At 33.2% G+C, this 72089-nt stretch overlaps 6 protein-coding genes and 2 long non-coding RNA genes across 9 annotated transcripts in view; 4 read left to right on the top strand and 4 right to left on the bottom strand.

Moving 5' to 3' along the window:
- Positions 1-553: 553 nt before the first annotated feature.
- Positions 554-4912, bottom strand: LOC131644374 (TNF receptor-associated factor homolog 1b-like). The gene is made up of 10 exons (XM_058914858.1): positions 4752-4912; positions 4287-4449; positions 4073-4184; positions 3803-3891; positions 3633-3701; positions 3408-3540; positions 3114-3272; positions 1911-2256; positions 1157-1269; positions 554-973 (listed from the first exon to the last, which is right to left on the bottom strand). The coding sequence occupies exons 2-10, from the start codon at positions 4444-4446 to the stop codon at positions 853-855; spliced, it is 1302 nt and encodes a 433-aa protein (XP_058770841.1). The 5' UTR covers positions 4447-4449; positions 4752-4912; the 3' UTR covers positions 554-852.
- A 347-nt stretch (positions 4913-5259) lies between these two features.
- On the top strand, positions 5260-7719 carry LOC131618654 (uncharacterized). Its single transcript, XM_058889835.1, has 2 exons — positions 5260-5371; positions 6350-7719. Exon 2 carries the CDS (start codon positions 6775-6777, stop codon positions 7366-7368), a length of 594 nt encoding a protein of 197 aa, XP_058745818.1. The 5' UTR covers positions 5260-5371; positions 6350-6774; the 3' UTR covers positions 7369-7719.
- A 3812-nt stretch (positions 7720-11531) lies between these two features.
- LOC131644372 (TNF receptor-associated factor homolog 1b-like) lies at positions 11532-15892 on the bottom strand. The gene is made up of 10 exons (XM_058914857.1): positions 15730-15892; positions 15265-15427; positions 15051-15162; positions 14781-14869; positions 14611-14679; positions 14386-14518; positions 14092-14250; positions 12889-13234; positions 12135-12247; positions 11532-11951 (listed from the first exon to the last, which is right to left on the bottom strand). The coding sequence occupies exons 2-10, from the start codon at positions 15422-15424 to the stop codon at positions 11831-11833; spliced, it is 1302 nt and encodes a 433-aa protein (XP_058770840.1). The 5' UTR covers positions 15425-15427; positions 15730-15892; the 3' UTR covers positions 11532-11830.
- Positions 15893-16237: 345 nt separating this feature from the next.
- On the top strand, positions 16238-18697 carry LOC131618646 (uncharacterized). Its single transcript, XM_058889826.1, has 2 exons — positions 16238-16349; positions 17328-18697. Exon 2 carries the CDS (start codon positions 17753-17755, stop codon positions 18344-18346), a length of 594 nt encoding a protein of 197 aa, XP_058745809.1. The 5' UTR covers positions 16238-16349; positions 17328-17752; the 3' UTR covers positions 18347-18697.
- A 7419-nt stretch (positions 18698-26116) lies between these two features.
- Positions 26117-27850, bottom strand: LOC131644371 (uncharacterized). Its single transcript, XR_009296440.1, has 3 exons — positions 27489-27850; positions 26440-26513; positions 26117-26353 (listed from the first exon to the last, which is right to left on the bottom strand). It is a non-coding gene; the product is annotated as an uncharacterized LOC131644371 (long non-coding RNA).
- Positions 27851-27928: 78 nt separating this feature from the next.
- Positions 27929-30136, top strand: LOC131644370 (transcription factor LRL2-like). Its single transcript, XM_058914856.1, has 7 exons — positions 27929-28609; positions 28707-28802; positions 28996-29160; positions 29269-29334; positions 29472-29543; positions 29622-29681; positions 29769-30136. Exons 1-7 carry the CDS (start codon positions 28268-28270, stop codon positions 29952-29954), a joined length of 987 nt encoding a protein of 328 aa, XP_058770839.1. The 5' UTR covers positions 27929-28267; the 3' UTR covers positions 29955-30136.
- A 3929-nt stretch (positions 30137-34065) lies between these two features.
- Positions 34066-36619, bottom strand: LOC131618642 (uncharacterized). The gene is made up of 3 exons (XR_009288909.1): positions 36330-36619; positions 35914-36060; positions 34066-35588 (listed from the first exon to the last, which is right to left on the bottom strand). It is a non-coding gene; the product is annotated as an uncharacterized LOC131618642 (long non-coding RNA).
- A 33652-nt stretch (positions 36620-70271) lies between these two features.
- The window catches only part of LOC131644369 (pentatricopeptide repeat-containing protein At3g04760, chloroplastic-like), a 2490-nt gene continuing 672 nt past the window's right edge, over positions 70272-72089 (top strand). For both annotated transcript variants that reach the window (XR_009296439.1, XM_058914855.1), the window contains exon 1: positions 70272-72089. This exon is cut by the window's right edge. Coding sequence is in view for 1 of the 2 variants with exons in the window: in XM_058914855.1 (XP_058770838.1) it covers positions 70346-72064 (1719 nt within the window). In the remaining variant the exon portion in view is untranslated.

Genomic DNA, 72089 nt, shown 5'->3' with positions numbered 1-72089 from the left:
TTAACGCCGCTATTAATGTCTGGTGTTAAGATACAACCAATTGTTGTGGATTCTATTTGGAGGCGGTTGATATTCAAGGTTGCTATGAAAGGAGTCACTAAAAACATGGCATGCTATCTCAATGACTTTCAGTTTGGGGTTGGGATATCGAGTGATGTTGAGGCCATTTTTCACAGTGTCAGCAATTTGTTAAGTGACACATAGATTGTTTTTTGCCTACGCTCAAGATAGATTTCTCGAATGCTTTCGACATGGTAAATCGACAGGACTTATTACGCGAGGTGAGAGTGAGATGTTCATCTATTTTTTTGTGGGTTGAATTTCTTTATGACCTAACAGTGAGGTTGTACTTTGGGGATATAATAAAGTTTATATTTTTTGTATAAACTTTATTATATTATCCATATAGAGGTGATTAAAATTTAAAATAGAAAAATTTGTCATACAACTATTCCTTAACTCCAGTCTTTATGTAGATTCGATACGTATTTATTAATAACAATAGAAATCATAATTATAATTATGGAATTGTAAAAAAAATTGAAACGAGAAATAATGAACAAATTCTACCAAATAATTAATCATAAACCAATAACTTTTAATGTTAAAAAGTTCAATAAATTGGATTCTAGTCATTTGCAAACCTCCTACTGGCGGATTTTGCAATGGACAAGTTAATTTATATGATGCTCCAGTAGAAATACAATAATTTATCTGATGTGTATGTGTCCTCGGTGTTACTTCCATAGTTCCATATTATTGAGGCAAATTTATCACTTATTACATCCGGAGCCTATATATCACTCACAATAATTCTTGAAATAAGAGGGGATGATGATAGCTTCTTGAAAATCACTTATTACCTTTTGTTTTCTGATCATTTTCAGCTTGCTTCGGTGCCTCTTCTTCAGGAATGAGTTCTTCTTGTCTCTTTAGAGCAACGTCTTCCTGATAAGCAACCTCAATTTTGTTGCTGTACACATGACATTAGGAATTAGGATTTCTAATTAATTGCATCCAAGATTACTTTGTAACAAGATTACTTCATATTCATGCATAACAGTACCCAACCCACTATAAAATTCGGTAGTGTATAAGCATGCCATTAAGTTGAGAAACAGAATGAAACTAATTACAAAAGTACTGTTTTAGTTACCTGAATATATGAGCAAGGACAAATATTTCCAAAGTCCTGCGCCCTATTTCTTTGAGACGCCTTTCATCATGCTTCATAGAATCTTTATTGTAATCCTCCCCAGAGTTTCCATCCTGTAAAAACACAGAAAACAGGTTCTTAAGCAAACAAAAGGATTCCATTCCAAATGTCTAATATACACCTCAACTATCAGTAGGTTAGATTTGTTTCTTTTTAAAAGTATATAGGTAAAAATGTATACTACCGTTAATTAACATCAGAATCAGAAATATAACATCCTCGAGATTTGGTTTTAAAAAAAGACAACAAAGCCTAAATTGAATTCATGTTGGAAAGGAAATAGTTCAGTTAGTGGTGATCAAACAGTTAAAAATACACTATCAAAGCTATCAAGCATATGCAATTTTAGAATAACTAACTAATCCATATTTGAACCCGTTATTAATTTTTAGGGATGAAAAATTAGATGGCCAGCTGATGAAGAAGAATTGAAAAACCTCAATCTAAACATACTCAATTCAGAATACAGATCCAAGTTTTCAGTAGAACTTTTTTACAGATTTCAACAAATTGGCATGACTTTGATCTACTCTTTTATTCAAAACTCAGTCCTCTGACAATCCCTTGCCAAAGTTCCATTAATATCATCACAAGTCATGCCAATCCATTAAGTTACCTGATCTATATCACCGTCTATTAGGTGTCAACATATAAATCCTTAGTTACTTTTAATAAATATTACTCTACATCTTACCTTTGTACGATTGTGAGGACCCTTTTCATCTTTTGGAGGGAACGGTTCTATAGCAGCCCTTTCAAGAAGCGGTAGAACATCATCCACCAGCACAAACATGTCTTTTTCAACATGGACAATAGGTGCTGTTATTTCTTCAGAATCCAACAATTTTACCAAATCTTTCTTGCTAGTCTGGCCCTCAAGAGTCTTCAATCCACTATACAAGGAATCCATTACCAAAGTAGAGGTGACTTCTTTCTCAATAAAAAAGTGTTCCGCTACAACTTTTAAAATTACATCTGTCTTCTCCCTAGACATCTGGTGCCTAGATGTTTGGTCAATGTCACTCCAGAAAGCAAAGAAACTGCATATTGAAAATTACTGTTTAACCAACTTATAAAATCAGACACCCACAACCAAGGTTGCCAAAATCAAGAGTTAAAGCAAACTTTTTTTTTTGGTTACAAAAGCAAACTTTTTTGTTTATGTGAAATCGAGTAATACAAGTTTAACTAATTAAAATAATATATATACATGATAGATATATTTATATTGTACAATAAATGCACAAGTTTAACTCATTAAAATAATATAATATATACATGACAGATATACTTATATCATACAATAAATAAATGCATAAATAATTCAAAACATCAACTCAGTTATAAAGTAAACACTGACATGAACAAAATTCAACTAACAAAAAAGAAAAGGAGCCAAATGTGAAGACTGAGATGAAGAAAAAGATTAAAAATAATTATTTGAACATTTTCTGTGATTTTACCTGAGTTCCCTACAAGTTTATCATCCCAATCCCAATAACTAGCCATTATTAAGTGTAGATATTAATGGCTTTATGTTACTCACGCTGTAATAGCATTAAATTGGTTTAAATATTTAAGTTGTATTAAGAGGTTCATTGGTACGTTGAATTTTCCAAATTCTTCGAGAATTTTCATTAACTGGTTCGCAAAAGTACCGCAAACCGGAATTCGTGTACCAATTCGCGGTTCTTTAGGGAGGCCAGAAGATTATGTAACTATGAGCATGACACATGTAGCAATGGATACTACTAACACATTCATTATTTAAACTGAGAAACAGTGTCATTGCAATAAATTTGATGTAAGATAACATTTACAGCATACATCATGTGATAAAAAAGATTAGGCATAGTATGTCAGAAGCAAAACAGTTTTAAAGGAGAGCACAAAGTACCTCGACCACCTAGCTTTATCCTCAATCAACTTCCCAAGCTTGCTCCGTCTTTCCTCCACAAAATGCTGACAAATTTGTTCTACATCTTTCAAATATACCCTAACAAGTTCCCTCCTATAAAGACAATCAAGGCAACGGAAAGGCCAGTCCGATTTCTCCCTGCATCAACAACCAATAAGAAACATAATGTCACCGCGTCAGAATTAAATGCTCCTAGTTAAAGTGCAAACAAGATTGGCATGTGAATGTCAATCTCTGGGGGTCTTAAATAACATGAACTTAAGAATGGAATACCTGATGACTTGAACTTGAGTTTTTATTATCAAACTGTCAGAAGTGTCAACAAATCCGTCAGACATCTTTGACAGATCCATAAACTTTTTCCATCCCCAGTCATGCTCCTCCTTCCAAAATCGGTGCAATGTATCTGAAAAACTCATGAACAAGAACAACAAATGAGTAATAATGATAGAAAAAATTGTCATCTCCATTAATGAAGCCAATTATTAGCAAACAAACCAGAATATTTTGATTTCTTTGGGTCTTTATTGACCACAGATATTGTAAATTGTGCAAAATGACTCCATCCTGTATCACCCCAATGAGAAAAGGGAAAACAAGTCAAATACGTAAAAGTTAACTAACAATAAATTATTAATGTAAACTGAGAAACAAATTATTGATTTTACCTGGAAGAAGTTTGTCATGATTAGCTACACACAGAAACAGCGAGAGATGATTGCGTTCATCACAACCTAGTGGATAAAGTAAAATATACCTGCCAATAACCAGAGAATGATTAGGTTGACAAATCAAAACATAATTTGGTCTGTGATGTTTTGATAGAATTAACGCTACAAGACCCCAAAACATTCATGCGTACAAATAGTTCTAAAAGAGTAAGACTGTCAATCAAAGTGAAGCAACACATTTCCATAAGTTTATCTAGACCCTCATACCATTTGTAGCCTCCAACCTCAAATGCATTACTGCGAAGTTCCGTTTTGGTAATCTGGGAAAACTTTTCTATCTTCCATGTATATTTCCCATATAACTCGGAAGGTTTTAGTCCTACAAAGAGAAGAAATAAGAATTTTAACCTTTTTATGGAAAAAAAAATTACAATCAACCATGGCCCATCAAGTAGAATTAAATAAAAGAAAATGAACTTACCACCATCATCTCCGTCGATGCCCCAATAAGGAGGAGAAGTAGATGTGATTCTATTCTCCACCTGCTCAGAAGATCCCCATCCCGCCAATGCTTCCTCGGCGCGCGAAATCCCCTCCACAGACTTATCCACTCCAGACTCCTTACTCAACACCCCAGCCATTCCCTGATCAAGAAAAATTGAAGAGAACAGAACAAAATCAAATAACAACTATTCTAAGTTATCCAAGTCATAAAATCAAAACCCTAAAAGTAGAAACGGATATTCAAATCAAAATAAATTGAAACAAAACCGAATTAGAAACTAGATAAACCAAAGCACAACGAGATTTCAGAACCAACTCAACGAAGCCAAATTACAAAAAAAGAAATAAACCTAAAATTCACAACAACAATAATAATAACAACAGAAATCAACGCCGGAAACAAGAAGATCCTTTGAAAGAATCAAAGAGAAGTGGATCGAACCTGGAATCAAAGAGTAACGGTTGTGAAAAGGGTAGAATCCAAGCCCTGAGATTTTAGAGAGACAAAGAGAAAGTGAGGGAGAGAAAGAGAGAAGGGTTGAGCAGCAACACACAGAGCAGAGGCATAACGGCGGCAGATTGACTGACTTTATTGCGGGAAAGCCACGGTAACTTTTCTACTTTTTGAACCATATATTTTAATATTTTTTAAAATTACATAATATATTCTGTTTTTAACTGTTACTATAATAATAAGCAATTATTACTATTACTATTTTGAAATACTCATGAATAGTATATATCTATTTTATACATAAAATTTCAAACTTTGTATCATTATATTCAATAATTAGTATTACTATTTTAAAATATTTATGAATAGTATATATCTACTTTATACATAAAATTTCAAACTTTGCATAATAGCATCTATCATTATATTCAATAGTAGTGAAATTTTAGCATTATAAATATCACTCCATGGTTTATGTAATGTCACACAAAAATCATCTTCAAAGATAAAATAAGATATTATCAGTCTCTTCTATCTCTCTGTATTCAGTTTTCTTAACACGTTATCAGCATGATCGTTTCTATCAGAAGAAGTTTCCAGTACACTAGGTATATATTATATACTTACCTCTTTAATCTTGTTATTATTTTTCATCTGCCCCGGTTATAGAAAATTGGCAATCAGTCAAGTAATTTATAACTAGAGTGGCTCTATATAGAAAATTGACAACTTGTCAAGTGCTCTATAATAAGTCTGACTATTTTCATTATAATTTTGTGTTGAGGTATAAAACCCCATATGCAATTACTAACATAAATTTATATTTATGATGTTACTAACTTTTATATTTAGTGGAAGTTTAAAAAGCACCATATGTTGTTACTAACTTTTATATTCAGTGGAGGTTTAAAAACCACCATATGTTGTTAGGAGTACTAACATTTATATTTTAGTGGAGGTTTATAGCCCCATTTGCAGTTACTAACTTTTATATTTAATGGAAGTCTGAGACTCCTAATACAAATATTCTTTTATATTCAGTGGAGGTCTAAAAACCTCATGCGCATATTCTAATTTTTTTTTCATATGTGTTCATTTACCTTATATATTATAGATTATAATTAACTCTAACACTTATAACTACTAGATGATATTTAATATAATTAAAATTTGGCTAAATATTTTTTTATCACACTTAACTTTTTCTTTTTCCTTTTTCCTTTTTCCTTTTCCCCAACGGTAATATAACGACCATTTTTTTCAAAATTACCTTTATAAATACTTCTACTTCTTTCATAACTTTCACACCATTCTCAAACTATCTTTCCATATTTTTCAAATGGCTAAATTTCTCATTTTGTTCATCTCTCTACTTGTAATTATGTTGTTTGCTGTCAGTATTATCAAGCGTGAAGAATTAGGTAATGATTTTTCGGCTTTAATCATAATTATCATCTTACCATTACTGATCTTAGCTTGGTTTGTTAATAGAGGTTTTTGAATAATATGTAGTCATGAATTTTGTAGCTGAATAAATTGATATTTCTTTTAGTTTTAAATATTGATTATGTTCATCTGAATTATAGATATAATCATGTCAAATCTTAAGCATCAATTCAAAATTCTAAGCATAACTGGGGACAACTTCATAACCTCCAACAACAATTTAATAGAGTACCTTACATGTGGGGGACTTAACAAAATCCTTGAAGGAGAGAATTCTGAAAAATCGACAGACGACCCAGATGAAATGGAAAAGAGAAAGTCAAAAGTAAACAGAATAATCAAGCATCATCTTGATGATGGATTGCAAACAGAATATTCAAATGCTAAAGATCCCAATATTTTATGGGACAAAATTAAAGCAAGATTTGGACATCAGAAGAAACTCATGTTACCCTCATTAATGGATCAATGGAACAAGTTAAGGTTCCAAGATTATAAAACTGTCATTGCATATAATTCTGATATGCACCAGATTATATCATAGCTAGAATTCTGATTGCATAAAATGAGGGAATACACTGAGTATTCTCATTTAGTTGCAGCCCTTCTAGTGGCAGAACAAAATGACGAGCTCCTTATAAAAAACCACCAGGCACGACCCACGGGAACAATGTCATATCCTGAAACTAATGCCATGATCTTTAATCGTAGGCGTGGTGGCTTTAATCATCTCAAGAGACGTGGTGGTCATGTTCATTTTGATGGTAATAATGGTTATGCTTGTTTTGATAGTCACAATCAAGGAGGATATCATGGTCGAAACCTTTTCCACGGTCGAAACCATTTTCATGGTAGAGAACGTGGAAGAGGTCATGTGAATAGTTATAGATCCCTCAGATATGACCAAAATAATTGGAATCGCAAAGAAAAGGGTAAGTATATCCAAGAAGGTCCCTCAAGGAATTATGAGGATATATGCTACAGATGCGGAAAGACAGGCCACTGGTCTAAGGTGTGTAGAACACTAGAACATTTGTGTAAAAGACAAATGGCATATGTTGAAGAAAAGGGAAAAGAAGTGAATTATAATGAGATTGAACCCATAAATGATAATACCTATTTTGAAACTGCTGATTTTGTTGGAGGTGAAACAGATTAAGTAACTATTTAAAATATGTATTTGAATAATGTTTGGTGTGCTTGTTTTTATATTTGAAATATGTATCTACTTAACAATTTGTATTTTGTTAAGGTGTATCTTAAGTTTGTATGAAATAATAATGTTAAATATGTTGTTAATTTACTGTATTTAATCTTATTTTTCTTTTCAAGAAGGCTAGACATGGAACATGTCAAAGACATTTGCATTCCGGACAGTGGAACTACACACACAATCCTCAAAAGTAAGAAATATTTTACTGAAATAAATCCCACTAAAGGTTTAATAAATACAATCTCAGGTCCTGCAGATTTAATTGAAGGAACGGGTAATGCTATGTTCGTATTACCAAATGGGACAAAATTTGTCATTAATAAAGCTTTATACTCTCCAAAGTCAAAGAGAAATTTGTTGAGTTTTAATGACATATATCGTCAAGGATATGATACTGAAACTGCAACTGAAGGTAATATGAAATACATCAATACTACTTCTAATGTTTTGGAAAAGAAGAAAATTTTAGAAAAACTACCAAAATTGCCTTCTGGATTACATTACACATATATACATGAAATTGAATGCAATTTAGTACTAAAAGAAGATCCCAAAATTGTGATTTTATGACATGACCATTTAGCTCACCCTGGTTCAACAATGATGCGTAAAATAGTTGAAAGTACACATGGTCATCCATTGAAAAGTTTAAATTTTACACAAGAAGATAAACCGTGTGAAGCTTGCTCTCTTGGCAAACTAATAACAAAGCATTCACCGGGCAAGATTCAGACAGAATCACCTGCATTTCTTGAAATAATTCAAGGAGACATATGTGGACCTATCCATCCACCGTTAGGACCATTTAGGTATTTTATGGTATTGATTGATGCATCTAGTAGATGGTCATATGTATGCTTACTATCAAGTCGTTATATGGCATTTACAAAATTTCTTGCACAAATAATTAAACTTAGAGCTCAATTTCCTAATTATACTATAAAGAAAATTAAACTTGACAATGCTGGTGAATATACATCTGAATCATTCAATAATTATTGCATGTCAATTGGTATTACTGTTGAACATCATGTTCCTCATGTACATACACAAAATGGTTTAGTTGAGTCATTAATTAAACGTCTTTAATATATTACTAGACCATTAATAATGAGAACTAAACTATCAGTTATTGTTTGGGGTCATGCAATTTTACATGCTGTAACACTTATCCGTCTAGGGCCAAGTGCTGATCATAAACATACCCCTTATCAACTTGCAATTGGTAGGGAACCAAATATTTCTCATTTAAAGATATTTGGATGTGCAGTATATGTCCCAATATCACCACCGCAAAGAACAAAGATGGGACCTCAAAGGAGGTTAGGTATATGTGTGGGGTATGAATCACCATCTATTATTAGATATCTTGAACCTTTAATAGGTGATGTTTTTTAGGCAAGATTTGTTGATTGTCATTTTTACGAAACAATATTTCCAACTCTAGGGGGAGAGGATAAAAAACTAGAAAATGACATAACATGGAATGTACCTCATTTACTACATTTGGATCCATATAATAGATTGTGGGAAGAAAATGTAAAGAAAATAGTCCACTTACGAGATTTAGCAAACCAATTGCCAGATTCATTTACTGATTTGAAAAGAGTAACAAAGTTACATGTACTAGCTATAAATGTCACAACTAGGATTGAGATTTCAAATCAAAATAATGTAGTTTCCGTTCCCAACAACCAAGAAATTGATAGCTTTAGCTAACATAGTAACATAAGATCGTACTATATTGATCCTCAGTCTCTATACAATTTCGTTAATAATATGCGAGGGATTGTGTGCTAACATATTTATCCCAAGATTGCAACTCTTAAGTTGAATTTTCAAGTACTGCACTATTATTATTATTATTATTTAATAATTAAAATAGAACATAACATTGTAACCCTTAAGTTGAATTCTCACACCCATTCATGAATGAGACACCGAATGTAGATTACAATTGTGGAGAATATGAAGTAAATGCTGTTATGTTTTGGTCATTAGTCAAAACCTTCTGATTATGGTTTTAAAATAAAAACAGTTAATAGTATCATGTGTAATAACCATACTAGGTTATGGTTTTTCTATGATATTATGGTGATAACTTGACAATCACCATACATTTTTCTTAACCGCACTATTTTTTTACTTCAGTTGAACCAAACCTGATGTTAACATCAAAAAATAAAAAACTTTCCTGTATCAGAGGGTATATTATATCAGCAGGACCATAAAAATGGTTTTTGTTCTCACACACAAACACTGAAAATGAAGGAAATGTATTACTCTCTCATGTAATCAAATGGTTTTATTATAATATATTGATTATGAGAATTGTTTTATAAAGAGAATTGTGTCTTGAATATGAAGTAGCTTTGTCTCTAGCTTGTATGTGATGCATGGAGCATGGGATTTTGAAGATGATGGAATGAATTGGTGCGTGAATTTGTTCGTCAAATTCAGGCAAAAAAGAAGGACAATGCTGGGTATTGGTGTTGAAAAATTATTGTTTTAAAGTTATTTAAAAGGGGTTTAAAACCCTCGCAATATGTCTTTTATTTTAGTTTTGACTTTACCTGACGTGGCGTCATACGTGGCGTGCCACGTAAGCCTCCGTTAGTGCAATCTAATGGGAGGAACCAAAAATCGCGACGGAAAATTTTGGGAGGACCAAAGTTCGACAAAAATTTTTTTAAGGACTAAAATTAAAGGGTGCCTTATTTATAGGGACTAAAAACTTATTTAACCCTAAATTTTTTATTTTTTTTACTTTTAGAATTGAATATAGTAAAATAGATTTCAAAAATTGTTTTAAATAAAATAGATTAACAAACAAGTTTTCTTATTTTCATTTTAAAAACAGTTTTATAAAATTAAATTACTAAACAATTTTTTTTTCTTATTCTCTTTTCAAAAACACTTTTTCAAAATAAATTTATAAAACAAATTTGGAAAACAAAAAACCAAAAGTAATCAAACAAGCCCTTAGAGTCTATTTTTTTAAAATTATTTTTATAATATTATATTTTATTGCTTAAAAAAATGACAGAATTTTTTAAAACTTTAACCAAAAAATAATTTAAATAATTATTATTTAAAATATTATTTTTAATATTTTACTATAATTTTTTTATATTAAAACTTTAAAAAAATCACTTAAATTTTAAATTATTTTAAATACTTTTATAAAAATATTTTTGAGATATATCTTTTTGGAATTTTGATTATGCTTTAATCTTTAATTATGTATATTTGTTACTGGATGTTAAAATTAGTCTTTTAATTTATAAAAACGAATATAATTTTTTTAATATTTTAGAAATAGTTTTTACAAAATTATTTTAAAAAAAAAACTATTTATGTTGTCTAGTCGATTTTTTTGTAATCAGTTGTATAAGAAGAAAATACTGTTTAAAATTAAAATTTCATATCCATGGTTTTAAAACAACGCCACATTTTGGAGTGTTTAACTACTTAGAGAGACGCAGTTGATCTTGCCAACGCCACATCAAGGAGGAAGCTGTTATGTGAGTTTGGCAGAGTTTGCTGCCTCTATACCCTTAACGCCGCTATTAATGTCTGGTGTTAAGATACAACCAATTGTTGTGGATTCTATTTGGAGGCGGTTGATATTCAAGGTTGCTATGAAAGGAGTCACTAAAAACATGGCATGCTATCTCAATGACTTTCAGTTTGGGGTTGGGATATCGAGTGATGTTGAGGCCATTTTTCACAGTGTCAGCAATTTGTTAAGTGACACATAGATTGTTTTTTGCCTACGCTCAAGATAGATTTCTCGAATGCTTTCGACATGGTAAATCGACAGGACTTATTACGCGAGGTGAGAGTGAGATGTTATCTATTTTTTTGTGGGTTGAATTTCTTTATGACCTAACAGTGAGGTTGTACTTTGGGGATATAATAAAGTTTATATTTTTTGTATAAACTTTATTATATTATCCATATAGAGGTGATTAAAATTTAAAATAGAAAAATTTGTCATACAACTATTCCTTAACTCCAGTCTTTATGTAGATTCGATACGTATTTATTAATAACAATAGAAATCATAATTATAATTATGGAATTGTAAAAAAAATTGAAACGAGAAATAATGAACAAATTCTACCAAATAATTAATCATAAACCAATAACTTTTAATGTTAAAAAGTTCAATAAATTGGATTCTAGTCATTTGCAAACCTCCTACTGGCGGATTTTGCAATGGACAAGTTAATTTATATGATGCTCCAGTAGAAATACAATAATTTATCTGATGTGTATGTGTCCTCGGTGTTACTTCCATAGTTCCATATTATTGAGGCAAATTTATCACTTATTACATCCGGAGCCTATATATCACTCACAATAATTCTTGAAATAAGAGGGGATGATGATAGCTTCTTGAAAATCACTTATTACCTTTTGTTTTCTGATCATTTTCAGCTTGCTTCGGTGCCTCTTCTTCAGGAATGAGTTCTTCTTGTCTCTTTAGAGCAACGTCTTCCTGATAAGCAACCTCAATTTTGTTGCTGTACACATGACATTAGGAATTAGGATTTCTAATTAATTGCATCCAAGATTACTTTGTAACAAGATTACTTCATATTCATGCATAACAGTACCCAACCCACTATAAAATTCGGTAGTGTATAAGCATGCCATTAAGTTGAGAAACAGAATGAAACTAATTACAAAAGTACTGTTTTAGTTACCTGAATATATGAGCAAGGACAAATATTTCCAAAGTCCTGCGCCCTATTTCTTTGAGACGCCTTTCATCATGCTTCATAGAATCTTTATTGTAATCCTCCCCAGAGTTTCCATCCTGTAAAAACACAGAAAACAGGTTCTTAAGCAAACAAAAGGATTCCATTCCAAATGTCTAATATACACCTCAACTATCAGTAGGTTAGATTTGTTTCTTTTTAAAAGTATATAGGTAAAAATGTATACTACCGTTAATTAACATCAGAATCAGAAATATAACATCCTCGAGATTTGGTTTTAAAAAAAGACAACAAAGCCTAAATTGAATTCATGTTGGAAAGGAAATAGTTCAGTTAGTGGTGATCAAACAGTTAAAAATACACTATCAAAGCTATCAAGCATATGCAATTTTAGAATAACTAACTAATCCATATTTGAACCCGTTATTAATTTTTAGGGATGAAAAATTAGATGGCCAGCTGATGAAGAAGAATTGAAAAACCTCAATCTAAACATACTCAATTCAGAATACAGATCCAAGTTTTCAGTAGAACTTTTTTACAGATTTCAACAAATTGGCATGACTTTGATCTACTCTTTTATTCAAAACTCAGTCCTCTGACAATCCCTTGCCAAAGTTCCATTAATATCATCACAAGTCATGCCAATCCATTAAGTTACCTGATCTATATCACCGTCTATTAGGTGTCAACATATAAATCCTTAGTTACTTTTAATAAATATTACTCTACATCTTACCTTTGTACGATTGTGAGGACCCTTTTCATCTTTTGGAGGGAACGGTTCTATAGCAGCCCTTTCAAGAAGCGGTAGAACATCATCCACCAGCACAAACATGTCTTTTTCAACATGGACAATAGGTGCTGTTATTTCTTCAGAATCCAACAATTTTACCAAATCTTTCTTGCTAGTCTGGCCCTCAAGAGTCTTCAATCCACTATACAAGGAATCCATTACCAAAGTAGAGGTGACTTCTTTCTCAATAAAAAAGTGTTCCGCTACAACTTTTAAAATTACATCTGTCTTCTCCCTAGACATCTGGTGCCTAGATGTTTGGTCAATGTCACTCCAGAAAGCAAAGAAACTGCATATTGAAAATTACTGTTTAACCAACTTATAAAATCAGACACCCACAACCAAGGTTGCCAAAATCAAGAGTTAAAGCAAACTTTTTTTTTTGGTTACAAAAGCAAACTTTTTTGTTTATGTGAAATCGAGTAATACAAGTTTAACTAATTAAAATAATATATATACATGATAGATATATTTATATTGTACAATAAATGCACAAGTTTAACTCATTAAAATAATATAATATATACATGACAGATATACTTATATCATACAATAAATAAATGCATAAATAATTCAAAACATCAACTCAGTTATAAAGTAAACACTGACATGAACAAAATTCAACTAACAAAAAAGAAAAGGAGCCAAATGTGAAGACTGAGATGAAGAAAAAGATTAAAAATAATTATTTGAACATTTTCTGTGATTTTACCTGAGTTCCCTACAAGTTTATCATCCCAATCCCAATAACTAGCCATTATTAAGTGTAGATATTAATGGCTTTATGTTACTCACGCTGTAATAGCATTAAATTGGTTTAAATATTTAAGTTGTATTAAGAGGTTCATTGGTACGTTGAATTTTCCAAATTCTTCGAGAATTTTCATTAACTGGTTCGCAAAAGTACCGCAAACCGGAATTCGTGTACCAATTCGCGGTTCTTTAGGGAGGCCAGAAGATTATGTAACTATGAGCATGACACATGTAGCAATGGATACTACTAACACATTCATTATTTAAACTGAGAAACAGTGTCATTGCAATAAATTTGATGTAAGATAACATTTACAGCATACATCATGTGATAAAAAAGATTAGGCATAGTATGTCAGAAGCAAAACAGTTTTAAAGGAGAGCACAAAGTACCTCGACCACCTAGCTTTATCCTCAATCAACTTCCCAAGCTTGCTCCGTCTTTCCTCCACAAAATGCTGACAAATTTGTTCTACATCTTTCAAATATACCCTAACAAGTTCCCTCCTATAAAGACAATCAAGGCAACGGAAAGGCCAGTCCGATTTCTCCCTGCATCAACAACCAATAAGAAATATAATGTCACCGCGTCAGAATTAAATGCTCCTAGTTAAAGTGCAAACAAGATTGGCATGTGAATGTCAATCTCTGGGGGTCTTAAATAACATGAACTTAAGAATGGAATACCTGATGACTTGAACTTGAGTTTTTATTATCAAACTGTCAGAAGTGTCAACAAATCCGTCAGACATCTTTGACAGATCCATAAACTTTTTCCATCCCCAGTCATGCTCCTCCTTCCAAAATCGGTGCAATGTATCTGAAAAACTCATGAACAAGAACAACAAATGAGTAATAATGATAGAAAAAATTGTCATCTCCATTAATGAAGCCAATTATTAGCAAACAAACCAGAATATTTTGATTTCTTTGGGTCTTTATTGACCACAGATATTGTAAATTGTGCAAAATGACTCCATCCTGTATCACCCCAATGAGAAAAGGGAAAACAAGTCAAATACGTAAAAGTTAACTAACAATAAATTATTAATGTAAACTGAGAAACAAATTATTGATTTTACCTGGAAGAAGTTTGTCATGATTAGCTACACACAGAAACAGCGAGAGATGATTGCGTTCATCACAACCTAGTGGATAAAGTAAAATATACCTGCCAATAACCAGAGAATGATTAGGTTGACAAATCAAAACATAATTTGGTCTGTGATGTTTTGATAGAATTAACGCTACAAGACCCCAAAACATTCATGCGTACAAATAGTTCTAAAAGAGTAAGACTGTCAATCAAAGTGAAGCAACACATTTCCATAAGTTTATCTAGACCCTCATACCATTTGTAGCCTCCAACCTCAAATGCATTACTGCGAAGTTCCGTTTTGGTAATCTGGGAAAACTTTTCTATCTTCCATGTATATTTCCCATATAACTCGGAAGGTTTTAGTCCTACAAAGAGAAGAAATAAGAATTTTAACCTTTTTATGGAAAAAAAAATTACAATCAACCATGGCCCATCAAGTAGAATTAAATAAAAGAAAATGAACTTACCACCATCATCTCCGTCGATGCCCCAATAAGGAGGAGAAGTAGATGTGATTCTATTCTCCACCTGCTCAGAAGATCCCCATCCCGCCAATGCTTCCTCGGCGCGCGAAATCCCCTCCACAGACTTATCCACTCCAGACTCCTTACTCAACACCCCAGCCATTCCCTGATCAAGAAAAATTGAAGAGAACAGAACAAAATCAAATAACAACTATTCTAAGTTATCCAAGTCATAAAATCAAAACCCTAAAAGTAGAAACGGATATTCAAATCAAAATAAATTGAAACAAAACCGAATTAGAAACTAGATAAACCAAAGCACAACGAGATTTCAGAACCAACTCAACGAAGCCAAATTACAAAAAAAGAAATAAACCTAAAATTCACAACAACAATAATAATAACAACAGAAATCAACGCCGGAAACAAGAAGATCCTTTGAAAGAATCAAAGAGAAGTGGATCGAACCTGGAATCAAAGAGTAACGGTTGTGAAAAGGGTAGAATCCAAGCCCTGAGATTTTAGAGAGACAAAGAGAAAGTGAGGGAGAGAAAGAGAGAAGGGTTGAGCAGCAACACACAGAGCAGAGGCATAACGGCGGCAGATTGACTGACTTTATTGCGGGAAAGCCACGGTAACTTTTCTACTTTTTGAACCATATATTTTAATATTTTTTAAAATTACATAATATATTCTGTTTTTAACTGTTACTATAATAATAAGCAATTATTACTATTACTATTTTGAAATACTCATGAATAGTATATATCTATTTTATACATAAAATTTCAAACTTTGTATCATTATATTCAATAATTAGTATTACTATTTTAAAATATTTATGAATAGTATATATCTACTTTATACATAAAATTTCAAACTTTGCATAATAGCATCTATCATTATATTCAATAGTAGTGAAATTTTAGCATTATAAATATCACTCCATGGTTTATGTAATGTCACACAAAAATCATCTTCAAAGATAAAATAAGATATTATCAGTCTCTTCTATCTCTCTGTATTCAGTTTTCTTAACACGTTATCAGCATGATCGTTTCTATCAGAAGAAGTTTCCAGTACACTAGGTATATATTATATACTTACCTCTTTAATCTTGTTATTATTTTTCATCTGCCCCGGTTATAGAAAATTGGCAATCAGTCAAGTAATTTATAACTAGAGTGGCTCTATATAGAAAATTGACAACTTGTCAAGTGCTCTATAATAAGTCTGACTATTTTCATTATAATTTTGTGTTGAGGTATAAAACCCCATATGCAATTACTAACATAAATTTATATTTATGATGTTACTAACTTTTATATTTAGTGGAAGTTTAAAAAGCACCATATGTTGTTACTAACTTTTATATTCAGTGGAGGTTTAAAAACCACCATATGTTGTTAGGAGTACTAACATTTATATTTTAGTGGAGGTTTATAGCCCCATTTGCAGTTACTAACTTTTATATTTAATGGAAGTCTGAGACTCCTAATACAAATATTCTTTTATATTCAGTGGAGGTCTAAAAACCTCATGCGCATATTCTAATTTTTTTTTCATATGTGTTCATTTACCTTATATATTATAGATTATAATTAACTCTAACACTTATAACTACTAGATGATATTTAATATAATTAAAATTTGGCTAAATATTTTTTTATCACACTTAACTTTTTCTTTTTCCTTTTTCCTTTTTCCTTTTCCCCAACGGTAATATAACGACCATTTTTTTCAAAATTACCTTTATAAATACTTCTACTTCTTTCATAACTTTCACACCATTCTCAAACTATCTTTCCATATTTTTCAAATGGCTAAATTTCTCATTTTGTTCATCTCTCTACTTGTAATTATGTTGTTTGCTGTCAGTATTATCAAGCGTGAAGAATTAGGTAATGATTTTTCGGCTTTAATCATAATTATCATCTTACCATTACTGATCTTAGCTTGGTTTGTTAATAGAGGTTTTTGAATAATATGTAGTCATGAATTTTGTAGCTGAATAAATTGATATTTCTTTTAGTTTTAAATATTGATTATGTTCATCTGAATTATAGATATAATCATGTCAAATCTTAAGCATCAATTCAAAATTCTAAGCATAACTGGGGACAACTTCATAACCTCCAACAACAATTTAATAGAGTACCTTACATGTGGGGGACTTAACAAAATCCTTGAAGGAGAGAATTCTGAAAAATCGACAGACGACCCAGATGAAATGGAAAAGAGAAAGTCAAAAGTAAACAGAATAATCAAGCATCATCTTGATGATGGATTGCAAACAGAATATTCAAATGCTAAAGATCCCAATATTTTATGGGACAAAATTAAAGCAAGATTTGGACATCAGAAGAAACTCATGTTACCCTCATTAATGGATCAATGGAACAAGTTAAGGTTCCAAGATTATAAAACTGTCATTGCATATAATTCTGATATGCACCAGATTATATCATAGCTAGAATTCTGATTGCATAAAATGAGGGAATACACTGAGTATTCTCATTTAGTTGCAGCCCTTCTAGTGGCAGAACAAAATGACGAGCTCCTTATAAAAAACCACCAGGCACGACCCACGGGAACAATGTCATATCCTGAAACTAATGCCATGATCTTTAATCGTAGGCGTGGTGGCTTTAATCATCTCAAGAGACGTGGTGGTCATGTTCATTTTGATGGTAATAATGGTTATGCTTGTTTTGATAGTCACAATCAAGGAGGATATCATGGTCGAAACCTTTTCCACGGTCGAAACCATTTTCATGGTAGAGAACGTGGAAGAGGTCATGTGAATAGTTATAGATCCCTCAGATATGACCAAAATAATTGGAATCGCAAAGAAAAGGGTAAGTATATCCAAGAAGGTCCCTCAAGGAATTATGAGGATATATGCTACAGATGCGGAAAGACAGGCCACTGGTCTAAGGTGTGTAGAACACTAGAACATTTGTGTAAAAGACAAATGGCATATGTTGAAGAAAAGGGAAAAGAAGTGAATTATAATGAGATTGAACCCATAAATGATAATACCTATTTTGAAACTGCTGATTTTGTTGGAGGTGAAACAGATTAAGTAACTATTTAAAATATGTATTTGAATAATGTTTGGTGTGCTTGTTTTTATATTTGAAATATGTATCTACTTAACAATTTGTATTTTGTTAAGGTGTATCTTAAGTTTGTATGAAATAATAATGTTAAATATGTTGTTAATTTACTGTATTTAATCTTATTTTTCTTTTCAAGAAGGCTAGACATGGAACATGTCAAAGACATTTGCATTCCGGACAGTGGAACTACACACACAATCCTCAAAAGTAAGAAATATTTTACTGAAATAAATCCCACTAAAGGTTTAATAAATACAATCTCAGGTCCTGCAGATTTAATTGAAGGAACGGGTAATGCTATGTTCGTATTACCAAATGGGACAAAATTTGTCATTAATAAAGCTTTATACTCTCCAAAGTCAAAGAGAAATTTGTTGAGTTTTAATGACATATATCGTCAAGGATATGATACTGAAACTGCAACTGAAGGTAATATGAAATACATCAATATTACTTCTAATGTTTTGGAAAAGAAGAAAATTTTAGAAAAACTACCAAAATTGCCTTCTGGATTACATTACACATATATACATGAAATTGAATGCAATTTAGTACTAAAAGAAGATCCCAAAATTGTGATTTTATGACATGACCATTTAGCTCACCCTGGTTCAACAATGATGCGTAAAATAGTTGAAAGTACACATGGTCATCCATTGAAAAGTTTAAATTTTACACAAGAAGATAAACCGTGTGAAGCTTGCTCTCTTGGCAAACTAATAACAAAGCATTCACCGGGCAAGATTCAGACAGAATCACCTGCATTTCTTGAAATAATTCAAGGAGACATATGTGGACCTATCCATCCACCGTTAGGACCATTTAGGTATTTTATGGTATTGATTGATGCATCTAGTAGATGGTCATATGTATGCTTACTATCAAGTCGTTATATGGCATTTACAAAATTTCTTGCACAAATAATTAAACTTAGAGCTCAATTTCCTAATTATACTATAAAGAAAATTAAACTTGACAATGCTGGTGAATATACATCTGAATCATTCAATAATTATTGCATGTCAATTGGTATTACTGTTGAACATCATGTTCCTCATGTACATACACAAAATGGTTTAGTTGAGTCATTAATTAAACGTCTTTAATATATTACTAGACCATTAATAATGAGAACTAAACTATCAGTTATTGTTTGGGGTCATGCAATTTTACATGCTGTAACACTTATCCGTCTAGGGCCAAGTGCTGATCATAAACATACCCCTTATCAACTTGCAATTGGTAGGGAACCAAATATTTCTCATTTAAAGATATTTGGATGTGCAGTATATGTCCCAATATCACCACCGCAAAGAACAAAGATGGGACCTCAAAGGAGGTTAGGTATATGTGTGGGGTATGAATCACCATCTATTATTAGATATCTTGAACCTTTAATAGGTGATGTTTTTTAGGCAAGATTTGTTGATTGTCATTTTTACGAAACAATATTTCCAACTCTAGGGGGAGAGGATAAAAAACTAGAAAATGACATAACATGGAATGTACCTCATTTACTACATTTGGATCCATATAATAGATTGTGGGAAGAAAATGTAAAGAAAATAGTCCACTTACGAGATTTAGCAAACCAATTGCCAGATTCATTTACTGATTTGAAAAGAGTAACAAAGTTACATGTACTAGCTATAAATGTCACAACTAGGATTGAGATTTCAAATCAAAATAATGTAGTTTCCGTTCCCAACAACCAAGAAATTGATAGCTTTAGCTAACATAGTAACATAAGATCGTACTATATTGATCCTCAGTCTCTATGGGTTCGATATCTTTTAAAACTAAAACGACTAGACTGTATACTTGCAGTTAGTATCCCGATAGACTTATAAAGTCCCGATCAACAAGTGGTTCTATAAATAGAACCCCTGTGCAGAAGCACTCAGTCTTGATGAAAATCTGGTTTGTAAAACCTAGGCATCTTTTTATTTCTCTCTTACTCAAAACCTTCATTCGTATCAGTTAGCACTGAGACTAAAGATATTTGTTCGTGTGGATTGAGTAGAGGCGTTATTCTTCATCAACGCTCGTGATCACTCCTTCGACTCTGCATCAAAGGTTTTAATATCCACAAGAGGTAACCGTTTCTAGCACTGATCATGCCAATTCGTAGGGTTCATTAAAGAAAAATTTGTGTTTTCTATTGCGCATTGTATCACAATTTTCCTTCAAAGTTAGTTCATTTTGGTTCAAAATGCATCTTTTAAAGAGGTTATCTTTTGAAGCAATTTTGTTTTGTGGTACTTTCCATAATAGCACTCAACCGTTTGTTAGAATCTCTTTATGCCAGACCATTGCGAGACTTGAATTATAGTTGATTGTATTGTCAAACATGAGTACCTTATATGCATATTTTATTGAATATTGTCGATCATTTCCATCCTCCCAAATCCAACGGTCTTCCTCTATGTCATTCATATCCACCTCTTCCAATACGTTCAACAAATCTTTCAAGTATTTGCACTCATTATGATTTAGACCCCTAATTCAGTTAATTATCCACCTTCTCTATTCACCCTCCCCCGTGGCACAATCAACAACTTTCATGTTTTTATCCCTAACTAGTGCAAATAGATTGTTAAATACTTTTTTTAAAGGCCCTCTGTTGCACCACCAATCACTCCAAAATATGGTTTTGTTTCCCTTACCAATAACTTTTCTTAATCTTGTAGTTAGCCAATCACCCTGGAACTCCCACACTCCAGACTCAATTTGATTTATATTTTTCCACCATGTAGATATTGGGCAAGAAGTTGTGCTTACATTCTCGTTTCCCGACCTGTATTTACTTCGAATTATTCTCTACCACAACCCGCCTGGGTCAGTTTTTAATATGGATTTTATTGAATCTACCACTGACTTCCACATCTCTTTTCTTCTCAGATTTGTGCCAATAGAAAGCCCAAGATACTTAAATGGGGTAACACCTATATCAAACTTCTAAGAGCATCTTTAGCGCAGGATGCTTTAAGATAAAATTCTTTATAGTTCACGTTAATCATAAGGAACCTGCAATGCATTAAGTATGACATGGCATTAAATGAACTAAAATTTAGTTTCCACCATCTATTGAAGCAACGTGAGCTATTCAATTTTAAACATAAAATATTATTATTTTTATCATTAAATGTATTGATAACAAAACCCAACGACATTAAACCAACGGCTATATAGTTTTTGAAACTTTAACGGCTATATTAACATGATTTTACCTCTCTATAAATATTAGGCTTAATTACTCTTTTAGTCCCGTAGCTTAATTTATTGTTTCAGTTTAGTCCCACAAATTTAAAACGTTTCATTAGCCTCCTTCAAACAGTCTCCGTTAGTCAGTTAAATCCATTATGTCAACAAACGTTAAAAAAAGATTATGTGGCATTTAGTAATATGATGTGTCAATTATGCATATACTGATGTGTCACAAATAGTAACCTCATTTCCTCAAGCTTTTCGTTTCCAGAACGTCATTTTCTCATTCTCCTCATTTCCATAGTTTGTCTCAGAAACCCTAGCAGATGCAAAGAAACCCTCTGGCTGAAGACGAAGATTGTTTCCAGTAACTCATTTGCAGGCTAAGGTACGTGGATATCCCTCTTCATTTCGTTTTCATAGTTGTCGTTATTAGCTTGTTGTCTTCTATGTAGTCTCACATATTCCTTATTCGTTGTGATTAGGTCATGAGTGATCGGTTTGAGTGTGTCGTACATCATGGGGGTGTGTTTACTGAGTTTAATAGGTTAGGTTATGATGTGTTAGAGGAGATTTGGGGGGTTGACCCGGATTATTGGAGTTATTTCGAGGTTATGGATAGTTTAAAAGAACTAGGGTACCCAAAAGTAGATAGTTTGTGGTATTACGATGCAATGGATGACAATGAGTTAGTGATGTTGAAAGACGACACAGGAACAACTAGAATGAAAGTTATTGCATTGATTAATGGGAATGTGCATCTATATGTCATGCATCCAGTTGAAGCAGAAGCTGAACTAATTAATGAGGATGTGGATGAATTGAATAATGCGGCTATAGTGTTAGGTATTCTGATTGTGTATTTATTCTGATTGTCTTATTATTCAGGCTAGTTGATAAACATATTTGTGTTAGGTAAACATTAATTCTGGCTAGTTGATAAACATATTTGTGCATTTATTCTGATTGTCTTATTATTCAGGCTAGTTGATAAACATATTTGTGTTAGGTAAACACTAATTCTGGCTAGTTGATAAACATATTTGTGCATTTATTCTGATTGTCTTATTATTCAGGCTAGTTGATAAACATATTTGTGTTAGGTAAACACTAATTCTGGCTAGTTGATAAACATATTTGTGCATTTATTCTGATTGTCTTATTATTCAGGCTAGTTGATAAACATATTTGTGTTAGGTAAACACTAATTCTGGCTAGTTGTTAAACATATTTGTGCATTTATTCTGATTGTCTTATTATTCAGGCTAGTTGATAAACATATTTGTGTTAGGTAAACATTTATTCTGATTGGTTGTTATTCTGATTAGGTAGTTATTCTGATTGTGTAGTTATTCTGATTGTGTACAAATATATTTGGTTGAGTAGGCACTTATATAGCAATTTCAAGAAGAAGTTTCCTGGTGTCAAATTAAAGGAGTTGATGTGGAAGGCTGCCTATGCAAGTCATCCAAATGCTTGGGAGAAAATTATGAGACAGATTAAAGATGAGAATCCAAATGCCTTTAAACACATTTGGAAGATCCCACCTAGGTTCTGGAGTAAATCAATGTTTAAAAGTGGTCCAAAATGTGACACTTTGGTGAATAATATGTCTGAAGCATTTAACTTTGTCTTTGTAACTGCAAGAGCCAAGCCCATTGTGACTATGCTTGAAGAGATTAGGGTGTATCTGATGATGAGATGGGAGTCTAACAGGAAAAGGATTGCAAAATATAATGATACTATTCTGCAAAATATAATAATATAATCATACTCTTATGTATTGTATTCCTTTATTTGTAACAGGCGTGCAGGTGAGGTAGAATATGAGGTTAGGCACATAACAATCATAGAAGAAAAGTATTCTGTGAATCTGTCAAAGCATGAATGTTCATGTAGAATATGGATGCTGACTGGGCTACCATGATGCCATGCATATGCATGTTTGAAGGATCAACGATTAGAAGTAGATGATTTTATTCCTGATTATTACAAAAAGGAGTGCTATGAAGCATGCTATACTCCTGTGATATATCCGGCCAATGGAGCTACTCTTTGGACCAAGACAGATGCTGTTGACCTACAACCACCTCCTATAAAAAGACAACCTGGTAGACCCAAAAAGAAAAGGAACAAAGAGGTTGGGGAACAAGTAAGAAGTGCAACACAGCTTAAAAGGGCAAAGTTTGGTATCAAGTGTAGTAGGTGCAATAAGGATGGCCACAACAAGGCCACTTGCAAGTTGCCACCAACTGTGACTACTACTACTGCTCCATCAAGCCAACAAAATGAGACCACTGCTCCATCAAGCCAACAACCAACAACAGATGTTTCTTCTGCTGCACCAACAACAACTGTTTATTCTGCTGCACCAACAACAACAACTGTTTCTTCTGCTACACCAACTGCAAGCTCATCTCAACAACCACCCAAAAAGAAAGAGAGACTTCAAAAGGGTCCCAAAAAGCAAGTTGCAAGTCAGCCCTAAGTTTTAACTGCCACTTTTATGCTGTGAATTAATGTCTCTTTTGTGTAATAGGTTTTAACTGTCTTTTTTTTGTGTTGTGTTGACATTGGCTTATAATGCCACCTTTTGTGTACAATGACTAAGGCTTATAAATGCCACCTTTTGTGTACAATGACTAAGGCTTAAAAATGCCACCTTCAATGTAACTTTCTTTTGCAAAATTCTGTTGAAAATTGATACCAATTATGCAATTGACCTTGCTTCATACAGATTTATTAAAACTGCTCCTATCTTGCTAAAATTTTAGACATTCTTCACATATATATGTTGGTATTTTAATTGCCACCTTATAGATGTCATAACACAATATTCTCTAAAACATAAAGCTGATACAACTATAAACAATATTCTCTATTTATAGATGTCATAAAACAATTCATAACACATAAATTGGATACAACACATAACACTTAAACTGATAAAACAAAACATTACACATAAAACTGAAACTGATACATTGTGTCTCTTGAAAACTGATACATTGTGTCTGATGAAAACTGATACCAAACCAATTCATTACAATATTTCTCACAACACCAAAACATTACACATTAAGCTCATACAAGTTACCAACCTAAAAGAAAACCTAACCCCAAAACAACAATACACATTAGGCTCGTACACTAACCAATCTAAAAGAAAATTGTTACAAAAATAACATTACACATTAAGCTCATTATTCCAAGAATTATAGCCACTTTCAACCATCCCCTAGTGTTGTTGATCTCTTTCTTAAATTTCTGAATTTTCTTCTTTTGCCTTTGGATCTTCAAATCCCTTTCATCAATAATGTCGTCCTCGAACCATTTGAAGAAATTACAGCCCTTATTCACATGGTTTCAGAAATTTCGGCACCCCCAAAACTTTTTCCCAAAATTCACACTATTCATGTCGCCCACAGTACGCAAAACACATTCGTCTTGGCAAAAACATTCCTTCCTCTTGTTTCTGCGAATGACGGACGTTGTATTAGAATCACAACTTGACATTGACATTAAAAACAAGTATGAAAGAAGAAGAAGTTGAAAGAAGAAGATGAATACAGAAAGGAGAAGAAGATGGAGCTCTAAGAAGAAATACATATATTTGATCAAAGAAAACCCTAGATATAATAAAGATATATCGTGTGCTGACTCATGGAAACAGGTGGCATGCCACTGTGGCAATAACAGACGGTGTAAACCTGGACTCACGGAATGGGATCTAATTTGTTAACGGGGCAAATACTAAGGGACTTTAATGTTACTTTTTTTAACTGTGGGACTGTTTCGTAACTCAAAATTATCTTATGGGACTGAGGGACTAATTATGCCTAAATATTATAGCACTAATTAGTATTTTTTTTACACACAACTTTACCTTCGAAATTTCTTCTTCTTTTATTTTCCAATCCTATTTAATTTATCAAATGGATCCCAACCAATGAAATCCTTATTATAATTATTTACAAACCTCAATGTAATTTTTTTATATATATTATTGTTGTGCATTTTGTATCATTTTAAATTTTATAATATTATATATTTATTAATATATTTTTGTCAAAAATATAATTTTTACTTCTATGTCTTTTAATTAAAATAATTAAATTAACGTTAACTTAAATCAAAATTAATTACAAATAAAAAATTGTAAAATCACTTTGGCCCCACAAAAAGTGTTTTAGTTTACCCACTTAGTTTACTCCCACTAAAAATGGTTTGACCACCATAAATTTTGTTTATGTCTTTAACAATGATTTCAATTAGGGCTGGACATCGGTCGGTTTGGATTGGATTCGGGCCCAATATGCCAAACCATTTGAAACCATGGATTCATTTCCTAGGCCCAATTCCGACTGAATTTTATATCAGTTTGATCGGATTCGGTTTAATCGGTTTATCGGTTAAAATGGATCGGTTTGTCGGTTAATTGATCTTAATTATCATAAAAAAATTCAGCTTCATTTTAATATTTAAAAATAAAGCAATACTAAATAAAAAAGTTGGGCATTCAAATATAACAAACAACCCAATAGTATATAATTGTATCTGCAACATCGTGTAGATCACAACACAGTCTATCAATATATTATAGTTATCCAAATTTCAAATTTCAAATATTTTACAAATAAACTCATCAATGAACACCCTGTTTGAGTTGATCAAATGCATGCCGCGAGTCATGAAACAAATCATTGATATTCAAATTACTCTGGTGGAGATCTTCCAACCACATTCCATGTAGCAAAAAAATGCTGCTAAAGAGAAAAAGAAAACCATTCATGAAAACCTTAACACACAAGAAGAACAAGATTTTATAAAAATCAAAGAAACAACATACCTATAGTTATTTTCCAATCCAAATAAGCTACTTCTCATATAAGCTACTTCTCCTTATGTATCATAATCCACCTCCTAAACAAGAAATTATGTTTCAATGAGTTATATCATACCATATATGCAATAAAACATGCAAACAGGGAGGAAAAAATATTAATAATTCAGAATTCAATGTAAATAAATAAAATAAATTCATCAAGGAACATCAATACAACATCAATACAGCAGCAGTAACACATCAATACAACAGCAGAAAAACACCCCTACAGCAGCAAAAATATAGCAATGCTGCAGTAGAAAAACAGCAATACAACATCAGCAGCAAAACATCAGTACAGCAGCAGAAAAAACAGCAATACAGCAGCAGAAAAAACAGCAATACAGCAGCAGAAAAAACAGCAATACAGCAGCAATAATACATCAATACAGCAGCAGAAAAAACAGCAATACAGCAGCAGAAAAAACAGCAATACAGCAGGAACAAAGCTATTATAAACATGCTATTCTATAAAAGACATTTAATTACCATATTTGTTACTAAAAAACATCATTACAAAACATTCAATTCATCAAGTCCACCAACAACTTGTTTGCAAGGATTCATCTTCCAATAGGAAACAACAAAAGAATCAAACTCAATAACAATGTGTGTAGAAGTTGAATATTCCAAAAGAATAAGTAATATTTCACTTCACTGATACAAACCTACAAACCTCTGCTAATCATATTCGCATCAAGCATATACAAATCTCTGCTAATCAATTTCACTTCAAACATATAATAAGATGATGTTAAAATCAAACAAATATTTACAAGAAGACATATAAGATCAAGTTAAACTTAAAATCACATCAAAATTGATTTGAAGATGATCAAGTTAAACCTAAGATTCGCATAAGACAGGTTCGGATTCAGACTTAAAACAACACAAAAATCATTTTACTTGAAAATGTTAAGGTAGAAATCCTTGATTTTTCCCAAGCAGAGACAGAGAGAAAGATAGAAAGAGAGAAAGAGAGAGAAGGAGAAAGAGAATAAAGAAGTGCTTACATCGGTGGTGGTTCGTGGCTTGGTGGCGTGGTGGTGCTCGTGGATAACGAAGCAGCGACGGCGGTTGAAGAAGAAGATAAAACCCTAGCGGAAAGGTACTGAAGAGAAACAAATTTGGAGGATTGATGAGAACTGATGAAACCCTAGTTGACTAAGTGAAAAAAATCCATGGGCCCATTAATCTGTCAAGTCCTATTAACTATCTCATCTATACTCCCTTCCTCAGCCGGTCGGGTGTGGATATCCATGGACTCAAAAACAGCATCCGAAACCGACCGACATAATCCATATGAACCCATTTTTTCCCAACCCGGTAACCCGAAGACCCGCCTAACCCGACCCACATGTCCATGGGTCCCTTGGGTAGGTCGGTTTGGACTGGATTGAAAAAATCTGTCCACCCCTAATTTCAATGTATCATTCCTTTATCTTGTTTTTCTCTTCAAGTATTTTCCTCAACATTATCACTCTCTTGAGCAACAAGTTACAACTCATATGATTTGAAATTCATTTCCAGGGGCACAATCGACATTTCAACTAAAGCATGCACCAAAATCCACCGTACAGTTCATGCCACTACCACAACCAGTACAACTCCACAGCACAACAACTCACATTCTCAGCGTCGTTGCATGTACCTGCCTACCCACCAACAGAGCAGAAACAGAACACGCATTTTCTCTCTCTAACTTCCTCACTCTCTCTCTTCTCTTCATTTTGTATTTTATGAATTGCTTCATAATCTAAATCTCTGTCTTTCTTAGTTTGGTGTTGAAAAAATGGAAGGAGAAAGTAACAACAAAGACAACAGTTCAGAGCCAATCTCATATGAAAATGAACAAGAAACGAGCAACCATGAAGTCTCTGAGGATCATCAAATTCAAAATCAACAATCTGAAACAAGTGTGGCTCAGTGGAATTGTGTACCAAAACTACCTTATAGTAACTATGTTGAATATCTCTCTGAATCTTCAACTTATCTTCCAACAACCGAGTATAACTTGGTTGGGAACAATTATCAAACACTTGGCAGCACAAACAGCTTCAACGATCAAGGAAAAGCTTTTGGTTTTGGTTTTAAACCGATTGGTTCTTCAAGTAATGACTATGGTATTATGAAGGTAACTTTAATTAACAGAAGAAAAAAAACTAGTACTTTCATTAAATAGTTGTGAGATTTGGAAATTGAAGATTTTTTGTTTTTTTGTTTGTTTTCAGCATGTTGGGTTTTGGAGAAATAATGGAGAAGAAGAAGAAGAAGAAGAAGCAATTACAGCTAAAACTGGAAGTACTCAAAACCTTCTCAATGCTGAGGTTAGTTAAGCTCTTATTAACTAAGCACTTATTATATAAGTGCTTTTGTATACTATTTCTATTACTAAAGTATGAGTTGTCCTGAATTTTTTTATAGAAATAAGTTGGAGACAAAACAGTTTATGAACATGTTAGACATAAGCTCTTTCTATAATCCCTCTGAAACTGATTATTTAAAGTGTTGTTGTAACAGTGTGATGCAACATGGCCAAGTGATTCAGTTGGAGATAAGCATAATGCTTCAAGATTTGATTCAATGGGAATGGTTGGTGATGCTTCACCTTTTTTACTTCCAATTCCAAAATCAGGAAGCAGCTCCACAAGACAGAAAAGTGAGAAATCGCGTTGTACTGACCGTGTAAGTAAAGCTTTTCTTTCATTACTATGTTCTTGTCAACTCGCTAACAATTTTATTCCAATTCATTCATACAACTTAGTTTCCTTACCATGGACTCTTTGATTACAGCATCGCAGACAACGTATTGCTGATAACCTCAAAGCCTTACATGAATTGCTTCCAAATCAAGAAGGGGTAATCTCTTGTTTATGATTTAACATATGTCAAAACAATGTCAAAATACTTTGTCAAAAAGTTCTTCTTTCTGATGAATTTGATAGAATAGTACTTCACATTATTTACACATAATGAACTGAATTTTTAATTTGCAGGGTTGTCAAGCTCAAGCTTACATACTGGACGACATCATCGACTATGTTAAATACTTGCAGAATCAACTAAAGGTAACTTTTTAAGTTCTAATGTTATCATCAATTGCAAATAGAAATTCTACCATAGCTAAGGAAATTGTTCCTCTGCAGGAACTAAGTGGAAGTAAATTGCAAAGTGACTCAAATGCTATACCTCTAGTTTATCATGAGGTACAACTATGCTACTCTGAATTCAGCTCCAAGCAAATAACTTCTTATAGCATACTGTCAAATTCATTTTTGATTTTTTTATTACAGGGTTATGGGCATTATATAAAGGATCAAATGCTGAACGAGCCTCTTGAAGAGATAATGGGGAAACTAGTTGAAGAACAATCAGCAGCAACGAGTCAGCTACTTGAGAGCAAAGGTCTTATTCTACTGCCTATTGCTTTGGTTGAAGAATTGAACCAAGCTATGCAATTGTTGAACCAAGCTAGCTAGCTAACTATTTAGAGTGATATCTATTTACTGTGTTTGGATCATTATGGTATGAGAACCAAATTAACATAGTTAGGACACATCTTTTGTTTTTCTAACTAAAACACACCTCTTGAAACACTTTTGTACTAGGAGGAAGTGTGTGATGCTGTTCTGTTTCAAATTATTTCATATATTTAACATTATGAGAGTCTTCATTATTCTATCAACTTAAATCTCAATGTTGCATGAAAAGTTTATCAAATTATTGTTATTTTGAGCACTATATTTTTATAATCAATATTTTCATCGGAGCCTGTCGCGCAAGCTCCTGCCGTTGAAAGATCGAAACCCTGCCAAAAGATTGTTAAGCACAAGTGGTTGAAAATGTGATATCAATTGACCAACAATAGTTAAGTGGTTAATTGATAGAGGGAACTTGTTCTGTGCATGTATGCATCTTCAAAGTTATTCATTTTGTTAATTTTATCCTCATCATAGCTAAATGTTATTTGACTTATGGATCTTAACTTTGAGTATCATGCTAAATCTAAAAGATTGCACAAAGTTTATTTCTTTTCTCTTTCAAAATTTCTTAAATAGTTTATTTTTTGGCACATTTTCTTTAATAAAGGAACCAAGGCATGTATTAAACAATATTTTCATTTTTGTCATTTTTTAAAGATGTACTAAATAAATTAATGACCCATATTTTAATTTTAAAGTTTTTATCATGAATTATAAGATTTTAAGAGCCCGTTTGGTGCGCAGGATAAAAGACAGGATAACATATATGTATCATATATCCTATCTCAATTCAATGTTTGTTGACACAACAAGATATGATAAGTTAATCCTAAAACTTATCCTATCTTGCCTCACTAGTTCAAATTGTTATCCGGAATATGATTTACTAATTTATCCCGAAAATATAATTTAAAATAAAAAATTAAATGACAAAATATAAATAAAAACTAATTTGATATTAAATTAAAAATATTAATAATAAATTTAATAAAATAAAAAAATTAGAATATTTAAAAACAAAATAATTATTAAAATTTAAAAAATATGAATAATAATTTTATTTTTTATCAAATTAAATATATGTTCTTACATGGGTAGTTTTGTCATATATATATATATATATATATATATATATATATATATATATATATATATATATATATATATATATATATATATATATATATATATATATATATATATATATATATATATCATTTGAACTTAATTTACATATAATTGATTAAACTTAATTGAATCAATAGTTAATTTACAAGTCAAATATATTATTCCATATATAAAAATATATTATACAAGTCAAATATTATTCAATATATACAAGTCAAATATATTGATATACAAGTCAAATATAAATATATATATATATATATATATATATATATATATATATATATATATATATATATATATATATACTTTCAGATTTTATATTTTAAATAATTTAGTAGTATTAATAAGAAATCTTATTAAAGTGAAAATAGAAAATATTAGTTAGTTTTTCTATACAGAGAATGACGATGGCACATGTTGTAATTTAAATATTTTGAAAATATACTTTTATTAACTATCTAAATAGAAAATTATTATATATTAAATACTTTTATTTTTACTAAATATTTAATATAATGTACATAATAACCAAATATTATATAAATAAATTAACCATAATGAATCTACATAATTAAAATAAATATATTATAAAATATATATTAAAATATTAAAAAAAGTATGATATCTTATTTGAAATTTGTATTTATTTATTTGTAATTTTATAATTATTTAAACTAGTAAGAGACTCGTGCTCGCGCACGGATAATTGAATTATGATATTGTGTAAATAATTAAAAAAATGTAGTAATTAAAATATTCAAATAATAATAATGAAATAAAAAATTAACAACAAAAGATTTGTTAATATGATAACACATGAATGAGTCTTAATGTCATAACTCTTAGACAATATCAATTACAAATGTAAAATTTTAGATATAAATGTTAAATTTGATTGATTTACTTTTTTTAAAAATGAACAGTAATTATATAAATTTAATTACATTAAATAATCATACGCAAAGAAGAAAAAATATAATTGTAAGATCGAGAAAAAAATTAATATTTAAAAATAAAGATTTTTCTCTTAAATTAAAATAATGATTGATTAAACTAAAATAAATATTGTCTTGTTAGTGACCCGTGATATAAATACATTTTAAATATTATTAAAATTTTAAAAAATATTATACTATTATTTAATTGATAATGGTAAAAAATTATTTAAATACAAATAAATTTAAAATAAATTACTTAATTATTAAATAATTATACAAAGAAAAAAATAAACCCATGAGCATAAAGAGAATAAAAAAAATTTAACATTTACTAATCCCAGATAATAAAAGCCAAAGAAACGTTTGAGTCATGATCACAATAGGATAAAAGAACAAAAATCTAGTGTTACAAATATTTACAAGTATACTGAATAGAGACAGTTTACAAATACCAGAAACAACCAAACACCTAATGCCACCAAGCCCCAAAACTGTAAATATGTAAAGTTCACAACATGCCAGGATATAATGAAAAGAAAGTTACAGTTAGGGATGTTCAAATAAACCGGTTATTGGATTTATCCATATCCATATTCATATCCATAACCGGTTATTAAAAACCGGTTAATTACCAATATGGTTTTAACCAAATCCATATTTTGGATATATTATTAATATGGTTTTAACCAAATCCATATTTTGGATATCCATATCCAACATAAAAATTTAATTGGTCTATTATGTTTAAATCACAAAAAAATATAAATTTTTAAAATATTTTGCAGAAAGAAAAAAAACATAAAAATGAAAAATCGAGTTTTTCGAAAGTTTGAAAAAAACGAATTTTCTGAAAATATAAAAAAAAAAACGAGTTTTTCTAAAATACGAAAAATCGAGTTTTTTTTAAATACGAAAAAATTGAGTTTTTCGGAAATACGAAAAAATCGAGTTGTTTGGAAATACGACTAAATTCAGTTTTTTGGAAATACGAAAAAATTGAGTTTTTCTAAAATAAATGATAAATCGGGTTTTTTTCGAAAAAAAAATAAAAAATTGAGTTTTCGGAAACACGAATAATTGAGTTTTTCAGAAATATGAAAGAACGAGTTTTTTCTGAAAAAAATAAAAAATCGAGTTTTTTTTTAAAAACGAAATAATCGAGTTTTTTTTGAAAAATCAAAAAAATCTAGTTTTTTCATAAACACAAAAAAATTGAGTTTTTTTCGGAAACACGAAAAAATCGAATTTTTTTCCGTAAAAACAAAAAATCGAGTATTTTGAAAAAACGAAAAATTCGAGTTTTTTTGAAAAATCGTGTCTTTAAAAAATATGAAAAGTTGATTTTCCAAAAAAATTAATATTTTAATAACGTAATTTAAAATTAAATTTTAAAAATAAAAATTTTAAATTTAAAACCGGTTATAAAATTTGGTTATGGATATAACCGGTTTATAACCGGTTTTGAAAAAATAAATCCGGTTATGAAAATTGGTTTTAAAATCCGGTTATACCAAATGGATAATATGTGGATATGGATCGGTTATGGATAAAAACCGTCCATGAGCATCCCTAGTTACAGTGTTGTTCAATAGCAGTTATAGTAGCGCAACACCACTATTGCTCTACAATACACATAGCATGAGCGCACTACTTAGTACAAAATGTATCAGATAACATCTATAGTGGCGCCAATTTCATATGACAAATTCGCGCTATTATCAACACAAGGTAATAAATCTAATTACCAAAATTCAGACAGTAGCTAAACTTCTCTTGACCACCTGTATCCCATCAGTAGAAACGGATCTTTCCATAGTTAGTGAAGAAATCCAATGGATGCACTTCCACGCCAATAGTTGTTGTACACAATCAAATCAAATCAACTAATCAGCCACTTACACATATATATTAATTAACAAAATCAAGGATCTTTCCGTTATAAGGATGTTAATTTCTCCATCCTATATACCTTACCTTCCTGTCAATGTTACTTAAATATCAGAAATTATCTAATCATTAGTATTAATGCATATAGGTTTGTTCCTTTCTATGGTAATATGTGCACAGTATCTAATAGGTTCTTGAGGAAATGAAAGAAAAAGAATGAAATGCTAATATAAAAGATTCAATTGAATTTCTGAATTCCCAAAACCTATTTTAAACTTCCAAATGCTACATTACCCGCTGCATTCCATGAAATATTCAGCAAAACAGAAATAGGTTTTTGATATTTTGGTTTTTAATTATTTTTAACAACCTATATCAATGAATATTTTATACCATGAAATATTTCTGTTTTGCTTAAAGACCCCGCACTGAAATATTCAGCAAAACAGAAATATCAAATACTTCACATGAGATTCGTCGGAACTGCGTCTGAAACCTCGCTAGACTTCATCTGTCACCGCCGCAAAAATTCAACCACCGCACCGGAATCACCAAAACTGCAACTGTTTCTTCATGTTTTCTTCATAGAAGGTTGTTAAACATCCAAAGAAACCATTGCTTCCCTTTGCTTTTCCATTTTCAAACCATTTTGATATTGTTTAGAACTTTTTCTTTTAAGACTTTGAATGTAGATCTAGTAATGTTGAATAACCTTTTGAAAAACCAACCTCGAATTTGGAAAGAGAAGGAGAAACCAAGCGAAACTGTGTAAAAAAATCATGGAATATAAGTTAAGTTGATTTCAAACTTTGAAAAATAGGTTGCCGGCTGCAATCTAAACCAAGGTCTTCTTCACAACCAAGAAAAAGCATTTGGAGTGAGTTTCTGCAACATCAAAGATCGTGACAAAACTATAACCCTAACAGTTATTTAAAACCTTGGATTTCATAGAGGGAAATACATATTAAAAGTATAATACTCAAAGGATAAAGGATAAACAGAAGTCCATAAACATCGAGCAGATACGCAACAAATTACAGATGAAAACATCAATCAATAATAAGACAACAATAACCTTTAAAGTAATCACCTAAGAGTTGTCTCCACAATAGAATTCAATTTCCACACAAAAGAAATCTAACATTTTGCCTGTAAAAGAGATATCCTGTAGTTGGGCAGATTGAAAAGCGTATCACAGTATCCTGACCCTCTGAAATGGGGTTTGCCAAATAATAATTCATGAAAGAATATTTCAAATGTCCACCAATCAACTGCTATAAAAAGGTAAACAATTATAGCAGATATCATTTTTTAAGAAGAATCATCAAACAATTCTATTAAAACTCAGAACATAGTTTTTATTGTTTCATGACAAACTTTCAACAGAATTGAACCCAAAATGAGTTTAACCTCTAATAGACAAAAAAATCAAACAGCTTCAAAGCAAGGAAAAGTTAATTACAAAGAAACTAAATTCAGGATCACCCATGTAACGATGGAACACACAGCATGTGTATACCCTTGTTTTGGTTTGGTTTACTTGTTTCCTTAGATGAACTGAGGGAAAACATGAGGCAATGTCAACCTTCTACGACCTTTGTCCTTACTATACTTCTCAACAACATTTTTGCCCAATATATCAATTTTAGTTCCACCACAAAATCTATTTTGATATCTGCAAGCATCAAAACAGATCCAAAATCATTCTCCATTATGAAAATGAGAAAATATGCTTAACTTATGATAATATAAACTACTCCAACTTTTTTGATGTTGGCTATGAATTCATCACAAAACAACACAATTTAAGTATCAACATAATAAAACATGTCTTACTTAAACTTTAATGATGCAAAGCAAAAATTGTGTTTATCAGCAGCAGTACCATGCTCAGATATTTTGGTCCTTAACTCAGACAATGATAGAAAAAGTTGAAAACTATCCACATAAAAATAAGCTGCGGACAGTGAGAAATACAAATAAAAGTATATCAAACATACGATAGTTTAGTCTGGCAGCACCCAAAGTATCTTCAATATTCTTGATTCTTTCATTTCCTAAATTGCATTTGTTCCCAGTTATGCCTTGCTAACATAGTTTGAGACATGAGAAAATTGAGCCATCTAAATGCTGAAAAGAATTGTACTCTGCAACATCAATTGACATATGTAATAAATTTGCAGCAACTATTAGTGTAAGAAAAGATTTGTTGCTTACCTGCTTTTTTCTTTTGAAATTAAAATCCTAGCAAAAATAAATAAAAACACCATAGATCTACTAATTCAAGACCTATTCTGATAAACTTTTTCCCGTAAACTCTTTTCAAGATCTAAGAATAGATCTAAGTTCCAACTATGAACTCACAGTGAGAAATAGTGAAAGAGAGATTGAAATGAAAGATGGGTTTCTAAGATACCATAGAATCGGAGACGAAGATTAGTGTGGTTATGGGTTTCTGCCGTTTTCTTCGTACCTTTGTCTTCGATCTTGACATGAGTTTATGCACTTTGCTATGGATCTCAAAAGGTTTATAGAGGGAACAAATCGGAAAAAGTTTAGGATGTGAGAGGCCAATGTGATTCACTAACTCATCTTTGTCATCAGTCTTTACATGAATTTCATTGGATTTTTTCACATTAATTTGTTGCTTTGATACAGAGCTTTTCCCATTCTCGGTGGGAGAGAAAGAAAGAGAGAGTAAGTGAATATTAGGGTTGGAGGAATGAAAGAGAGAGAAAAAATGAGGAGTAGTGTTTTGGGGGGAAATAAGTTTTTCAATGTAGACCAATAAAAATGGAACATTTGGTGCAAGAATGAAAAAGTGAAGAGTTATTTTGTTAATTACTAAAATATCTAATTTGTAGTGCAAATTATTTTTGAGGAAAGGGTATTTTAGAGAGTTTGGTCAATCTTATAATAATGGGTAGATAGTAGATTTCAATTAATGTTAATTATTATTTTATATAAAAAAATTCTTAATTATTTTGTAAAATTCACTACAATTAGATTACAAAGAATAAATTGTTTGTTTTGGTGGTACCTTCGTACTTCGAATTTTACACCAGAATTATTCTTCACCATGATATGAATTCTTAAGACAAATACTTACAACTTACAACTGACAACAAAAGAGAAAGTAAAAACATATTATTTATTTTATTTAATTTAATATCAATACCACTAATGTGATAACTTTTTCATAACAGTAATTATATATTTTTTTATGAAGAAAATTCATACAATATATAAAGGCAATGATATGTCTAAAACACTTTATTTTTATAATAATAATTATGCATTTTTTATCAAAAAAATCCATACAATATATAAAAGCAATGATATGCCTAAAACACTTTATTAAAATATGTATCTAATAATATTTATCCTTTGTTAAATAAGAGGTTAGAAATATTCAGAGGTTAGAAATCTTCTAACCATATGAAATTTGGTTTCAAAATTATGTGGATAAATTCATTATTTTGGAAAGTTTCTATTAAATAATTTTGAAGGAAATCAAGTGAGATAAATTATTTTTATTAATTTTTAATGATAATTTGATTGACTCAATTTTTGGTGATACAACATCAATATAATTGGAGTACTAAATATATTTGTAACGTATTTATTTTATACCAATTAAGATAATGGTAAGTAATTGATATGATTTTAATGTATTGATTCTATATCAATTAAATTATTCCCAACGTAATGATTTTAACGTATGGGTGGGTCGTTAAAAAGGCTTTTATATCTTACAAAATTAGATAATTTTCTCAAATCTAATAATTTAAAAATACATAAATCTAACCGTCGCTATAATATATAATGAATAAAACAACCCACTAAAATATGCATTTTGGTCCTGTAATTTTTAAAAATTAAAAAATAGTTTTTAGAAACTAAATCATGCTATCACATATCATATGCTAACACACCAAAGATATAGAGACATATGAAGACACTTATTCAATCATCTAAATCTCAAAATTCCTCTCCATCTGAGTAGGTGCATCATATCAGAATATCTTCATTCCAACCTTTCATTTCTTTTTCTTATCCACCTTAGAATGCATGATTGTTCCTATGGACAGAGAAAAAATGAAAACAAAAAATAAGTAAATCCATAAAATTTGATTAATTTTAATATCATATCATTGCCACTTACATTTTAGGATGTAAATACCATTACATAGTGATAAGTTTTGGACCACTAAACCAATCAATCAATAATATTTTCTCAATTTCCAATTTGAAGAATGAAAATTGAAAATTGTGATTCTCCTCCAATCGGAAAGTCAGTATAAATCAATTCTTAACAAAGTAAAATTTGATTAATAATTAAACAAAGAATTTACCAATAAAAATCGTAGCCTTATTCCTTTTTGATTTCATGTTATTCTTCGATCACATATCTACCACTTTCAAACGGCCCATCAAAGAACCGAACATAAATTGTGATAAAAAAATTTATATCAATAATTAAACAAATTTTGATTTCATGTTATTATTCGATCACAGATCTACCACTTTCAAACTGCCCATTAAGTAGAGGGATAATGAAGCGTGGAACCATTGCAAAATATGGAATACGGAATACAAAGGTTCGTGGGAACAATCATTGGTAACCGCATATTGTAAGTACATATTGAATGAAATTAATGGGAAAAGTTTGGAAGGCAGAAGAGTTGGAAGTTATGGATAGAAGATGATGTGGAATAATGTGGACAATCCCATTGATCAAGAAAAGGGAGACTTTTCTTATATGATATATATATATATATATATATATATATATATATATATATATATATATATATATATATATATATATATATATATATATATACATACACACTATCTGGTATTCTATGTGAACCAAACACATGATAGGATAAATCTTATCATATCCTATCATGTCTCTATCATATCATGCGCACCCAACGGGCCCTAAAGATTTAGTGCATGTTTGGTTTAGTTTTTGGAAGGGTCAAAAGCAATTTTAGGGATGTAGAATTGATTATGGGTGATTCTAAGATGTTTGGTTTGACAAAAGTAAAATTGATTTTGTCTTCAAAATTGATTCCATTTGAAGCTAAAATTTGTAGCTTCTGTGTAATACCCCGACTCTCCAACCCGATAATTATCATTAACTGGTTAATTGATAATTAGAATGCACATTGGCCTTATTTCCTATTAATCTAAAGAATGATTATTAAAAAGAGTTAGTGGAGTAGTTAGAAACAAAGGGGATTGGTTAGAATGGAACTACATGGAAAAATTATAAATATGGCTTAGTTGGATGGTAAATTGGACATTATTCTTCATTTGCATGATCCTAAAGTGGTTAGTAAAGACAATATCTTTTCCAAATCAGAATTTAGGAGGGAGAGAATTAGAAGCATGGAAGAAGAAGAAGGACTCATGTTCAACATAGCTATTTTCGCAACTCTTGGTACAGCTCCACTAAAACGGTAATATCTCTTTGCTCGTAACTCTGATTGTAACGATTCTGGTCTCGTTGGAAAGCTAACAAAATTCTCTTCGATTTGCATATATGGTTTGCGTTCGTAGGTGCTGTATTGATGGAGATAAATAGGTTCAAAGTTGAGTGATCCATGCTGAATGTGTGTAAAATGCAGCTACGGGTTTGTTGAAGAAGAAGGTGAATCTTTGAACAAGTTAAGGGTCCAATGGCTGCATGATCATCATCTCAACCTCCATTTGATCCAAGGTGAGTCCTTAGATAGAAGCTTTGGGGTTTTGCATGTTGGGGACAATTAGGGTTTGGGAATTGTAAGAGATAATCATAAATTCATGTCACTAACATGTTAATTGTGTTAATTGTTAGTTGTTTTTGATTAGTCATTGGCTGGTATATCTTGATCAGTGTTGCATGTTAAAAATTCGTGGAAATGATATAGGTGATGCTGAGAATCAATTATAAGCATTCGAGACTGGTTTAGAACCCTTAAAATGCAGAAAAATTGATTCTGCTTCAGGGTAATCGGTTACTGGCTTCTGGGTAACCGGTTACTCTGTAGAAAATTGCGTTACTGGGCATTTTGCATGCCAGTAAATGGTTACTGGCCTCTGGGTAATCGGTTACCCTGGGCAAAAGTGCAAAAATCAGCAAACTTTAGAAATTCGTAACTTTTGCGTCGTAAGTCCGTTTTGCGCAAACTTTATATCGTTGGAAAGCTAGCGACGTGTACTTTCTAATAAAATTGGTCCCCAAACCAGGATATTAATTATCACAAGGATTTATGTGTTTTCGATTTTTATTAATTAGTATATCATACATTAAATAGAATGCCTATTGCTATTATGAATATTATATCCATATTTGAGATGATATGCAATTATGTGATGTGCATGAAATCCTGTTGACACCGTCGTTTTGGTTAAACGATCAGCATTGATTATATTGTGTGACTTAGCGCTTGTTATGCGTGTGTATGCTTGAATCGAAGCGGGTCGGGGCTAGGTTGGGAACGTGACTCCAACCTTGTGGGCAATGGAGTGTTCCGGACTTTGTGGTCCATGTTATAGCTCGATCTTATGATCATTAGGGCTCACACCTGAGCTACTGTTGCAGTGTGCTTGTGAGTGTCGTACGGGGCTTTTTACTCACTTGGCGTTAACACACTTGCGTGCTCGGTATGGTGGCGTTATGCGACTAAGTAGGCCTACGTATAACAGGTAAACCACCTCTAGTGAAGTCAAGTAGACTAAGCACTAGGCTTTCTCCCGGTGGGCCCATGTGTCAAGATGGCGTATTTGTACTCGGCGTTAACGCACGTGCGTGAAGATGGTTAATGGGACTATGACGCCAATTAGGCTAAGGTCATCGCGCGGCTATCTAGGCTTGTGCGAACCCGTTTAATCATTCTTGGAGTGTGCTTGTACAAGTCTCTTGACATATATGCATGGGAGGTAACCCATTGAGGGTGTGTTTTATAACCTAGTCGAGGCATTAACGCGCTTCTGGATTCCCCGTACACGGGTTTGGGTTTTGGCATACGTGTTTGTATACTTGTGATATGATGAGTCCTATGGTGGACGATTCCTTGTTTTCTCCGTACTTGTACCGGATGTGAGGATAAACCCCGGATCAATGGTGGATTCGGTTTTGTTGATGCATGTACCCTGTAGAACCGAGTGGATCCATAGGATATGAGGACTCACTGAGATTTAGTAATCTCACCCCAATCAACTTATCTTTTTCAGGTGCAGTTTAGTAGCTTTTGATAGATAGCAGGTTCGGATTGATGGCTTGAAGTGGTGTTGACTCGAAGACCTCGTTGGTTTTGACATTCCGCTGTGCAAGATCCATTGAAGATTCATGTAATATGCTTCCTGGTAGATTTTCATGCTGTATTTTATATGGATCAACTATTGTACCTTGACTTGTCTATGTACTCAATATTAATTTTAACGTTTCATGCATAATATACTAGTCAGTTATGTATGGGGTGTTACATTCTGCCTCAAGAATTGATTCTAGATGATTTTTACAATGAAATTTATTGTTCAACTCACTTTTAAATAAATGTATCCAAACATAAATCAATTCCGATAAACTCAATTCTGATAAAATTATTTCTACTAAAGTTAATTATGTCCACCGCCATTCCAAACACACCCTTACGCACTTTGCAATAGAGTTAAAATTTGAAGTTATTTTTAAAAAGTGAAAATTTTGTTTCCACTTCATCATTATAAAGGTTATTCGCTAATACTCGATGATTGACAAAAGAAAAAATAAAGCTAAATATTTTTATATGAATAAAAAGGAATTGGAAAATAATTACCCCACTTTACCCTACCATTTCATATAGGGGTGGCAAAATGGGTTCAATTCGTTGGACATGTCCCTTTTGCCCGCACTTTTGTGCGAGAAAGGCAAAGTTTTAGGCCCTCACTATCTAGTGTGACCGTCCCGCTCCGCCCTTTTTTTTATGCAGGCTTTTGCGGGCACGAACATTAACATAAATTTTGCATTTTAGGCTTAAAAAGTACAGCGTCCACGGGCTTAGCCTGACTCGCCCTCACTTTTTTATAGGGTGGGACAAGATTTTAGGCCAGCACCCTTAACTATGACCGCCCCACCCTGCCCCGTCTGCGGGTCTAAACGGGGCAGGCATGCCCGTTTGTCACCCTTAGTTCCATAGAGTGTTAGAAAAATATGATATATATATATATATATATATATGAATACATACAAAAAAAACAGATTAAACAATAAAAAAAGATGGAAGATACATAAAGGGACTTGAATCCTCTCCTTCAATCTATTCTTTTAAATTATCTCCTTCACAATTTTTTCTCTATCTCTCTCCAATTTTTTTTCTCTCTCTTCTTCATTTTTTCAATTTTTTTAATTGCATTAATTTTAATACACTCCTTTTGGTGAAGGAGAAAAAAGGAGGGAAGGAGAGAATCCATAGTCAACATAAAGATATAAAAGAAATAAGGATATGACTTATGAGAGAGATGCAAGAAAGAAGGAGATGAGAGAGATATAAAAACATAATAGAAATAAGAATGTTTAAATTTTTCATATTTTGATGAAAGACTTTTTCTTGTTAAAATTTTATTAAAAAGTCTTACATAATCTATCAAAAATATAATATTTTGAAAACCACTAGACTCTCCCCCATTGGGGTGAGGGAGAATACTTAATAATTATCCCGAAAATGTTTTGGGAGTGGGGGCAGAGATAGTACATGGAGGTTTGAGCGGAGTTGACAATGTTTAAAACCATCCCCTCTCTGCGAGTAGTTGTGCATAATTCAAGCCAACAGCGATAATAATGTGTGAAACAAACACGAGTGATAAAAAACAATTTCAAGCAATAATAAAAACTACTTTGCTAAGTAAAATTCACAAATAACCAAAGAATGAGATAAATGATAAAGAGAAATAAATACATTGATATTTTTTTAGTCAGTTCGATCCATATTGATATATGTTTGAAGGATAGAGAAACTCTCAAATCCATAATATAAAATTTGTTACGAAGTTACAAAGAAGTTATAAGAAAATAGCTTCTCATGTTCTCCAAGAATAATTTTTAATTTCCACCATTTAATTTTTTTTACTCAATCCACAAAGAAGATCCTAAGAGAAACACGAGAAAAAGCTTAGATAATTTCTTTAATGAAATTTCACTAACAAAATGTTTGTAAGGTGTTTCTCAACCCAATGAATCTCTCCCCTAAAACACCCAAACCTTAACCACCTCTCTATCTCTCTAAAATTTATACCCTTTGGCATCTCAATAAAAACCACACAAGAATAAAGTGAAAGTTTATAGTTGGCTCGGGAAACGAGGTCATTCACCTCACATATGCCATATGCAAAACGAATCCTCTCTTGCCCCTCTCTCATGTTGTTCATGCTGCTCCAAATCTTAGCCATCTATGCATTAATTAATATTAATGATTTTTTATATTAGATTAAAATGAGTGGCTGAGATGGACCAGGACCATTCAGCCACTGCAGAGGATTTCATGCCAATTTAACCATCAACAACTATGTTGCTCTCTTTGGTCTTGGATTACTCATTAAAAAATTGACAATTTGAAGCATTGCTTGAACTTTAATCTTGATAGTGATTTGAGAAATGTAATGTCCCGATATTTTATATACAATATATTTATCTTTTTAGTAAGTTTAATTATTTATTCAACAATCTATCTTATGTATAAAAGGATATTTTAATTATTTATATATATCATCATATTTTAATTAATAATATATTATTTGTAATATTTCGACGCCACTCTAAGAAGATTTAATATTCAATTGTGGAAAATTAATATTAAGTATTTGGAATTAGAAGCTTAATCATAATTAAGTGGGCTAATTGAGAAAGAGATAGATTAAGTGGTTTGAATAGTAGAAGAACTAACGACTTCGGGCGTTCTAGTATTTTCACATGCTACCTATTTAAGTTAGGATTCAACCCAAAATCCTCATTTCCAGCATTCCAATCTCTCTCTATGTACTTTAAAATCATAATTGGGAGAGTAGAGAGAAGGAGAGAGGCGTGAGGAAAAGGAAAAAGTGGGAGAAGAAGACCAACTTGGATCATCAAGGAGTTGCATACGTAAATGTTGAGTATTCTTAGAAGAAGAGTTGTCAAAAATTCATCTTAGCATCAAAGTCCGTCTCCATTTCATAATTCCATCCTTCTCACCTTAATCATCATCAATTTCAAGTTTTGTGAAGGTGGGTTCCATTAGATAGGTACAAGGGGTTAGAGTTAGATGATATGCATGTGGGAATGAGGATTATAAGTAATATTGATGTTTTGCTTACTTTCATTTCATGTTGATCTCTTATGTTGGTTGTGGGTTTTTCCATATGCATGTTGTGTGTTTATCTTACATGATTTCAAGTTCTAATGCTTGCTTCCATGAGAGTGATACCCATTTTAAGAAGAATGATCATGCTTGATTTTGAATTGTTGAATCCTATTGCATGTAAATGATTTCTGGTGTATTGAACCCTAATTCATGTTAGTATGTGTTTGGGATGGATTGGTATGTTTAGATAATGATATTAGGGTGTTAGAATGGTAAATTTTTTGAGATTCAGTCCCAAGAATCGATTCAGGCACCATTTGAATCGATTTAGGAAGTGTTAAAACAGAGAAAAACCGAATTTTCGATGGTCTGTGACTCGATTCATGAAGTGTCATAGAAAGTGTATTTTGGCTCTATTTACTCAACTCTAGGGGTGGCAAAACGGGCCCGGACCGCTGGGAAAGCCCATTTTACCCGCATTTTTTCGTGGGCCGGGATAAGTTTTTAGGCCCTCTCTCTTTGATGAACCTGCCCCGCCTGCCTCGTTCTTTTGCGGGCATGAGTTTTTTTCATACAATTTTACTATTTTTAGGCCTAAAAAGCTCAATGCCTGCAGGCGTTCCCCTCCTCGTCCTCACTTTTTTGTAGGGCAAGACTTTAAACCCGCACTCTCAAATATGCCTGCCCCGCCCCATTTTTTCGCGGGCTTTTGCAGGGTGGGCCTAAACTGGGCGGGCATGCCCGTTTGCCACCCCTACTCAACTCGATTCAGGGATTCTCCGGAATCGATTCAGAGACCCTATTTTGGTATAAAACTTGATTTTTCTTAATTCTAACTCTTCCTTTCTTATATTTAATGAGTCTAATTATTTATGGTAATATTGTGGACATGTTTTTCCACTTGAATTTGAATGAATTCATATCAACCTAATGTGGTAGAATCATAAAAAACCCTTGTTGGTTGATGATTGAATCGAAATCTTACTTGATTCAAATGTCATGAGAAAACCATATAAGTAGAACTTAATTGAAAGCAAGTAATTGTAAATTAAATACACTTAGGTAAAGACAAAGCCCATTGTGTATATATAAATGCTCTTGCCTAAAAACTGATACTTGGTGAGCGAGAAAACCTAGGTATCTTGATAACCGGAAGCAAGTATGTGTAGAAGTGATTACTCTTTAGGATCGATTGAATACAATTCACCTATCCAAGGTTGTGAATTATTTTGATGCAAGAGATGTATGTAAAGAAGATCAAATACCAAAATTCGTGCAATCGATCAGTGGTAAAGCCATCACATGGTACCAATAATGGGTGTCAACCAATTGATTTTCCACTTGGAGAGATTTCATAGAGGCAGTTATCAAGCAATTTGGGAATGGAGAATGAAGAAGTGGAATCAAGGAAATTTTCAAGAAAACATAATATCCATGGTAAAAAAAGAACGAGGAATGAAGAGAACTTGAATGAAAAAAAAGGTCGTAAGTTTGTTGTTTCGGATCGCTCAAAGGTAAAAGAAAAATTGAAGAAAGGTAAGTGAAAAGAGAAAATTGGTGGCGTGCAACGGAGTACAATCAAGAAAATAAAATTGTCCGTGAAGGAAGAATCACCGAACGTAAATCTAACTGGTGGAGAGGAAGGGTCTGTGGATAAGAAGAATAAAGAAATATCTTGCATGCTGGCTGTATTTCCAGTGATGAAATGGTCAGACAAGAGTGTTTCTATCTATCGCACAACGACAAAAAAGAGTGTTGGTAATCTGTCATCTAAACTGTGGGACCCTGGAGGCTAAATTGGGCTGCAAGATGTTGCAAACACTTTGGCTTTAATGACAATACGAGTAAAGTAGTTTTGTAATTAGTTTTTATTTTATTCTCTTGTAATCACCTTAAGGACAAGCTGATTATTTAGGGGGGAGTATTGTTAGATACAAGCCCTTAATTAGGATTGCAAGAGTCTTGTTAGTTAATAGGAGACAATTTTATTATTAATAGACAATTTTTAATTAAAGATAACTGTAATTGTAATTGCAGTAATTGTCATAACTGTAGTTTTAGAATAGAAATTATTTAATTAGGATAATGATTGTTGCCTATAAATAGGGGAGGTAATTGTGAGAGAGAATATTTGAGAATTTAATTAGAAAAGGGCCATTTTGGCATTGGGGAGATGCAGACCTTCAAAATTCTTGCCATTATCATTATGTATCCATAGAGATTCTTCCTATTTACTTTCCTATATAAGTTGGTTTGTATCAGTCAAGCTCAAACTTACATACTGGATGACATCATCGACTATGTTAAATACTTACCGAATCAACTAAAGATAACTTTTTAAGTTCTAATGTTATCATCAATTGCAAAAAGAAACTCTACAATAGCTAAGGAAATTATTCCTTTGTAGGAACTAAGTGGAAGTAAATTGAAAAAGTGACTCAAATTCTATTTCACTAGTAGGGACTAAAACGGGTAGAGTCGGATACAGATTTCACACTACCTAAACCCGCATCCGAAATCATCACCCGAACCCAAACCCAAACTCAAAGACTATTCGGGTGGAAAAATAACACCCATGCCCACACCCACTCCCGTTGGGCTCGAGTTTTTTTCCCTGAATCCACGACAAAACACATAAAATACAACAACAACATTGAAATTTTCTATCAATTTTCCTACAACTTTTCAACAACAACATTACAATTTTTCATCAATTTTACTACAACTTTCAAACATCAACATTACAATTTTCCATCAACATTGAAATTTAAATTAAAGTCTAAAACTTTCCATCAAGTTTGTTAAACTTATATATATTTAGGGGCACTTATGTAATTTCAATTTAAGCGGGTGTGGTTTCGGATGCAGGTTTTATACTACCAAAATTTACACCACAAAATCAGGTGGCACCTGAACCCGAACTCAGTCAATTATGGTTTTCATTCGTTGGCTCGTGTTCGGATACAGATTGCCCCATGAATTTGAGTTTGGCTGCAATCCCTAATCACTAGTTTTTCATGAGGTACACCTATGCTACTCTGAATTCACCTCCAAGCTAATAACTTCTTAAATTAATACATTCATTTTTTAACGAGTCGTTGTATTTTCTGAATTTCCCATAAACTGTTTTTATTATGTTTAAAATCATTTATATATTTAACAAATAACAAAAAAGACAATTTCTCATCTCACCCCATGAGTTTCTAACGCACCATCGAATTGAATAAAATGTCATCATGCTTCCGTATATCTACTTTCACAAGCACCCATTTTTTTATTTAATGTTGTTTTATTCCGTACCTGTACTTACGGAACTCTTCCGTAGATGCATCTACGGAAAGGTTTGACATTATAACTTGCGCCAGACCTTTCCCCTCCCTCATTCTCTTCATTTCATTTCAAACTATCAAACTCTCTCAACCCTCAAACACTCTCAAACTCTCTCAACCCCAAATTCCAAACTTCAAATTTTTGTTCTCCCTAGTGTTGAAACATATTCTGTTAATGTTTTGAATATTACAAACTATTTTATCTAAGAAACTCCAAAGTGATTTCATCAATTTATCATCTAAACAATTCATGGCCTTTATCAAACAAAGAGTTAAAATGATGATTCAAGACTGTACTAACAAAGAACAAAGCTTTAAGAACATATGGATTCTCAGAAGTTCAATAAGTAACTCTCAGAATTATGGTCCCAGAATTACTCCTTAAGATTTTGCATCACAGAGTTACTCTCCAGAATTATGGCCCCAGAGTTACTCTCCAGAATTATGACCCCAGAGTTACTCTCCAGAATTACGGTCCCAGAGTTACTCGTCCTCTCCAGAATTACTTTGCCAAGAATAAGTCTTTGTTTAAATAGTCAAATGTCAGAATTTACAGCTTGTCAGCAGTATTCTGAACCAAGACCAAGTCTTGCCAAGACCGAGTCCTACAAAGACAAAGCTGCCAGCACTACTCAAAGTAACTCTTGGCACTTCCTTCACACTTGCCTTGCTCTATAAATACAAGTCTCTTGCTATATTCTCAACCACCGAAAATTCATACAAGCTTACAAAGAAAGCCAAAGCTCTCAATTACATAGTTTTCATACACTCTATATTCTCTTTAACTCTCACTACCATATAGTGAACTAAACAAATACTAGAGTTATCATACACAATATCTATTATAAATACTCACTGCCATAAGGAGAGTATTTAAGGATCCATTAAAAAATAAGATCACAAAGTACATCATAGATATACAAACCAATCATTTTGTAAGCTGTCTGTAAGCTATACCATTCAGAAGTGTAAGCCTGGTGAGGCTAAGAATACATAGAAGAAAAAGATATTGTAAGAAGTTTCAATAAAGGATAATCTCACAGGGTGTGGGGACTGGACTAACCAAGTTGGTGAACCAGGATAAGTTTTCTTGTGTTCTTTCTTTATTGTCTTTTTCTTATATTATTCACAACTATATTTTATCACACACATTAACACTAATTATTTAAACCTCTAAAGTTATTACTAATCATTTTCTTCTTATCAAAGGCAACCTTTTTAAATACTTATATAAATTTTTAAAGGGACACAATCCAACCCCCCTTGTTGTGTCGTGCCTTATTCCATCAATTGGTATCAAAGCTTCGGGCTCTGAATATACAGAACACTTAACCGTGTTAGAGTTAATCGATCAAAAAGGAAATGGTTGATACAAAGTTTATAGCTGAAGGAGGATCATCACATAGGCCTCCTTACTTTAATGGTTCTGACTACTATTATTGGAAAGGTAAGATGAGATTGTTTCTACTATCTCAAGATAACATGTGGTCTGTGGTTGAAAATGGCAACTACACACCAATGACTACTGCAACAGACACAGTTGCGTCAGTTCCAAAAATTCAGTCACAATGGACAAAAGAATCAAACGACAAGGTACTACTAAACTCTAAAGCTCAATTTATATTATCATGTGCTCTTAGCAGGGAAGAATACGACGGGATAGAAGAATGCACAACTGCCAAAGAAATCTGGGATGCTCTTAAAATACATCATGAAGGAACAAATCATGTTAAAGAAGAAAGAATTGATCTAGGAGTCAGGAAATTTGAAACCTTCGAAATGAAGGAAGAAGAAACCATAGATGAAATGTTCTCTAGATTCACTGTAATTGTCAATGAACTAAGATCACTGGGTAAAGCTTATACTTCTCATGAAAGAATTAGAAAAATTCTAAGATGTCTCCCAAAAATTTGGAGACCTTTGGTAACAGCTATCTCACAAGCAAAAGATCTAAAGATTCTACAAGTTGAAGAACTTATAGGATCTCTTAGTGCTCATGAAGGTATCCTCAATGAAGATAAACCACAAAGAAAAGGTAAAATGATAGCTCTTAAAACCTCTCAAAATTCTGCATCTCAAATCTCCACCTCACAAGGAACAAATAAAGAAGAGACCGGATTCTTATCCGAAGATGAGAATGATTTGGCTTTAATCTCTAGAAGAATTCAACAAATGATATTAAAAAGAAATCAAAACAGAAAATCGTTTCAACCCAGGAAAGATTACCAAAAACCAGAGATTGATAAAAGCAAGATTACATGCTATGGATGCAACAAACTTGGACACTTCAAAACAGAATGTCCACTCAAAACTCATAGGAATTTCTCCTCTAAAAAGAAATCTATGCTTTCACAATGGGATGACTCAGAGAACTCAAACTCTGAAGCCGAAGATAAGGAAGCTAACGTATGCCTGATGACTAACTCTGACTCTGAAGAGGTAAGTACACCAAACTTTTGTTATACTTGCAAAGAGATAGGAATTTTGTTCGACAATTTATTAGAAGATTCAAATATCTTAACTCAGAAATGCTTATTCCAAAAAGAACAAATTCATACTTTTAAAACTGAAAAAGAAGATCTAATAAAATCCAACTTAAAACATTTAGAAACCATTAAGGAGTTACAAAAGGCATATTCTTGTTTATCATTACATCAGAAAGTTATTAATGAAAAAATCAAACCTCTTAACAATCAAGATAAAATTGAAAATATTGAAAATCAAGTAGAAACTCTCACTAAAGACATAACCTCCTTTGTGAAATCTACTGAAACATTTCAAAAAATAATGGGATCTCAATCAGGGGTCTTTGATAAAGCTGGCTTAGGATTTAAAAAATTTGAAAATCAAATGATTTATGAGAATTTTTTTCTTCCACATAAAAATAGAACTAAGACCCAAATAAAAGAAAAAACTATTTTAAAAGAGAAAAACATTACCAAACCAAAATGTTGTTATTGCAAGAAAACAAATCATCTTGAAAAACATTGTTATTTCAAAAAGAAAACCAATATATCAAAAGATCATGTTTTTAACAACAAAGGACCCAAAGAAATATGGGTACCTAAAAAGCTACTAACGCATAATGCAGGAATGTCTTCTGACCCTCAAGAAAAAGCCTTGGTACTTGGACAGTGGTTGCTCAAGACATATGACTGGAGATAGGGAAAGCTTTGTCTCTTTCAAAAATAAAGAAGGTGGAACTGTAACCTTTGGAAACAATGATAAAGCAAAAATCAAAGGTATTGGTTCCATAGGTAAAAAAAGGTACTACCTTTATAAATAATGTGCAATACATGGAAGGATTAAAACACAACCTTCTTAGCATAAGTCAACTATGTGATGATGGCTATGAAGTTAATTTCAATCAAAATTCATGTATTGTAAAAATCCCATCCTCTGACAAGATTCTATTTTCAGGAAAAAGACACAAAAATCTTCATATATTTCATTTAGATGATCTTTCATCTGAATCCTGCTTTTTGTCCAAAGAAAATGATAAATGGCTATGGCACAGAAGATGTGGTCATACAAGTATGAAAAATATTTCAACACTTTCAAAATTAGATCTTGTTAGAGGTCTTCCCAAACTAAATTTTGAAAAAGACTCAATCTGTGAAGCTTGCATTAAAGGCAAACAAGTCAAAAGTAGTTTTCATTCAAAAAATATTGTGTCAACACACAAACCTTTAGAACTTCTTCATATTGACTTGTTTGGCCCTGTAAAAACTTCAAGCCTGAGTGGGAAAAGATATGGGTTTGTCAATGTTGATGATTTTTCAAGGTACACATGGGTACTTTTCTTAAAAAATAAAGATGACTCTTTTGAAGCATTCAAAATCTTTTGCAAAAAAGTTCAAAATGAAAAGAACTCAAATATTGTTGTTGTACGAAGTGATCATGGAGGAGAATTTGAAAATATTTCCTTTAAAACCTTTTTTGATGAAAATGGTATATCTCACAATTTCTCTTGTCCAAGAACACCTCAACAAAATAGTGTTGTAGAAAGAAAAAATAAAACTTTACAAGAAATGGCTAGAACTATGATTAATGAATCAAATGTTGAAAAATATTTTTGGGCTGAAGCTATCAACACTTCATGCTATGTTTTAAATCGAGTAACCATAAGGAAAATTTTAAAGAAAACTCCTTATGAACTATGGAAAAATAGAATTCCAAATATTTGATATTTTCATATCTTTGGATGCTATTGTTATATTCTTAACAACAAAGATTCTTTAGGGAATTTTGACTCAAAATCTGACAAAGGCATCTTTCTTGGTTATTCTTCAACCTCAAAAGGTTACTGAATTAATAATCTAAAAAATCAATGTGTAGAAGAAAGCATGCATGTTATGTTTGATGAACTAAATGTTGCAGCCTTAGAAAAATCTCACGAGGATGAGGTAACTGATCTAGAAGCAAATCCCAACACTAAATCAACAGATACGAGCAACACTATGAACATTACTCAAGAAGCTAAGAATAACTCTGAACAACCTACAGCAAATCCTCCAAAAGGATGGAAAAGTGTAACCGATCATCCTCATGAGCAAATAATACGAGACACCTCTGATCAGGTAAGAACTAGAAATTTCTTTAAAGATAATTCTAATAACATGGCAATGATATCTCAGGTATAACCAAAGAATATCAATGAAGCATTAAAAGATGAATCTTGGATGGAAGCCATGATAAAAGAATTATCTTAGTTTGAGAAAAGTCAAGTTTGGAAACTAGTTCCTTACCCTCAAGATAAAACCATTATTGGCATAAGATGGGTATTCAGAAACAAACTTAATGAAAATGGAAAAGTAATCAGAAACAAAGCTAGACTCGTAGCTCAAGGCTACAATCAACAAGAAGGTATAGATTATTGATCGGTAAAATAGCAAGTGTACTATTTTGCCTCTGTAGTAATAATAGGGAAATTCCCCGAATGTCGATCTCAAGGACTGCGTAGTAATATCGAGTTCAAATTATAGATCAATTAAACAAAAACTAATATTGGGGTTTCGTTTGCAAATTGTCGCTAAACAATAATTAAAATAAGCAGAAAAGTAAATTGGCTTTTTGACAAATATGAGTATTATGCTAGGGGTATAGTGTGTGATTGTTCCTGTAATAACCTTAGATTTAGATCTCTTCAACAAGTTCATAACCTTTAATTACCGCCCTTTAGATTATTTTCCCCTAAGTCCTTAGTGGGAAAACCTTTGAACATTCATCCTAACTCCTAAGTCCTTAGAGAATTATGATGAAATCAAGCCTTTATGTTATCAAGAGTTAACTGGTAACTATAGGGTATCCCTAGTCCTAGGTGATATCTACTATAGTCTAATCGTACAAAAAACCTTAACAACCGTTGTCCAGCTGGTTGTTAACCGTATATCAATCTTGTTGGTCCGACAAAGAAAGCATAAAAACCTTGTACAATTAAATTAAATAAGAAAACAAATCTATTGATGAACTCAGGAATTCAAAATCATTACAGAGTCAAATCAGGGACACCCCCTAGCATTAGGGTTTAGTTACTCATATTGTTCAAAGAAAACAAATAATAAAATAGATACATTACAAGAATTGAGATGAAAGTTGATCTTCAATCGCTTCCGTTCATGAAGACCTTCTTCTCTCCCAAACCCTTGTTTTCTCCAATCTTCAATCGTGTCTTCTCCTAGCCAAAAAGTCCTCTAATTCATCGTTAAAACTCTTCTAAATAGTGCAGACTCACTTAGGTTAGTTGGAAGCACCCAAAATACACCCTTGGGTCAACACTTAAAAAAAAATCACAAAAATCAGTAAAATCAGCGTTTTAGCCAACACTGCCCGTGTTAGGCAACACGGGTGGCCGTGTTGGCCCCCTGAACTTAATTTTTCAAAATCACACTCAGCACTGCTGACACGGGTGGCCGTGTTAGGTAACACGGGCCGTGTTGCTCCTTAACTTCAGAATTTGGATTTGCGTTCTTCATGAAAGTTGTAGCCCTTTTTGTTAGCGAAATGTTGCCACCGGAACCGCGTCATTCCGAGTTACGAAGCTCTAGTTATGATAAAAATACTACACACCTGTCACGATGAGAAACATGCTAAAAATTTCTAGATCTCACACTTGCTAACACGAGCCGTGTCAGCCCCGTGACTTTCATCTCTTTTGTATTTTCTTGGCCACGCTTCATCCTAACACTGACAGTTTCAGGAGACACAGGTGGTCGTGTCAGACCTAATGTAGCTTGATTTTTCACTTCCTTCGAAACTCCCCTTTTTGTACTTTTTCGCATTGATTTGTCTCGATTTATTCCTTGGAGCCTGCAAATAGTAAAATACACAACCAAAGCATAAAATGTAGAAGAATGAAGTAAAACACTTGACAATATAAAGCAAAGACAACTAAAATCAACGGTAAATAAACGTGTAAAAACCACTTATCAAACTCCCCCAAACTTAAACTGTTGCTTGACCTCAAGCGACAATTACAAGAGAAAATGACCTTCTAGGCACACCGGTGTTCATACGTGAGATATCCGTTTGTATTGATCAAGAAACAGTTGGTCCGGTATTTACATGACGCGACGAGTTTCTGCTAGAACATTAAACCTTAAGCTCCCCTTTCGGATACCTCTCCAACTATGCTTTGCACTTAAGTCTCTTTCCGATTTTCCTCCTCTTTCATTCGAACAATCACATTAAGGCACTGCATTTCTTATAATGATCATCACATGCATGAGACGAATCAAGGCTTTTTATTTTCTTTTTCTGGCACCAAACGAGCAACATTTTCTACTTTTAATTACCGATGAAATTTTCAAACTTTGCAGTTATATATTGTCCTTTTTGGACGACGTTTGGGGATCAACCTCCTTTGGGCTGAATAACCGGGTGAGGGTTACCCAACTTAGCGAGCCGGTTGCCTTTTACCGCCTTTTCATCATCTGGTGCCAACTTCATCAATTTTTTTCTCAACCAATCATCATGCACGTGAATCTGAATTATGCCAGACTGTATCAATAAACTACTCGAGGAGTACTTCTCAGGAGACAAGTACTATGGTGCAAATCTACACGTTAGACTCGTATTTCTTTTAGGGAACCAAGGGTGTTTAAACAAACCTCTTCATGTCACATTATTCCGAACTTCCTGTCCTCAAACAATCCTCCCTTCATCTCTATATACTATTCCCGATCTCTCTGTAAGATCAAAACTCTTCAAAAATTAAAAATTTTGGTCAAATTTAGGAAGAACTCGATGTATAATTTTACACATCATAACAACAACATAAAAAGAAAAATGCAAGAATAAATCCTCCCCCAAACTTGAACTAAAAATTGGCCCCAATGTTTAAGACAAAGCCTGAGAGGGGTGACTCACAGAGGGTAGTGCAACTCTAACTACACCTTTTTAGCTTTCACCAGAAAGGCCCCCTTTTTATTTCCTGAAAAAAAACAAACACAAAAAGAAAACTAAGTTATTAAAAGCATGGGTTGCCTCCCACTAAGCGCTTCGTTTAACGTCGCATGGCTCGACGGTCCATTCCTCTTGTTAGGGTGGCATGTATGACACAAAGAACACATCATCTTTTTTCTTTCTTTTGTTTGGTAGCAATCCCATGAACTTAAAGTATTGATGATGTTGCTGCCAAATCCTCTTTATCTTGATTTTATTGAACAAGGCATAAATTTCTTCCAATACTTTGTCAATTTCTTGTCTTTTATCTTCCTTGTTATAAAAATATTTCTTGGGGATACTCTGTTGTTGAAAATTTTCTTGTTGGATGTCCACATCTTCACAAATTGTTAAATTTGTGGTTTTATCCAAAACTCGATCATCTTCAAGTTTCCTTATTTCTTCTTCCCAACATTTCTTTTTTACCTCAAATTCTTCTATTCTTACTGCATCCTCTTCATCTGATGTTATGTATTTTTCTTCTGGTTCCAGATATTCTTCTTCCAACTCTAACTCTCTCCAAATAAACCTATCTGGATAAAAGTTAGCTTCCTTACATTCATTCATAAGGATTCTTACCGCTCTCTTATATGCTTTAGAAATTTTAGTCGCCTCTTCCAAGGTGACTCCTGAATCAGGCGACCAACATGCAGGAGATATATGTGGCAATGTATCAAAACAATACATAGCTACAAAACTCAGACAATTTGTTAGTAGCAAAGTAGAGAAGAATTCATGAAGCAAAAATAATAAGACTTTTTTTTTCTTTTTTTTTTATAATAAAATCAAATTCAAATAAACAAAAACAAAAACAAATTTTTAGCTGACGAGCAACAAAATTTCAATTGAACTAAAATCAAAACTCTATATTTTAGCAGTCCCCGGCAACGGCGCCAAAAACTTGATCGGTAAAATAGCAAGTGTACTATTTTGCCTCTGTAGTAATAATAGGGAAATTCCCCGAATGTCGATCTCAAGGACTGCGTAGTAATATCGAGTTCAAATTATAGATCAATTAAACAAAAACTAATATTGGGGTTTCGTTTGCAAATTGTCGCTAAACAATAATTAAAATAAGCAGAAAAGTAAATTGGCTTTTTGACAAATATGAGTATTATGCTAGGGGTATAGTGTGTGATTGTTCCTGTAATAACCTTGGATTTAGATCTCTTCAACAAGTTCATAACCTTTAATTACCGCCCTTTAGATTATTTTCCCCTAAGTCCTTAGTGGGAAAACCTTTGAACATTCATCCTAACTCCTAAGTCCTTAGAGAATTATGATGAAATCAAGCCTTTATGTTATCAAGAGTTAACTGGTAACTATAGGGTATCCCTAGTCCTAGGTGATATCTACTATAGTCTAATCGTACAAAAAACCTTAACAACCGTTGTCCAGCTGGTTGTTAACCGTATATCAATCTTGTTGGTCCGACAAAGAATGCATAAAAACCTTGTACAATTAAATTAAATAAGAAAACAAATCTATTGGTGAACTCAGGAATTCAAAATCATTACAGAGTCAAATCAGGGACACCCCCTAGCATTAGGGTTTAGTTACTCATATTGTTCAAAGAAAACAAATTATAAAATAGATACATTACAAGAATTGAGATGAAAGTTGATCTTCAATCGCTTCCGTTCATGAAGACCTTCTTCTCTCCCAAACCCTTGTTTTCTCCAATCTTCAATCGTGTCTTCTCCTAGCCAAAAAGTCCTCTAATTCATCGTTAAAACTCTTCTAAATAGTGCAGACTCACTTAGGTTAGTTGGAAGTACCCAAAATACCCCCTTGGGTCAACACTTAATAAAAAATCACAAAAATCAGTAAAATCAGCGTTTTAGCCAACACTGCCCGTGTTAGGCAACACGGGTGGTCGTGTTGGCCCCCTGAACTTAATTTTTCAAAATCACACTCAGCACTGCTGACACGGGTGGCCGTGTTAGGTAACACGGGCCGTGTTGCTCCTTAACTTCAAAATTTGGATTTGCATTCTTCATGAAAGTTGTAGCCCTTTTTGTTAGCGAAATTTTGCCACCGGAACCGCGTCATTCCGAGTTACGAAGCTCTAGTTATGATAAAAATACTACACACCTGTCACGATGAGAAACATGCTAAAAATTTCTAGATCTCACACTTGCTAACACGAGCCGTGTCAGTCCCGTGACTTTCATCTCTTTTGTATTTTCTTGGCCACGCTTCATCCTAACACTGACAGTTTCAGGTGACACAGGTGGTCGTGTCAGACCTAATGTAGCTTGATTTTTCACTTCCTTCGAAACTCCCCTTTTTGTACTTTTTCGCATTGATTTGTCTCGATTTATTCCTTGGAGCCTGCAAATAGTAAAATACACAACCAAAGCATAAAATGTAGAAGAATGAAGTAAAACACTTGACAATATAAAGCAAAGACAACTAAAATCAACGGTAAATAAACGTGTAAAAACCACTGATCAATTATGATGAAACATATGCACCCGTGGCCAGGTTAGAAGCTATTCGAATTCTCTTAGCATATGCTGCTCATAAAAATATTAAACTTTTTCAAATGGATGTGAAAAGTGCCTTTCTAAATGGTTTCTTAAATGAAGAAGTATATGTTCATCAACCTCCTGGTTTTGAAAAACACTCTCATTCTAATCATGTCTTTAAACTAACAAAAGCATTATATGGTCTTAAACAAGCTCCTAGAGCTTGGTATGATAGACTGAGTATCTTTCTCATTAATAATGATTTTCTCAGAGGAAAAATTGATACAACTCTTTTCAAAAAATCACACAAAAATGACTTACTAATAGTTCAAGTATATGTTGATGACATCATATTTGGTTCAACAAATGAAAAAATGTGTGATGATTTTTCAAAACTGATGCAAAGTGAATTTGAAATGAGTATGATGGGTGAACTCAACGTCTTTATGGGTTTACAAATAAAACAACTCAAAAATGGAATTTTTATATGTCAAGAAAAATACATTAAAGATTTGTTAAAAAAATTTGGAATGAATGAAGCAAAAATTATGGTAACACCTATTCATCCCTCCTCAAACCTTGACAAAGATGAACAAGGACTATCCGTATTAGAAAAGAAATATCGAGGTATGATTGGTTCATTATTATATTTAACTGCCAGTAGGCCTGACATTGTCTTTTCAGTAGGTCTATGTGCACGTTTTCAAACTGACCCTAAGGAATCACATTTGACTGCTGTCAAACGCATTTTTCGATATCTCGTTGGTATCACTTACATTGGTCTCTGGTATGAAAAAGGAAATCACATCAATTTAATAGCCTACTGCGATGCTGATTATGCTGGAGACAAAATAGAAAGAAAAAGTACAAGTGGAGCCTGTCAATTTCTAGGACAAGCTCTTATTACATGGTCTTGCAGAAAGCAAAATACAATTGCTCGATCAACCACTGAAGCAGAATATGTGTCTGCTGCAAATTGCTGCTCACAAATTTTATGGATAAAAAATAACTGGAAGATTACTCACTTCAATACTCCAAGGTATCAATTTTTTGTGATAATACTAGTGCTATAAACTTGTCAAAAAATCCTATTCAACACTCGAGATCTAAACACATTGAAATCAAACATCATTTTATAAGAGATCACGTTCAAAAAGAAAACATAGAACTCATATTTGTGGATACAAATAATCAATTAGCAGATATTTTTACCAAACCACTAGTGGAAGATAGATTTAATTTTCTAAAGTCAAAATTATCTATTATCAAAATACCTCAGTAAATATATATTTCTCTTCTTATATTTGATCTTACCTATCATTAAATAAATAAAAAACAAAACTTTGCTCTTAATAACAAATATAATAGAAATATAATAAAACATATTTGTGCATATTAGGTTTTTGTCAAACAAAAAAACACGTTTCTCAACACTGCCTTTTCCGGTTCTCCATGTTTCTTCATCATTGCAAAAAATCCCACCTCTTCCCTTACCAATCAAATCAGTCCACTTTCTACCAACTTCCCATCACATCGGTGTCCTTCCCAATCTATCTAAATGATTCAACTTCATTTTTTTTAAACTCTTCAAATGGTCTTCAAATTAACCACAACCATTGTCCCATTTGCTGATATTGCACCCACGGTTTCTTCCAACACTCAAAAAACCCTCTCCATGGAACGACCACCAACCAAGCGCCGCACCACCACCACTCGTCAAAAATCAACCATGAAAACCGGTGATTCCTCGCATCCGAAACTCATCACTCCCACCCGTCGCTCATCACGACATGCAACCACATCTCATGATTCAACTCAGTCTGAACAGAATCCAGAAAAATCTCAAAACCCTAACCTTCCTCCTTCCTCAACCCAGATCGTCTCTGTTCCTCAAACCACAAAGCCATCCTCGTCACACATCTCAACTCAATCAAGCGAAGGAAAATCCCTTGTCTCTTCATCCTTCCAAGCCTATGATCATCCCTCTGAAGTCTCTACCAAAGAGTTCATCTCTAATGATGATGTTCGCTCTCTCTACAACGACAAATGGCGTTCACTCCCTATTGTTGCCAGCAAATCCGTTAACTTGGATAGCTACTCAATCTGGGGTTACGACCTAAACGAGCTCGCAACTGCCACAGGTTGGACAAACTTTCTCCAACTCTCTGATGTATTCTACCCTATATTAGTTAGAACTTTCTTTGCCGCTGTTATACCCCAAAATTTGCCCACATATTTTTCAAGAAAACTCCAATCTGAAAATTAAGGGTCTCATATAATCATGGATTTTTATTTCAACAAATATCCTGACATATGAAATACTTAGTTTTTAGAATTTTTCTTATACAGTAATTTGGCTTGCAGTTGAATTTATTCTTACGCAAACACCAAATACTGTTTATTACTTCACACATGCTATTTATTTATTTACAGATAAATGGTACTGACACAATTGGTACAGAGTTAAATCTTTTTTGCAGGCGCAGAATCAGGAAACTCAGACTGTATTGGTAACAAGTAGACTATTATTATCTTTTGTTTCCCACTAATTTTTGTACTATATTCCAATATTTGCAAAAATCTTTTCAAATCTCTTTTTTCAAAATTCAAATCTCTCTTTTTTCCAACACTATCATACACTTTCTTTCAAATCTTACTTCCACTCAAACTTTCCTTTTGTACGGAATCACATCATTCCCCAACGTCTCTTTCCTTCTTTCCATTCTATAAATACCTCTCATTTTCTTCCATAAAATCTCACATCAAATTCCAACTCATCTTTCAAATTCCTATCTCATATCTATTTTCTCTTCTTCCCTGACAAGAATGGCAAAGTGGATAGAGACACTGTTTCTTACAGTCATCACCATTGCTACGGTGATCATGACTTTCTTCTGCCTGCATAGTCCTGAAGAGTGTGGACCTGCAATGGTTGCACTCCCAATCATCTACATGTTATTGTTCATAGCATGGGTCATTAATCGTCATTCTTAAAATTTGCCGTATTTCTTATTTCTTAAATGTACCGTTTATTCGTCGTACTGTTCAATATAGTATGTAATATTTGTACTGTCAGTATTAAATGTTGTACTATTTGTCATAATATTGCTTAATTACTAAGATAATATTTTGTGTGTTTTCTGCCAGTCAAATATTCCTATTTCTGTGCATTAAATGATTTTCAGGGTTATTATCGGTAATTTTGCCCGCATACCGTAAATATTAGTTATTTATTATGTCTGTGTTTTTAACAAGTCATGTAAATAAACTTTCATCTTTCTCATAAAACATAAAACAAAAACAACAAAAAAGAAAATTAACTTTGACTGTTGATTTTTCACTCTAACTGCTACATCAATACCTGAACAGTCAGTTGACAGCCAAACTGCTGGCAGTACAATTCTCAGTGTTTTGTACCATCAATCAAATCAATCTTTCACAATTCAAAATTCCAAGATTTTTGTTCAAGAAGTCTTCTGAATATCACATGATTAGCAGAGACTCAACACTGCACAAAAATCAGGTACGCTTAACTGTCTCCTACACAAACAGTCCCTAATCAGGGTTTTTCTTGTTTTTACAGGGGAAACAAGTTTTTGAGAGCTCAAATGGATTTCATACACATCCATATATCTCAAAGTACCATCATACAAATTTTCAAACTTCAATTCACTCAGACGCACCGTCAGCAGCTCAAACAGTCAACAGACGACCCGTTTGACCAAAAAAGTCAACAGACAGTCAAAAATGAATTTTTTTGTCAAAGTCCATATTTTGTCAAAAGATTCATCATTTGATCATTGGATGATCATAATTCATCAAGGAAAGATCAAAAATCAACAAAACCCTAAGATTCAAAATTAGGGTTTTTGCCTGAAAAGTCAACTCAACTTTGACTGATCATAACTCTCTCATCCTTCATCCAAAAAATTCAAACCAAAGCTTGTTTTGAAGGAAATTCAATTATCTTTCAAATGCCATTGATCCCATGGTCATTGGATTCACCATTTGAAAAATATGATCAAAGACATTACAGGTCATTTTCAAAGTCAACAAAAAGACACTTTTTTCAAAAGGACACACAAGGAGCTTCAAAAATCATTTTGACATGAGACCAAAGGCATTGGTTAGAGGACTCTTTGAGGTTTCCAAAAAGTGCAAGATCTCCTTCATATGACAAAAATTGAGGGATTTACACCTTGTTAAAGTTGGCTAAATTTTGGAAAATGCATGAAACCAACATTGTTCAAAATTGCATTTTTTCCAAATGGGGCCAAGTTTTCAGCATTCAAACATCATTTCCATGATGATATGGGCCTCCCACGACCAAGACTAAGCCCACATCATTTTTTATCTATTTTTGGCATAATTTTATCTTATTTTAAGATTAAAATTAAAAAGAAAATGAAATGGATAAAGAATAGCTTGTATTCCAAGCAAGACTCATTCAACTCTGTCCCAAAGCAAAGTACAGCAGAGGAGAAGAAGAAAATCAAGCCATGGTGGCTTAAAGACAAAGCTACCAATGTTGAAAAAGTCAAGATTCCAAAAAAACTCATCAATGCTTTTGGCTTAGTTTCTAAGCACTCTAATGCTTATAAATAGGCTATAGCACTTCAGTAACAAATAGAGACAGAGATAGAGAGCAAAACTCTTGCTTGTAACACACTTGTAATCTCTCAAAATATTCAAAGAATTTTGAAATTCGAATTCCAAATTTAAGTCACTTTCCATTCAAACTAAACACCCAAACACGTTCCTTGAGCTTCACTGAACATATCCAGATCATTTGCAAGCTCTGAAACTCCTTGAATCGAACGCTACAGGTCTCGATTCATCCAAACTAAAACTGACTCGTGTCTCATAACCTAAGCATATCTAACACGATGTAGACATATATTTGCACTTGGTGTGGTGTGTAGATCATTTCTGGAGCTTTAATTGAGTTTTAGATGCTTACACACGAAGATACCATTTTAGGGTTCTTAAGCTAAAATTTGGGATCCTCTGATTTAGGCAAAATTAGGAGAAACCAATGACATATTTGAACTCAGGGGACGATTTTAAGCTTAACCATGGTCTCCTAAGTAATTTATATTGCTTGTATGAAATTTTGACATGTGCAGGTCTTGTAGCTACGGACGAAAACCGTCACTAAAGGTTTTACCTACAGTTGCAGAGCCTATAGCAACGGAGAGAGGAAGAAGATGAAGGCGTGGCAGGCTCTGGTTGGCCAGAATGCGCGCGCCAGCTTTTATTCAAATTCTTGGATCCTGTGTTACGCTGTCTATGCTTTTGTCATGCTCCTCAAAATCTGAGCCCTCTGATTCACTTCCAATCAGATCCAACGTGCCAGATCTCTCACCACACCATGCTCCCTCACAAATTACCACACAGGATCGGTATCCTTTTTATTTTCTATTTTATTTTCTATTTTATTTTAATTTCTTTGTTAAATTAATTAAAAATAGTTTTAAAAATCCAAAAAATACACAAAAAATATTTTTAGACTTCTAAAATAATATACTATTTTATGAAATAAAAATATTTTATCTTTCTTCAAAATTTCAATATTTTACATAATTAATTAGTATATATTTATATATTTGCTTTTTAATTATTCTAACCAATCAAAAAATCATAAAAAAAATTGTTCTTTATATTAAATATTGTTTATATATTATAAACTAATTTTGTACATATTTTGAATAATTTTCTTTTTAAGTTTTAATTATTTGTATAATTATTTGCATAATTATGTTTTAATTAACTTAAATCAATTTCAAAAAACCCAAAAAAATTAGTTTTGTTTTAAAATTAATTGACAAATATTTTTGTACATATTTTTGAACTTATTTCTAGGTTTAAATCTATTTTCATCTTTTTTCTTCATTTTAATTTAATTAATTATGCATTAATTATAATTAAAATAAATCATAAAAAAATCCAAAAACATGCCTTTTATTTTTCTTGCAATTTAAATTCCTAGATAAATGTATAGGATGTCAAATTCATGTAAATAGGCTAGTTTACATTTCCTGCACAATCGATGTAATAGCGTAGATTTACTTTCCGCACTTTACATTTCCGCATTTTAATTTCCCGCATATATATAAACTGCGTGTATGTCAAAGATAAAATTGAACCGTTAGATCACTAACTTCAAAGATAAATATCTGAATCCAATCACAATCACATTTGCACCTCTTCAGGTAATCCTTTTTCACAATCTTTCAAAATCAAAGTCAAAATTCCACTGTTTTGAGTACAAAATCGAACCTTGCTTTTATATCCGGTGAAAGGATAGATTTTTAAAGGAAATAGGATAAAGACCTTACAACTCAGGGTAGACCTCCTAGTTTGCTTGCTCAAATCAAAACAAACAAAATTCTCATGCACTGTTGTTTTTTCAAAACTTTCCAAAAGACAATACTTTGTATACATCCAAACACGGATTATTACAAAGTTAACGTTCTTTTCAAAAACATCTTTCGAAAGATAAACAAGCATTTTGTATACATCCACACACGGATCATTACAAAAATTCAAATTACAAAGGTATTTGAAACCACATATGAGCAATTTCAGAGCAATTGAAAAGTGATCGAAAAACAAGTGAGCTAAGCAAACTTAAGAGCCCATGGATAACCATGGATACAAAGGGTGCTAACACCTTCCCTTTGTATAACCTACCCCCTTACCCAGAATTTCTCAAAGGTCTTTTTCTGTTTCTTTTATAAACCTTTCCTTAATTGGATAAAATAAAAGGTCGGTGGCGACTCTGTGATATTTTCAAAAAAAATGCGAAAGCATTAAGCGACAAAAAAGAGTCAGTTCACGTATCTCTACAGATCAGAGGTATGGCCCGGTATTAAAAAAAAAATCGGAGGTCCACAGCCGCTATTGAAACATCCAACAGTGATACACAGCTAATCTCATCTGTTAAGGGTCTTCAAATAACCCTAACCCTAGAGCTTCTTTGTGACATTCTGCATGTCCCAAACAATGGGCTTCATCTCTTCAATGATGAATGGCCCTCATCCTATGACTTGGATATTGAATCCTACAGACTTTCCATCACCAAACATCAAACTGAAAGATTTGTGTCTGCCAACCTTGAATCCCTCAGCCACATAATTCATAACTTCTGTATTCACACTATTCTTCCAAGAAAAGGCCGCATGGAACGGGTAACAGATAAAGACCTACTTGTTATCTATCACTTCTCAAACAAAATCCCTCTCAATATCGGGTATTTGGTGCTCAACTATATCAAACACACAGGTCTTCGAGCAAGAAGCGCCCCGTATGGTATGCTTTTTACCAAAATCTTCAAGCACTTTAATGTTCCTCTGGATGATGAAGACTCTTTCGAAATCAACAAAATACTGGATGCTTCCAAGCTAAAGCGCATGAAAATTCCTTCTCTCAAGCGTGCACCATCACCTAAACCTGAAACCAAGTCAAAACGCAGACGCCTTGTTAAGAAATATGCTTCAACTCAACCATTAACAACAGGTATCGATTCCTCTAACTCTCCAAATAGCCTAACAACAAATAGTCCTATTCCACTATTTGTGGCTCTTCCAAATACTGCTGCCCTAGAATCTCCACAAAAGTCATCACCAGTTTCTCCTCATAACTCTAAATCTATATCTCCAAACTCAAAGGAAATAGCTAAACCATCTCCTGAAACCACACAGTGCATTGACCTAACTTCTACCTCACCAATCCTTGTGGAATCCTCACCACAAACTGTTGTCATCTCTCATGCTCCTGTTTCTCTTCAAACTGAAACTCTCTCAAATGTTGAAAATCTTTCAACTCTGGAGACCTCTAACACTTACATGGTAAACATATTTGCATTTGAAAACTGTCTTTCAAGTCCTCCTGCTGATCACTCTCACCAGCACCACTCACCATTATCTCCATATACTCCTGCTTCCAATCCAAACCCGAATGCTCAGTTGTCCTCTCTCATATCCATGCTTGAAGCTGAATTATTCACTCCACCTCCTTCAAATCAAAACACTTCAATTATCCCCCATGTTGCCACCTACACTTCACCTTCTATGACAATAAATCCTGTCACTACCACCTCACCATTGAATTCTCCAAAATCCTATAACGAACCTTCTCCTCCAAGAATTCAACTCACTTCCATTAATCACACAGACTCTGATGATCTTACTTCTAAGATAGAAGCCTTCTTCAAAAACTCCATTTAACTACCTGAACAAACTGGTGTTACAGAAACATTTTCTATGCCTTCTGTTCCACAATCTGATCCTTATGCCTTCCAAGCAAACTCTCCAATTTTTTCCTCCCCAAAGGAAGAAGATGACAACTCTTTCAATGTTTAAACACTTCTTGCTCCAAGGTATGACTCATCACCCCCAAGAAACACCACTCATAATTCCAATACTCTTCCTCAGGAGCCCATTGTATCCCTCACATCCTCATTCTTTAACAATTTTCCCAATATTGGAAATCGTCCTCCTACCTATCCTAGACCTACAACCTCCTCTGATCCGATTAACCCTCATCAAGACATTACTCTCAGGTCAATTGCTGCTCTACATAAGCAAGGCATGGCTTATCAAAAATTCTGGGTTAACTACATAACTGAACATGCGTGCCCTCGGGTTCCTGGATTGCCTGCTCTGGATCCCTCTCAGATTCAGTTTCCTATTTTGCCGTTATCTTCTGAGGCAACATCTGATGATGAACCATCTGTTCCTTAGTCTTTTCGTCCTCTCTTTTTTTTGGGACCCCCTTTCTTTTTGTATGTTTGACAAAAGGGGGAGAACAAGCTTTGTCCAAAGCTTTGTTTAGTTTACTTTATACTATATCTATCAGTAGTCCACTAGGACTTTTTATTATATCTAGCAGTAGTCCACTAGGATCTTTTTGTTTGTGCACCAAAATATTGATGTTAATCATTTGATGTATTGATCCTCAAACATTAATCAATTACTGCTATCTAATTAATATGTTGTTCAAATGCTTTTAAATTCATTTACTATATATTAACTTACATTGAGGGGGAGCATTTGCCCTTTCAAAGTATGCATCTTTTCAGGGGGAGTTTCAAAGTCCTTACTCAAAGAAACTAAAATAAAAAGTTTGTCACCATTCAAAAAGGGGGAGAATGTTGAAACATATTCTGTTAATGTTTTGAATATTACAAACTATTTTATCTAAGAAACTCCAAAGTGATTTCATCAATTTATCATCTAAACAATTCATGGCCTTTATCAAACAAAGAGTTAAAATGATGATTCAAGACTGTACTAACAAAGAACAAAGCTTTAAGAACATGTGGATTCTCAGAAGTTCAATACGTAACTCTCAGAATTATGGTCCCAGAATTACTCCTTAAGATTTTGCATCACAGAGTTACTCTCTAGAATTATGGCCCCAGAGTTACTCTCCAGAATTATGGCCCAAGAGTTACTCTCCAGAATTACGGTCCCAGAGTTACTCGTCCCAGAGTTACTCTCCAGATTTACTTTGCCAAGAATAAGTCTTTGTTGAAATAGTCAAATGTCAGAATTTACAGCATGTCAGCAGTATTCTGAACCAAGACCAAGTCCTACAAAGACAAAGCTGCCAACACTACTCAAAGTAACTCTCGGCACTTCCTTCACACTTGCCTTGCTCTATAAATACAAGTCTCTTGCTATATTCTCAACCACCGAAAATTCATACAAGCTTACAAAGAAAGCCAAAGCTCTCAATCACATAGTTTCCATACACTCTATATTCTCTTTAACTCTCACTACCATATAGTGAACTAAACAAATACTGGAGTTATCATACACAATATCTATTAGAAATACTCACTGCCATAAGGAGAGTATTTAAGGATCCATTAAAAAATAAGATCACAAAGTATATCATAGATATACAAACCAATCATTTTGTAAGCTGTCTGTAAGTTATACCATTCAGAAGTGTAAGCCTGGTGAGGCTAAGAATACATAGAAGAAAAATTTATTGTAAGAAGTTTCAATAAAGGATAATCTCACAGGGTGTGGAGACTGGACTAACCAAGTTGGTGAACCAGAATAAGTTTTCTTGTGTTCTTTCTTTACTGTCTTTTTCTTGTATTATTCACAACTATATTTTATCACACACATTAACACTAATTATTTAAACCTCTAAAGTAATTACTAATCATTTTCTTCTTATCAAAGGCAACCTTTTTAAATACTTAGATAAATTTTAAAAGGGACACAATCCAACCCCCCTTGTTGTGTCGTACCTTATTCCATCACCTAGTTCGGCTACATTGTCAACACCAACTTCAAATCTCTATCAAGTTCAAATCTATATTTTAATCGGTAAGTTTTTGAATTTTTGAGTTATTTTAGAGTATTTTTGAAATCGAATTAGAATTTGATATTTAGGTGTAGAAATGATTGGATAAGTTTAGAGATATTGTTTAGAGACAATGTAGGTGCTGTTTGAGGTTTATTACAGACGATCAAACAAAAAAGTGGAGTTTTGGTTGATTGAACAGTGGAGTTACGTCATTGTTGCGTTTCCGAGTTTCAGTGCCTTCCGTAGATGCCCTTACAAAAGAGATGAACGTTAGGGTCTTCCGTAGATGCATCTACGGAAGCATTATAAATTTTGAAACTAATATGCTTCTGTAGATACATCTACGAATAAAGTATTTTTTTTCATTTTCTTGTTTATTTATAAATTATTGTTCATGTATGGATACAAAGTAGCTAAGTAAATGTTATCACAATGCATACATTATGACTCACGGTCTGGATAGGGATATACATGGGAGGACTGCACAACACGCATCCGTGCGGCGTGAACGGACGCGTGTAGTATCTCAGGTCACTACTGGAGCTTCCCTTCCACCTGATACACCCGCTCCAGCGGAGCCTTCTACATCTGTTCTAGTTGAGGGGCTCTCTATGCCTGTTCTAGTTGATACACTGCTCCAGCCGGGCTTTCTCATTCTATCCCAGTTGAGAGGCCTTCCCCGTCTAATACTACACCACGGAGCCCCCGAGATGATGCTGAGGGTTCCTCACAGATGCCACCCCCGCAGACATCGTCGTGGCCCTTCTTCTACTTCTACTCTTGTGTTTGTTCCAGTGACGGGTGATGCAGGATCTGCTGTGCCACTTCCAGAAGGACACGAGGATGAGTCGGTGCCAAATCTTATCTGGTACCCGGGGGGGTCCTATAGACGCATCCCTTTTGATAGGGTATGACGATCATGCAACCAGGCGTATATGGGATGGAGAGGTAAATTTTCTATGTTAATTACTTTTTTTTCTTTAGTTTCTGAATTTGCTTATTAATAATCGTGTTTATTTAAAAAAAAAAATCAGAATAGGGATTCGCAGAGGTTCTACAACCATGACCGGAAGATTGTGGGTCTTGAGCAGACTAACGAGCCGTGGTTCCAGGATGTACTAGCATCTTCTGGCCTGAGGGACCTCTGTCAGGTGGGCTACACGACAATACATAATGGGATGCTGATGGCATTTGCAGAGAGATGACATCCGGAGACTTCATTATTTCATCTTCCTCACGGTAAGATTACCATCACTCTTGATGATGTGACATGCCTCCTACATTTACCTATCAGGGGTACCCTCATTGGTCACGGTAGGTTGACGAAGGAGGAAGAGATGGAGATGTTAATTGTTGAGCTGGGGTGCGATCCGGATGACACACTTGAGGAGGTGGAGAGGACCCGCGGGGTGCACATGAGGTTTCACACCTTGTAGAGGTTATATGATGCAGAGCTTCTTGCGGCACATCAGGCTGCTATCGACGAGGTAGAGGCGGATATACACAGAAAGCGGGCGCTGAGATGTTACTTCCTATATTTTGTAGGCACTGATCAGCTCTTTGTGGACATGAGCTCGTCGTACACAGACGTCATCTACCTAACGTACTTATCAGATACAACACGTATCTATGAGTACAACTGGAGAGCAGCTGTACTGGCGTACAATTACTACAAACTAGGAGAGGGATGCCTGTGGAAGGCAATGGCGGTGGCATGCAGTTGTACCCTTTTAGTAGTAACAATCTTATCCTCTTTCACTTATTATATATTTGTGATAGTAAATTAAAATAACCGTGTTTTTTTCTAGGCTTGGATACTACAACACTTCCCAAACATTATTGGCTGGGGAGAGGTGCCGACCTACACTGAGCTCATGCCGCGTGTCAGTAGATTCAGCCCCCGTAGAGGGAACCAGGTGCCAGATCCTTATAGGCGCAGACTTGATCGCATGGCTGCCGAGGACGTACGTTATGACTGCTATACTGAGCACCGAGAGACAGTTCCCTTTGATGAGATAGCACTGTATTTTGGATGGTTGGCCGCCGGCTCGTTATGACTGCCGATGACGTACGTTATGACTGCCGATGTATGTTTTTTGGTCTACCTATTATTGTCTTTAAAATGTATTACTTTAATTTTACATTTTTGCAATAAAAATTGAGTTTTGGAGTGAAATCAACATGATTTGAAAATATAGCAGACTGTTCCGTAGATATACGAAACACTCTATTTTCACCACGTTCCGTAGATGCATCCACGGAAAACTTCCTCAACTGAAATCATTGGCTTTCGTAGATCTACATCTCCAGAAATTGATGACAAAAATAAAATTTTGCTTGGTGCATAAGAGGTCTATTAGGATTTGGCTGCATTGAGAAATTGTAAAAAAAAAAAACCTAATTATGGTAGGGATATGGTTAGGAAAAAATCAAAATGGAAAAATAAAATAAAATAAACTACTCCATTATTAAGGTCTGAATTGATTTGTGTTGGTTTCAAGCTGAGTTTCCCTTATCCATTCTGTGATACTACATTCTCTCCAAACTCAACCCATGAATCTCCAACTACAGCCCACAACATCATCGTCCTTATCAATGACAACATTTTCAACTGAATTCTTGTCACACACTCTCAATTTCAGAAACCACCCAAACCGCCATTCATTCGTCACTTCCTCAACCCCATTTCTAAACCATGGTAACACCAACAACAACCCAAGAACAAGAATCAACCAACCACAAATCAGGCCAAAACTTGATCAAAATTTCACGAAAAAGTACGATGAGTCTCTCTACTTACTTCAGCAAAAGGTTAATAGGGGCTATGAACCTGATGTTATTTTTTGCACAAAATTGATCAAGGGTTTTTTCAATTCTAAGAAAATCGAGAAAGCTATTCAGGTTATGGAGATTTTGGAGAAGCACGGTGAGCCTAATGCTTTTGCTTATAATGCTGTTATAAACGGGTTTTGTAAAGCTGGTAGAGTTGATGATGCCAATAAGGTGTTTGATAGAATGAGAAAGAGAGGCGTTTTACCTAATGTTGTTACTTATACTATTCTTATTGGGAATCTTTGTCGGAGGGGTAAACTGGATTTGGCTTTAAGGGTTATGGATCAGATGTTGAAAGATAATTGTAAGCCAGATGTTATAACTTATAATATTTTGATTGAAGCAACTATTATCCAAGATGGTATTGATGAAGCCATGAAGCTTTTGGATGAGATGTTATCGAGAGGGCTTCGACCTGATGAGTATACTTACAGTGTTTTTGTTAATGGTATGTGTAGAGAAGGGATGTTGGATAGAGCTTTTGAGTATCTTAGTAGTATAAGTGGTAAGGGTTGTGCTGCTGGTGTGAGTGCTTATAATATTCTGTTGAAGAGTCTTTTGAATGAGGGGAAATGGGAAGCTGGGAAGAATTTGACGTCAGTTATGCTGGATAAAGGTTGTGAGCCCAGTTCTGTGACATACAGCACATTGATTAGTTCGCTTTGTCGTGATGGTAAAATTTACGAGGCCGAGAATGTGTTCAAGAGTATGAAGAAGAGAGGTTTGGCTCCTGATGCTTATAGTTATCATCCATTGATTTCTGCATTTTGCAAAGAAGGAAAAGTGAATTTGGCTATAGAGTATTTGGATAACATGATATCAGATGGTCATTTGTCTGATATTCTTTGCTATATCCCAGTCTTGGCTTCTCTGTGTAAGAATGGACATGCTGCCGAGGCTTTGGACATCTTTGAGAAGCTCAGTGAAGTGGGTTATCCTCCAAATGCAAGTTCTTATAATATCTTGTTTGGTGCATTGTGGAGCAGCGGCAATAAAATTAGAGCGTTACGGATGATTCTGGAGATGTTAAGCAAAGACATTGATCCTGATGAGTTCACCTATAATTCACTTATTTCTTGCTTGTGCAAAGATGGGTTGGTGGATCAAGCAATTGAGTTGCTGGTTGACATGATGGAGAGTCGCGAGTTTCAGCCTACTGTTATTAGTTACAATGCTGTTATTCTTGGATTGTGCAAGGTGCAAAGAGTCATAGATGCTATTGAGGTGCTTGCTGCTATGAATCAGAGAGGATGCTTGCCAAATGAAACAACCTACACAACGTTGATTCAAGGGATTGGTTTTGGAGGATGGCGAAATGACGCGATGGAGTTGGCTAACTCACTTGTTAATATGGATGCTATTTCGAAATATTCATTCAAACATTTGAGCAGAACGTTTCGTGCGATTGATGCGCACAAAGAGCTTGCAGTATCAGAATGAACTAACTTCATGGGCATAAAATTGA

Source organism: Vicia villosa, linkage group LG1 (assembly GCF_029867415.1).
Source record: "Vicia villosa cultivar HV-30 ecotype Madison, WI linkage group LG1, Vvil1.0, whole genome shotgun sequence".
Lineage (NCBI taxonomy): Eukaryota > Viridiplantae > Streptophyta > Magnoliopsida > Fabales > Fabaceae > Vicia > Vicia villosa.
The sequence above is the reverse complement of the archived record's forward strand: the minus strand, read 5'-3'. Positions and strand labels throughout refer to the sequence as shown.

What these genes read in the sequence shown, in the direction of transcription:
- LOC131644374 (XM_058914858.1), bottom strand. Translation starts at nt 4,446, where the DNA reads ATGGCTGGGGTGTTGAGTAAGGAGTCTGGAGTGGATAAGTCTGTGGAG. An exon ending in AAAGAAATCAAAATATTCTG is followed by an intron (nt 3,541 to 3,632) that starts GTTTGTTTGCTA and finishes TGAGTTTTTCAG; the next exon opens with ATACATTGCACCGATTTTGG. An exon ending in GATAAAGCTAGGTGGTCGAG is followed by an intron (nt 2,257 to 3,113) that starts GTACTTTGTGCT and finishes TTCAATATGCAG; the next exon opens with TTTCTTTGCTTTCTGGAGTG.
- LOC131618654 (XM_058889835.1), top strand. Translation starts at nt 6,775, where the DNA reads ATGAGGGAATACACTGAGTATTCTCATTTAGTTGCAGCCCTTCTAGTG.
- LOC131644372 (XM_058914857.1), bottom strand. Translation starts at nt 15,424, where the DNA reads ATGGCTGGGGTGTTGAGTAAGGAGTCTGGAGTGGATAAGTCTGTGGAG. An exon ending in CATCGACGGAGATGATGGTG is followed by an intron (nt 15,163 to 15,264) that starts GTAAGTTCATTT and finishes TTCTCTTTGTAG; the next exon opens with GACTAAAACCTTCCGAGTTA. An exon ending in AAAGAAATCAAAATATTCTG is followed by an intron (nt 14,519 to 14,610) that starts GTTTGTTTGCTA and finishes TGAGTTTTTCAG; the next exon opens with ATACATTGCACCGATTTTGG.
- LOC131618646 (XM_058889826.1), top strand. Translation starts at nt 17,753, where the DNA reads ATGAGGGAATACACTGAGTATTCTCATTTAGTTGCAGCCCTTCTAGTG.
- LOC131644370 (XM_058914856.1), top strand. Translation starts at nt 28,268, where the DNA reads ATGGAAGGAGAAAGTAACAACAAAGACAACAGTTCAGAGCCAATCTCA. An exon ending in AAAACCTTCTCAATGCTGAG is followed by an intron (nt 28,803 to 28,995) that starts GTTAGTTAAGCT and finishes TTGTTGTAACAG; the next exon opens with TGTGATGCAACATGGCCAAG. An exon ending in AATCGCGTTGTACTGACCGT is followed by an intron (nt 29,161 to 29,268) that starts GTAAGTAAAGCT and finishes CTTTGATTACAG; the next exon opens with CATCGCAGACAACGTATTGC.